Source organism: Colletes gigas, unplaced genomic scaffold (assembly GCF_013123115.1).
Source record: "Colletes gigas isolate AHSC1104 unplaced genomic scaffold, ASM1312311v1 Colletes_gigas_Sc00021, whole genome shotgun sequence".
Taxonomy (NCBI): Eukaryota; Metazoa; Arthropoda; class Insecta; order Hymenoptera; family Colletidae; genus Colletes; species Colletes gigas.
Window position 1 is genome coordinate 2,660,162 of NW_025106650.1, and position 67,076 is coordinate 2,727,237.

Below are 67,076 nucleotides of genomic sequence, written 5' to 3' on the forward strand. Positions count from 1 at the left end.
GTTAAACAAGAAAATTGTTGAAGATATTCGACAATGCATCGCTAGAAGCTGAAGACCGTTCGCGTTCGAAGTTGGTATCGGTTGAGCAAATCTGTAGAACAAACCTTGCGAACGTCTTTACCATTTTCTGCAATCTTGAATAGACGAGCGGATGGGCGACGACGAGCGAAAGAATGGACAGACGGTAGACAAATATCTTCCTTCTTCGAGCTACAGTCAGTTGTAGTGTACAGATTGCGGCGATAAAATTATATAAATGTATTACGACTGGTATTATTCGATTTTTCGTCGCGTTATTATCCTAATGAAACTTACGTCCGAGTTCGTCGAAGAATCTCATCTGTCTTTCCGAATCGATAGTGTTATCCATCGTCGTGTCCTTCTCGGCTAAATCTAGAATCGAATCACGTAATTGCATTAGTAGATCGTAAGAGTACGATTGTTGTCCGTCGATGATCTTTCTATCGACGCTTTCTATTTGAAATTCTTCGAGAAACGGCGAGATAAAAGATACCCCGTCGTTCCTGTCGATTAATGGACTCACCGAAATTCCCTAAATACCGATCATTCTTTCTTCCAACGGCCCGACAATACATGCCGATAAAGAGCAAGCTGAAAAGCGAGCGCGCAAACGAGCTCATTTCTTTTCTTTCTTGATGATCTACGGCGATCGACGATGATTCGACTGCTTGTCGACGCCGTTGCTGCTGTCGCCATTCACCGACGTCGAAAGAGCGCGCCAAACTTTCATGAGCGTCGTTTCCAGTTTTGCGCACGCTGTCTTCTTCTCGATCTAATCTTTCGGTGACGTTTACCTACCGACAATCGATCGTGTACGCACCTTTCGCGATTCGCACGAATAGAAAAATTGCGGTAGAAAACCCAGTTGATGACACATCGTCGTCCAAGTGATTCGTATTTTTTCTCTTCAACGAATCGACGAATAAACGTTCCTATGGAATTTCGATTCCATCGCTTATTCCTGCGTTTATTACTCGTCCAAGATAACGCGAGCTCGTTAAGACTTAAATGTAGTCAGATTGCGGGCAGAATCGTATGATCATTCGCAACCACGTTTACCCTTATCGAGTCTGCTGTGCGTTTTAAACAGTACCACGATAAGAAGGTGTAGAGAATTTTGTCTATTATTTTGTTTATAAGACTTCCTCCCCTGCGACTCGTTGTGCTGTAGGAGCTCGCAAAGCGTGGCGATGGCATCCACACGTAGCGTGGTCCGGTAGAAAAGTGGGTCGTGAAACCAGGTCACCGAGACAAGTGGCACGTCGTCTCTCTGTGTGGTTGCCTCGTAACACGTTCCCGGTTCCCTTCGTCTGATCTACGCGGGGAACCGTAGCATTACACCTTTGGTTATTAGTGAAAGTTAGCCGGTAACTTTCGACTTTGACAATGATGACTCGACTCGCAAACGAATCGCCTTGCCGATACCAATCTGCTAATAAATGCTACCGCATTTCGTTTTACGTATTCGCGTGCAGCCGTATTCCTTCCTTGGCGCGTGATTTCAAACTTAGGGAATGCTCCTCGGCGTGAGCGCGACACACGATCGTCGGTTTCATTCCATTTTCACTGCGAACAAAAGGATACGTTTAATTTTTAAAATAATAAACAGATCGTATTTTATATTTATGGTTGTAGCGGTTTAAGTCCGAATTTTCAAAATTTATATCAATACTGTTCTTCAAATCTTAAAGACATCATTCACATTCGTAGTCGATTGAAATGTAACTGCACTCTTTAACAAGGTGGCTTCATTACCGAAAAGATAAACCATACATCGGTACAAGTATACTTTCGACAAACCTTGTTCAAGAAAAACTCGACGATTATATTTAATAAAAGCGAAAAAATAACTTGAAAGAATATACTTTACCATTCATCATTTTAAATTGGTCGTCTTATTTTCAAGCTTTCCTTTGCATGTTTCACGTATATATAATATACTTCTCTGCTCTTTCTTTGCACTTTATGGTTGGAAGTATGCTACACAATCATGCAATCAAATATCGTCTATTGTTTGTAAAATCCACGCACACACGCCGAGCTCCCAAAATTTTCCCGCGAATTTCACAGTCGTAACACCGAGGCGGTTGGAAGCGTAACAAAAGCACAAATCGCTTAAACGAATTATGATTTTCGGGCAATTAGCGTCTAACGATTCGATTTATAATCGCATCGCAATTATGTTCGTCTTTCGTCGGTCACTGCATGACACCGCGAAGAAACGAAGAGAACATCGCGACACGCGGTTGACTACTGATGAGGAACGGAAATACATACAGCATCCAAAGACCACTCTCTCTTCTCCGCTATGTGTACATACAGTTTCCATCGTGCCTTCACTCCCTCCCCCTCCCAGACCTTTCTTCTTTCCTTTCCCCATTCGTTTTCTCTCTTTGACTTGTTCATTTATTAACTTGTTTATTTGCCATTAACATTTCTCTGAAAAGAGGTAGGAATTCGGAATACCAATTTTTTTTTCATTCAGGTAGTCTCGGAATAGATAAAAACAAATAATTTTTAGGGATATCTTTAGAGAAAGTCATAGCAAATGTAATGTATAGGTATAAACACTCGGACCTTGCAAAACATATCAATTTTTCAATTTTTTCTAAATTCAAAAAACAAGCAATAATATGGGACAGTACTGTTTTTGTGAGAAAGAAGTTACTTATTATTACCTTTATTATTTTGATCTAATTTTGTTCGTGACATCTAAAAAAGTGAAAAAGGCTGAAAAGAACATTGACATTGGCCATGAAACTCGAAGTAGCGTAACTATCGGCGATAAACTATTTAACTCTCGCCCGTGCGAAAGAACCCTTTCTCTCGATGCTATGTCCACAAAAAAATTTTGTTCCCAATATTGAGTGTCGAGAGTAAAACTCTCCGAAATAGATACGTAGCATAAAACTCCTGAAAGAATAACAGGAACGAATATTTGGTTCATCGTTATTAAAACAAGTTAGGATATACTATAAAACGAACACTAAATATTATTCAATAAACAGTACTATACAAGTATATCATATAATGAAAGTTATGTTAATATTCTGAATGTGCCATTTGTATTTAAACAATCATTTATAACTAATTAATTTCATGAAAAAGCTGTAGAAAAATCAGAAATATTATCAGGGGCTCATGAAGTAATGAATTAGTCACGAGTAATATTTTTAGGAGTTATATTTATAAGATTATAATAGAATTAATGGAAAGGTAAAGGGTCGAAATAAAAGACACCTAAAATACCATTAGTTTGATTTTTTATTAATGTATGTATACATTTCACAAGTATCAATACTAAATGTATTTGTATCAAAGAGTGATGCAAGAATTAATTTTTTTTTAAGTATAAATCATTTACTGTCACAGTCATTAAAAAATACAAGTTCAAGAATTAAAATTATGATAGCGATTATTATTCTGCCAATATTTAATCTCAATTCCAAACGCTACGAGCGCAGAGGTCGCATTCTAGTCTGTATCGATAATGTTCAGAAACTAAATATTGCTCGTAATTAATTTTCAAGTTATTGTTATTATAGATTTACTAAAATTGAGTGTTTAATATCACATTATTTGTGAATTTTCTATGCAGGAAAAAAAATATCCACACGAGAAGGTAACATAACATCTTATTTGTACAGAGTGTTACTTAGAATTAATAAAATTGTCTAATGATTTTTCGACATACATATTATTAACTATTCGTCATTTCTTCGTCGATTAGCGCTTCGTTTTAAATAACTAGTCCCATCGACTAATTTTTCTGTTTCGCGAGATTTTGTATTGTCTCTGTCGTAATTATGTCGCGTACGCCAATGTTCGCCTTTTTTATCATAATTGCGTTCCTTCGAGTGTGATCTTCTACGTTTTCGATGTTTTTGCGTTTTCCACGATTCCGTTGAATCTCGCGAACGTTTATCTCGATCTTTAGAATTAGAGTGTTCGTACGTATGATTATTTCGGGAATTCGAACTTTTACGATAGTTCTGCGAATTCTGAAGAAAAAGATTACGATATCTGGACGGCGATTCATTGAACGACGGAGATGCACTTTGCGTTGAATCGTCAAAATATCTATTCGAACTTGGAGTTTTAACAATGTCTTCAGTTTTCGTTTCGTGACAAGTTGGTTGAATTTCTGTTAGTTCATTGGCGTAAAATTCCATCTGTTGATTTATAACCTCTCTAAGAATTTCCGTATGTGATTTTTTATTTGTATGAACACCTCTATGTTTCGCCCTGCGTCTTTTTAAATTACGTTCTTGCACAAGTAACTCTAAGAAAGACAACTTCTTGTCCTTGTTTTGACATTTTCTGAAACAAAAGATGAACATTCCATAAAATTTTGTACATCCGGTACGAATGGAATAAACACTATTTATGTAAACTTACAGGCTGCGTTCATCGGTAATATCGTGACCAATGTCTGTTTTAACTGTATTAGAAACAACATATTCATATAATACTTTCCTCTCATCGCACGTGAAATCTGAGAAGATTCTATCAGATGTTCGTGGAACTAATCGCTCACCCAAACCTATCATCAGTGTTAAGAAATTGTGTTTTGAAAGGAGATACATATTGTAAATACAAGTTAAATGAATAAACATAAAGAAGATATTTCATAATATATAAGTATTTGGTAAAGGACATGAAAAAGGATATATAGAGCTTATGCCAAGTACGACACTCATAACTTTCTGGAAAAAATTAAGCAATTTAAAACATGTAAAGATACTCTTTTAAGTTTTCTTTTACTGTACTAACCAACTTTCATTGTTGGATCCTTTTCCCTTGCTTCTTGCAAAATTTTATTTTGTAACGATGCATCTGCAAATTGGAAAAAACTCTATTATAAATATAACATTGAATTTTTTATTTTAACCCAAAATATCCATTCACAAAGGGTTAAACATGCATAATACCTACCTAACTTTATGGAGAAAGGAGAACATGAAGGTAACATTGACTCTGAGAGTGGTACATCGAATTCATTGTAACCTTCTTGCTTCCACTGGCAGAACTCCAAATGTTGGTCCAGAATATCCTTCCCAATTCGATGAGATGAATCATATGGGCATACCAGACGATTATCATTCTATATAAACAAATACATGTTGGTTACATTTGTAGATTTGTAAATTTTCAATTAACTTACATCAGTTTCTATACTTTCTACTGTCCAACCGACCACAGAGGTAATGTCCATAATATCTTGATGGACTTTTTCTGTAAAATCTTTTAAATTTTGATATTGTCCTTCGCGTTGATCCAACGAACAACTTAACATCTCTACTTATTACTTAAAGTGGTTGTGTACGATCAAACGATATTTAAGAAATTTCTGGAAATATTCGATCTACGTGGATATTCAAGTTTCAAAATTTCACTGCTGTGAGCATCAACACAATTGTTTGTGCAAAATTACTAAATTAATACTCTAATTTAAAGCTAAGAATCTTAATATTGATGAGGTTAGACGTATATAATATACTAAAAACCATAGACAAGATATGGAATAGATTGCACATTCGGTAGGAGTTTATGATAACCTGGTTTTCTCATATGAACTGAAATAGCGACCTTGTAATATTTTGTATTAATAACAATTTAGATATAAATGCAATAGTATATATTTTAATATTGCATGTCGTAGATACGTAAAAATACGTATATAAATAGTTCAAGGCAGTGGTTCTTAATCTATGAACTAAAAATTATATTGACCTTAAAAGGATCATAGATTTGTGGGGGTTCAAGAAATTGTATAAGGAACCATTAAATATTTAGTTTTGTTACATTTATTTAGTCTTAATTTTGATACGCTTACAACTACTTACAGCTTGAAATTGAATAAAAAGCATAATAAAGTATAAACGTTTAAGAATCAAATCAAATAATTGCTTATAGTATTTGTAAACATAATATTTAAATCGAATGCACCTTCTGTGATGTTGCGCGTCCGGCGGCGTATTTCCGAAACTTCGTAGGGAATTCGGCGGGGAACGCTGCCCGTGGAGTGCTAAGGCACTCTGCTCCTTGGACGCGGGAGTTTCAAACGGAGATCGCTAGATAAGGAAAATAATAAATGGATACAACGATTTGAACATACGTAAATAGAACTTTAATTAACTCAATAAAGGAATATAAAACAAAACAACCGAGATTTCGCAGGAATTATTATAACCCGTTCGTACACTTCCGCTCTCTTAATTCAAAATGCTTCTCTCTTTAATCAACTCAAATGATACATGTACGATCTCGCTTAAGTTACAATGCTACGTCCGTTCACTTTCGATCTCCGGATTCAAGTGTCGCTCTGCCGGCCGGTCGAGGCCCAGCCCACACGTAGGCCCCTCCCGATCGTCTTTTCTTTTATTCGGGCCAGGCGCAAAACTCTCGCACGCGCGTTCCTCGGCACACCCCCCGATCCCTCGAGAACGGTCCTCTGCGGCACGTGGCCGTCATCGGCTTTTGCACGCAGCCCGTTTCCGGCAATCGATAGCGCACGGCCCAAGTCCTGGAATTACACACCTAGGAGAAGGGATCAAAGGGGAGCTCACGACTATCCAAACATCCGTTTCCAATAAATTATTGGCTAATCTATGACCCGAAGTGAAGTCATTAAAAGAATCTCTAACCACTTTTAAACCGTAGAATTGGCGCGGACTCCACTTTGTCTCCCTTTCCTATTACATTCGTGTAATCTGATTTAAACCTCGCGCCCCCCAGAGCTTCTGCTACACGGCGCCAGGCGGCGACCGCAACAGTGAATATAAATTAATAGTAATGACGCCATTATAGTTATTGTAAACAGTGTGGCCAGATCGGGCATAATTGAGTGCATCGAAATCGACAACAGTGACGACGAACTTCCTTAGCGTCTAACGGAATGGTGGGGATAGCAGGCATACACTACCGCACGAGCCACGTGTACGTGAGCTCGGCGCTTGCGCACAACTTCGGGAAATCGATAAAGAACGCTAGTGTCAGCCTTTCCTTCTTGCTCTTGTAAAAGACAAAACAACTGAAATACGATCTCGCGATAAGTGGCATACGATTCCAAGTCTCGACTGCCCCAGCATTTTTACTTTCCGACCTATATGTAAGGTATAAGGAAATTTATAAAGTATCATAATGAAAAAAATTTTGAAGTTTTTTTTTAGCGGAAATACACGTTTTAGGACCCCCTGATCATATTGTGACTATTGAAAAAAAGACATTTTTTTTGTTCCTCAACGACTAACAATAAGTGAATTTCAATAACGAAAAAAATATTTCGAAATTTTTTTTTAGCGGAAATACACGTTTTAGGACCCCCTCATCATATTGTGACTACTACAAAAAAACATATTTTTTTTTTGTTCCTATGCTATTGACATGATTGCGTCTAAACGGCTGAATGAATTTCAATGAAACTTAACATTTAAGTTTTATGTTCTCGTTTTAAGGTCTCATTATATTTTAAGCGTGATCAGCTCCCATATAATGATGATTATACGTTTTTAGTTTTATAATTATTTCGATACATACACATCATTTGTAACAAATTTTTAAAGCGATTTATATAAATCTTAAGAAGGATTAAGATCAAATATATTTTTCTCCTATCTTTCCTAGACAGGAAAAATTAAACGAAATCTTATGCCTTGCATACCTACCTAAACCACATAAAAAACGTATTCCACAAATATTTTAGAATAATGTTGTTCAAAGCAGTCTTACTCGTAAAGGGTTAATTAAGGGTTAATTAAAATGAAAAACCACTCTTAGCCAGTACCGTGCACGCTACAAAAATAGATTACTACTGACTTTTCCCACTATGTTTTTTAATAACCGTATCAAATTGTTACACACAATCAAATGTTATATATTTGACTTAACTTTACATAACAAAATAATTGTAACGATAGGTAAAAGAATAACGTGCACGCTACCGTTCAATGGAAACCACGGGAAGGTGGTGGTCACTTCCATCAGGAGGGAAATGTAAAAAATTGTTATTTCTTTGTAACATTATCACATGCCGTATATTAAAATGTTTTTATTAATGTAATGAAATTACAATATAATGAAAAACTAACTCGTGAATGCATTAATTTTTATTAATATACACACGAGCCATAAAAATGGAAAAATGATATAATTGTTTACATTTCCAAAGGATGGGATGTCGGGATAGGACGTTTGCGATTAAGCTGGCACGTTATGTCGTGCATTGTTGCTCTTACGGTACCGTGACGTAAGTGTAACAAGGCGCGACATTCTACGTCATAGCCACACTATCTACAGCAAGCAATTTCACTAACTAAAAATATACGGCAAAATATAAGCAAATAAATGAAGAAAAAAATGATAGTTAGAGCAAGCAGAATAGTATTTACAGCAAGCGAAATACGTAAAAAGAGTAACAACACGAGACAAATTGAACGACTATTTACATATTAGCGATGTCCAAAAAAAAATATTTTGGACATCACTAACAAGACTGCGGTTGCAGTGTAAGCGCTTTCGCGTGACGTTATGGCACATACATGCATCACACCTTGTTGCGCCTACGTCACGGTACCGTTGACGTAACAAGACCAGTCTACCGCGACGTCGCATGAAAATGTTTATACTGTCATTGCAGCCTAATAGTACGAATTTACTAAAGAGCTTTTCTCTGGAGAGAAAAATCTCTCTAGAGAAAAGCTCTGTAGTAAATCGGTACCTTAATTTTCGTCATATGACGTAGCGGGAAAATTCTCAAAGTTATTGTCATATGTTGCGTTTAATCTTAAATTACACTTTTGCTTCTTAGCAAATCTATGATATAAATTTTTGGAATACAATAGAGCTAGATGATCGTCATCTACCTCCATGGGTTGAGAGTTTTCCCTCTGCGCCTTTAACGAAGATTTCACAACGCAAATAGAGTTGACGCTGGCCGAAGAAAGTTTATTCCGTTTCTTTGTTTTTATGTCAGGTAACATGGAAAACAATCTTTCTGCATCGGCATTGGAATTTGGAAGTGATCTAATTGTATTTACTAATTCAGGAAATTTAATTTTATAGTCCAAATTTCGCGTTAATAAAATTGTTTTCCAGAAACCATCGAATTTCATCTCGATAAGCGTCTGTCTACCTTTCGTTGTAAATTCCAAAGGCAATACTGACCATTCTGTTTGCAGTCCTTCTTCGTCGAAACCGCCGAATTTCTTAGCGATTAAGAGAACATTTCTGAAGGAAATGTCTCTATTTGTATCATTTAATATAAAAGTTGGTTCAAAAACATACAACATGCTAAGAAATTCGTCATCGATTGCCAATCGATGACGAATTTCGTTTGCAGCTGTAATATAAAACATTAAACAATTTTTCCTTACGGTTTCTACGATGTCGGACTTGCCTTCTGCATTCAGTTGATGCAGAAAATTAAGACACTCTGTTCCTAAATTTATACTATTAAATGGAAGTTGATTTTCGACTACAGAAAAATTCATCATTCTTACTAAATCCATGTGTTTCAAAAGCTGCGGTTTCAGAAAATTGCGTAATATATCGCATAAAAGTTCTGCCGCAGTCTTTTGAAGCAAATGAATTCTTGTCTCTTGAGTTTGAAAGAAAATGCTAAATTTATAAAAAAACTCAAGAGCGTAATTTAGAAAATAAAGATATGCTTTGGCCTCTGGATTTTGCATCGAGATTAACAGACGTTCCCCGGACTCTGATTTCTCGCTTATTGTCAATTCTTGCAAAAAAAGCAATACAGAGTCCCAATTCTCTAAAAGTGTAACTACGGATGTATAATGCGATAACCATCGCGTAGAACACAATTTTAAAATTTTTCTGTCGGTTGTTTGAAAACATTGCTGAAATTCGCGGAATATAGCCGAACGTTTGGGACTACTGTATATGAAAGTTGCTACTTTTCGTAACAACTCCTCGCATATGTCTGGAATGGTATTGCACGCTTCGCGCACTACCATTGCAGACAGATGACATGGACAGCGGACAGTCAAAAATTTGTCCCTGCATTTTGTTGCAAGCTTTGTCATAAAGGACGAGTGTCGCCCTGTCATGACAGCAGCGTTGTCACATGACAACGCGACAATATTTTCGAACGGAATTTCTCTTTCTATCATGGCAATTTCAAATGTTTTATATAAATTATCTGCGTCACAATTTCTGGCATCAAGATGTAATAATTCTACCAATTCCGTTCGAACATCCAAAGTCTCGGGTGCAACATAACGAACAAGAAACGTCATCCATTTCTCGTTGGTCGAGTCGGATGTTTCGTCAATATAAATAGAAAATTTAGTGTTTTGTAAAACACTAGAAATACGTTTTGTTTCTAAAGGATACAAAACGTTTGATATAATATTTGAACACTTTGTTCGACCGAACGACATATGTTTCAAGACATCAGGATCTTGCCCAATGTCTTTGAAAACTTCAAGAATCGTCTCTGCGGTTCGATACGGAATATTTTTTTCGGCTATTAATTTGGCAAATTTGATTTCCGCGGATTTTATCCTTTCATCCAACGACAGAGGCGATTCTTCGGATTGCGTCGTAAAATTATTATTCAAATTGTCTGCGTTATCGTTACTCTTTTTATAATTCTCAATGTGACACTGAGAATCTGCATGATTATAAATCGTCGATAATCGACATGAAAATTGATTGTTGCAAACCGAACAGAACCACGAATAAGGGTCGCCATCGACTTTATGCAACCATGGCTTGAAATAATCATTCTCAAGCCATTGAGGCATAAAAGTCCTTTTAGAAGTACTATTTTTTTTATGACACCCAGATTCTCCGTGTCTATACACGTTTGAGGAACCGCAAGAATAAGACTTATTGCATAAACGTACAATAAAAACGACTTCTATCATGGGGTACTGCACGTATCCATGATTTAAATCTATGATCATTTATCCATGAAGATAAAAAACCGCGCTTACACTTATTCTTCGATTTCACAACCGTTTCCATGATATAAAAGCAGAAAAGCGAAAGAACAGAAAATTACAGAATACCTACGCGAAAGCTTTTTTTCAATTTAAATGTCTCAGAATGACCTACGGCACGTACGAAATAAAGTTCTATTGAATGAATAGCAGTATATAGACGACAATTTAATATATTTCATTTTGCAGAAATGAATTTAGAGGGGAATCAAAAAAAAAGGAAAGAAGAATATAGACGTTCTAATATATGGCATGTGATAATGTTACAAAGAAATAACAATTTTTTACATTTCCCTCCTGATGGAAGTGACCACCACCTTCCCGTGGTTTCCATTGAACGGTAGCGTGCACGTTATTCTTTTACCTATCGTTACAATTATTTTGTTATGTAAAGTTAAGTCAAATATATAACATTTGATTGTGTGTAACAATTTGATACGGTTATTAAAAAACATAGTGGGAAAAGTCAGTAGTAATCTATTTCTGTAGCGTGCACGGTACTGGCTAAGAGTGGTTTTTCATTTTAATTAACCCTTAATTAACCCTTTACGAGTAAGACTGCTTTGAACAACATTATTCTAAAATATTTGTGGAATACGTTTTTTATGTGGTTTAGGTAGGTATGCAAGGCATAAGATTTCGTTTAATTTTTCCTGTCTAGGAAAGATAGGAGAAAAGTATATTTGATCTTAATCCTTCTTAAGATTTATATAAATCGCTTTAAAAATTTGTTACAAATGATGTATATGTATCGAAATAATTATAAAACTACAGACGTATAATCATCATTATATGGGAACTGATCACGCTTAAAATATAATGAGACCTTAAAACGAGAACATAAAACTTAAATGTTAAATTTCATTGAAATTCATTCAGCCGTTTAGACGCAATCATGTCAATAGCAAAGGAACAAAAAAAAATATCGTTTTTTTCAATAGTCACAATATGATCAGGGGGTCCCAAAACGTGTATTTCCGCTAAAAAAAAATTTCGAAATTTTTTTTCATTATGATACTTTATAAATTTCCTTATACCTTACATATAGGTCGGAAAGTAAAAATGCTGGGGCAGTCGAGACTTGGAATCGTATGCCGATTATCGCGAGGTCGTATTTCAGCTGTTTCTCTTTTGCAAGAGCAAGAAGGAAAGGCTCACACTAGCGTTCTTTATCGATTTGCCGAAGTTGTGCGAAGTGCCGAGCTCACGTACACGTGGCTCGTGCGGTAGTGTATGCCTGCTATCCCCACCATTCCGTTAGACGCTAAGGAAGTTCGTCGTTACTGTTGTCGATTTCGATGCACTCAATTATGCCAGATCTGGCCACACTGATTGTAAACGCTCACAGAATCTTTTGTGAACACAAGTTGATAGCAGTGGCGTCACTCTAGTCCTTATGAGCATTCATAGCGCCAAACCGAATTAATGCTCGTGTACTTGATCCAAACTGATCCAAACCGATCTAAACCGAATGTACATGGTTAATTCTACATTATTACGGTAAAAACCGTAGAAAGTGCCTTATTTTACTTAAATACGTCTTTACTCATCGTACGGTGCTGGATTGCACTAGTTCATTCGGTATAAGTATTTAAAATGATGGACCAGTGGCAAATTGAATTAGCAACAGGAATGTATAATGTTACTGATCCATCAGGAAAGTATCAAATGATACAAGAAGTAGGCCATGGATCTTTTGGACGAGTATACAAAGCACTCGTTCGACACACTCGTAGAACAGTAGCTTACAAAGTGATTGAAAAGGTAAACAAAACATTCTTAGTCCAACAAGACTCTCGTTAGTTCTTGTTCCTTCCATTAATTTCGTACCTTTTGCTTGTGTTGGTGCTGGTGTAAACAAAATGTGATCATGCAGCGTGGTAAATCATCCAAGGAGCTGAATAGCTTGCGCCAAGAGCGTGAAATCCTAAGACAAGTTTTTCATCCAAACATTCTACAAATGCTCGATTCCTTTGAAACAAAAACTAAGGTACCAATGCATGTTTCACACATGTATAAAAACTATACATTTTACATTGCATGAGAGTAATTTTTCCTTCAGATAGTAGTTGTGACTCAGTACGTGAATCAGAGTTTGTGCCATTTATTAGATGAGAAAGGTCCCTTGCCTGAAAATGATGTGCAAAAGTTAACTTGCAATCTTGTTTCCGGCCTTTGGTACTTGCACTTCAAAAGAATATTACACAGGTTAGCATTCTGATTCCTCAATGTATTTCCTAATGCTAACAAGTCGTCCATTTAGGGACCTTAAACCGCAAAATGTACTCATTAAAGACAACGGAGAGGCAGTGTTATGTGATTTTGGGTTTGCTCGTTGTATGAGCACAAAAACACAGGTGCTAACTTCTATAAAAGGAACACCATTGTACATGGCTCCAGAACTCATAGAAGAACATCCATATGATCATAATGCAGATTTATGGTGCGTTTTGCAAGCTACAAGGTTTGATGTACATAGTATACAAACCATGTTGTTTTCAGGTCTCTTGGTTGTGTAGTTTATCAAATGATCCAAGGTCTTCCACCTTTCCAAACAGATTCTATTTTGCATTTAATCGAATTGATCAGATTTGAATCCATAAAGTGGTCGCGTTTTCACGTCGTATCGCAAAAATGTAAAAGCTTCCTACAGGTTGTAATTCATTTACATAATTCTTCTTAACCATTTAAGTTTCTCATTGTGTTTTCATTTGTCGATAATCCATTTATAATTAGGGACTACTACAAAAGAATCCGTCGCAACGGTTAACGTGGCCTGCCCTTCTAGAGCATCCTTTTCTCGAAAAATCTCTTTTAAAAGTCAGCAGTATATCTACACCATTCGCTACACCCGTACCCGTGAGCCAGGCTACAGAAAATCAGCCACAGTATCTCGATGTTGATATGAATCTTACAGATTCACAGGCTAAGTACATATATACAATTCTATTCGACATATTTGACTGTGTGTTTCATCCAGTAGGGAATACGCGTGTATGTACGTGTGTGTCATGAACAAGTTTGCACGGCAATATGAATTTCGATTAACGATAGTTTCACGTTAACACAGATTTTTAAGGGATACTGTTCCAACGGCGTATGGGGGGAGAACTTTGGAAACAATGGTAGATCGTAAACGCGTGCCACCGCTTACGTCAATCCCGGAAAGCAAAAGCCTATTCTGCAAACACGATGGACCTTTCAGGGTATCGTTAGCGCACAATATGTTTGTAGACCATTCAGAGTCGTGTCAAAGCGTCGAACAAAGGCAAATGCAAAATCGAGAAGAGGAAGAAATGATGAACAGTAACAGGTGCGTTGAACCCGAGGACGATACGTCAAGTTACGAGCAACTAGTTGTTTCGCCAGAAACTGAAGCAGTTTATTATCAGAGAAACGAATCGTATACCGGAAGAGACTATTCAGCGGGCGATGGCGATGTCGTATCGCATAATAACAAATTACCCGATTGGAATCCGAAAGCTGTCGAAAGTCCGATAGAAACCGAGGAATGGATCGCGTTTTTACAAAAGTCCATGGAGGAAATCATGAACGGCGAATTGGACTCGCTGCTTCAAGAAAATTGTGTTTCGGTATTGATATCCCCGTTGAGAAACTTGACGGTTAATTATCGAGTTGTCAAATACATTGCTTGTCTGTTGTCCTTACCACTTGCCCTTCCATTGAAGCGACCTATCGTGTTTAAGATACAGCGAGTCTATTTGGGTGTTAAGGTTGTACCGAATTTAGTCTACGCTCTGAAACTTTTAATGTCCGAACGATCCGAGCCCCACGAACCGTACGAAAAACTCGAACCCACGAACGCAAAAACCAAATTGGCGTCAAAATTGACCTCGGACGAACTTCAGACCCTGGAATACACCATACTCGTGCTTTGTAGTTTAGCTCATGCCCAACAAAAATTTCTTACTCAGTTCTGTAACGCTATTTATACCGTGAACGGGTTTGAGTTTCTGCGGCAATTGTTGCTCTTGAAGAAGAAAAAGACACGAATAGTCGCGGATCTAATAGCGATTTTCAACCATATATTACGTACTCTCCCGAAAAAGGCTCGTCTGATCGAAGACGTCATTTTATTCCCATCGATGTCGTGTAAGTTTCACGATGGGAAATGATCGTTTTCCCGATAGTCTGATTAACGTTTACATTAATACGAATGAAATATACTTTTCATAAAAGGGCATGCGGATAAACTGTTCGTTCAACTGGTTACACATTCGGAAGAAGTACTTATAAGGAGAACTTGTCACTTGATTAGACTATTGGCCATTCATTTGCGAACGTCTGTAACGTGTTTCTGGAGTGGAACATTGAGGAACGCGCTAGAGAGATTAATAGTCTCGGATCCCGACCAAACCGTGCGGCTCGTAAGTAATAGAATGACTGGATAAAAATTATTAGAAAAGAGACCTGGGAATATGTACGAGGGATATTTTTAGGCCGCAAAAGATGCAATCACCGAAGTGAAGAAATGGAAGGTTTTTCGAAACGTCGAGTGACGTATCTACTAACGCGCTTTTGCGTTCAACGACACAGTATTACGTTGCCTTTTTTATTCTTTTAACTAAGAGTCGTAACTTCATCGTTATCTTTATTTCTACGAAAGCATTATACACAGATTTGCTTTAAACAAAGCCTAAGCAATACTTAGTCGTCTGAAATGATTATACGAATTGATTTTATACTGAATTAAAGATCCAGTCGATAGATATATTGTCCGACGAGTCGTTGCCCGAGCTTCCTTCAGGTTGTCGACCGTCGCATTCATCTTTGTACATCTTTTGTAGTTTCAATATATCCTTTCCGCTGAGTCCTTTTCGTTGTCCGAGCTTCACCTTTTCCTTCTGCGCGACGTAAAGAAAAACACACGAATCGTGATTGCGATTAACGTAGAGTCGGTCTAGTTTACGCGTAGCTCGATATTTCGTACTTACCCTTGGTGTAATGGTTGGTTCGCCATTTTTCGAAAATGCATGCGAGCTGTAGTGCATCACGCTCATATAATCGTAACCGATTCCGTAATCGGTGACAGTATTGTTGTCGTACTTGTTAAAATTGTGTTCCTTACCTAATACGGTAAAGAAAACATTACAATTTGGTCTAGTATGTTCGCCAGTAGCGGATCGGTAGCTCACCTCGCTTGACGTTTTTCCAGTGTATCATGACCCATTCGTCTCGATTCGCGGCACTTTGTTGATGATAAAAGCCTAACGCGTGCATGAACTCGTGAACGACCACGCCATGTTGCACACATCCCGGATTTTGTAAGTTAACCACTTGTCCCTGATTGTGTCGACCAACCAAGGACCAACATCCCGACATTTTGCCCTCTATAGTAATGTAGTTGGCGTCCGTTTTGTTGTAAGGCCGGAAACGTAAGCACGTGCTGTCGTGATATTCCTTTATAGCGCCCTCGATTACTTCGATATCTTCCTCGTCTACGCAAAGGATCGCAAACGCGATAGTACGTGTAAGCAGACCCGTGAAATATAATATCAGCGGATAGTGATTCCTCGCGAATAAGTAAATCGAAAATAATATATTTTTTTTCCGTATGGTTTCGTTTTACTAGGAAATCGATTTTGAAAATTTCTCAGACACGCCTGCATTTAACCGAGTTCTTGACTTCACGGATCTTGGTACATACCGCGGTATATCCTTGCGATCTTGTTTCCATATGTAAACCGTAAGGTCATGATTTACATTTTATCGTTCCTATTACACGATATCATCGACGCAAGCTAAACTAGGATCTGCAATAAGCAGGGATTGAGAAGGTTCTGAAAATAACTGTTACAAACAGATAAATAATTAATCTTTGAACGCGTAACACCATGTCGAAACTCGGTTAAATGCATGTAAATCTAAAGACGTGTCAAAATATAATTTTCTAGAAAGCGAAGCCTCGTAGAAAGAATTTTATTCTATATTTTATTACGAATAATCATCCTTTGCTGATAATGTATTTATCAGGACACCATGTATACGCGTACGAACAGCTTCAACCCGTTGGCTCTATCGCTTTCGTAACGAATCCAACTATAATTACCGAAATCCTCTTCTTTTATGTAATAAGGCACGATTCCTCCGGGCCAACGGGACGCAGTTTTCACCAAACCGTTCTTCGATTCGTCCGGTTCCCCGGTAAGCATTATGTCTCCTTCGTACAGACCGCTCAATTCCCAGAGGTTCTGTTCGTCTGCTTTCGTCCACGATCTGATGCGGCTTGCTGTCGACAACAAATAAAGAAGACAGATTGTATATTGTATTTTTTTTTTTCTCCTTTTTCATTTTCCTTTTATCGATCGTGATCATATACCAATCGTTTCGTGAGCGTGTCTCTCGCCGAATGTGCCTCGGAACTTGGGTGTCGGCGGGACGTCTGTTTGTTTCAGATCGCGACCGATCGAGTTCGAATTCGTACCGATTCCCATCGTTAATACCAAGAACAATACCGTTATCCGTGCAAACGCGATATTTTTACCATCGACCGTGCGTCTCATTTTGTACGCGGTGGACGAGAAATTCGTTCGATGCTGGTCTTCTTCGACGAACGACGTAAACGCTGTAGAAGTTCAATTCCCATCGTATCTTTATATACGCGAGGAAGTACGTAAACTAGAAGCATTCGACACTCGTCTCACGTATCCTGTTATCGAGCGTCGCTTGATAAAACTTGGTCGTACCCGATACGGATGACCGTTTCCGTCGATCCTGCAACTTATTTTTCCACCGTGTAAGAAATTTTACGCAACGAAGCGATCGACGCTCGTCCACGACGGACTTCTCGCCATACGGGACACAGCAGCGTCGACGAAAATCTGTTGAAAGCGCAAGGTTTCCGTTAATCTCTTCCAGCGATACGATGCATCGATGCAAATTTATGGAAAACAACGATAACGAGATCGCGAAGCGCATACCAATTCGGATTTTTATCTGTTTATTCCTAGTTGCGATATCCGTTAAACGTCAAAGCGTAGACACTTGCTTTACCTTACCTATGCTTGAAATGTCATACATCGTTACCATTTTTCGAAAGTATCTTACGGTCCCTTCGTTCGATGTGAATTTTTAATGCTTTTTCAGGAACATCTTGCTAAAAATACGTAAGACTTTCTCGTATGATTTTTAAAACACATTTTAAGTACGTTATTTTTTTTTTTTTAACCGAAATAATGTGGTTGTTTTTCCTTGAAGATAGCAAGTTTTATAATAGGAGATGAAACTCCAAATCATCACTGATCCCCTAAATATACCATAATATATCGCGAATAGGAATTTAATAAGTTTTAGGAATATTACCTGGGCGAGGTCAGTTGACGCGAAGAAAACGAGGAAAGATAGGAATCAAAGGAAAGGTAGTTTCTTTTTGTCCACTCGATATCATTGATTTTGAAGGAAGGAGCGAAACGAAATGATAGAACTCGGAGCAATTCGTGCGTTCAAATCCTCGGTACGCATACCGATTCCAGATGCTCGAGGCAACAGCGATCTCGGTATCGGTTGGTATCGGATGTAGGTCAAAATGATTCGGTAGTCGGCCGTGTAATTCAGTACATGGACATATATCATCTTGGAATCGTTTAGTGCCTTTCCCTCCCAGTCACGTACTCTCTTATATGTCTTGTCCGATTGTTGTCCGGTGGTGTTTCATTCGTCACCACCACCGCAACCGTTACAGCATCCTTTCGTAAAAAAAAAAGAAATGGCCCTGCTATCGCAACCCTTGCCAAGTCGAATCGTTTCAGGACGAACGGTCACCTAGAAAATGTCGATTCGAGCACAGTGGTTAGCGTCGGTGACATCTTGCATTCACACCACCTTACCAAAGTATCGTATATTCACATTGGTTATCTATACTGATCGCTCTTTTTTCGTTTTGTTTGTGTACGTACAGCGAGAAATATTATCACCAGCAAATTAAATAGGACATAATAAAATTATTAAAAAAGATTTAACGATAGTTGCCTGCCCGAAGCGCTAATCGTTCGAACACGCACGCTCCTATTATGTAATTACGTAGGTCAAATTAATGCGGAAAGGATACGTTGCGACTACGCGACAACGATCAACCGTTAGAGGTCGCAAATAGTTAGCCGCATACCTTTATCGCTAAGAATGATAAAAACAAATCTCGCCGCGCGTCGATCAAGAGTTTGCGCGGTCCTCGATCGCGAATTGCAGGCCTAAAAGCGATTTTTCTCGATGGTATTACGATTCGATGGGTCAGGGCATCGTGTCGGGCGTTTCCGAATTCTCGAAATTGCATTGGAACAACAGGGTCGTTTCACCAAGTTCGTAATCATGCCTGAAAATCTTCTCAAAGAGTATTGAAAGCAAGGTCAACGACCAGCCTGTTCCAGATTCGAGTAGGAGCTCCACGTAGCCTAAATTCTAACCGGACTTCTTGGAACCGCAAGCGAGCAGAATGGTTATTTCACGTTTGTTACGGCGGCGAGTACACGGGTTTTACGAGTACGTCTAACGACCAACACGCTGGAACTTTGGTCTTTTTCTTTCGTTTCGTTTTTGTTTTTTTTTTTAACCGATCCAACTTCTTTATCAGCATGTTTGTTTTCTTAACGCAGAGATGGAAGTTTCGTTGCCCGTGTCCCTTCGATTCCCTCCCGTGTACACGTTAATGTACGACTCGGGCGATCCTTTGTCGACGGAAACAATCGCCACGGTTAACGGTTGTTGATAAAGGCTGGGTTATCAACTGTGAACCGTATCCGTGCAACGAAGCTGCCCAACGACCTACGTCGCTTGTTCGTGCTACTTCGACCTTACGAATCTGCTCGACGATCTTTTCTTTGGCTTCGTAACGAGTCGATAAACACGTCGAGTCTATCGAAGCTGGCCGGTCGTGGGTTCGACGATAGCGTTTCTCGCTCGGACCGACGATCGTCGACAGCACGCATGGATCGGCAATATCCGAAGGAAGGTAACGAGCAAAATTTGTTATATCCCAAAGAAAGCTTTCTTGTTTACGTCGAGTATATTTTCGAGGCACACAAGTTTGTTGGTTCCTCGTGAACCACTGACCCACTGGGATCACTTGGAAGCATCGGGATCGTCTCGAGCCTCGAGACGGGAATGTATTTCGGTAGTGCGTACACTGATCAAAAAACGATGCTCTTTCGCGGTTCAGTGACCTTCGGCCAGCCTCCTCTCGGTCCATCTCGTCTCTTTCTCGCTCCATCCCTATCCCTATTTCTCTCTCCATCCCTGTACGAGTCGCCCACCTCTTCTTTCTTGCCATCCTCCTCCCTACCCCCATTACACTCCGTCGTTGTTTGCTACTTATCGACACACGTAAGCGTGTTTATACACACCTCCTTTCGGATCGATTCGAATGGCTTTCGATGCTTTTCAAAATCACGATTATAATTCAATATTGAGCCGAGTGTAATTTAAAAACTCTCGAGAAACGTAAATCAGTACTTCCATTCTTATTTAGAATAATAAATGACTTGGCCGAGTACGCGTCCCATTCGGAATTAAGGGGGGAAACTACTTTGCGATGGCTAAAGATAATTTTAAGGGGTTATTCTAGTCTGGAACATTCAAACCATTTTATTCTTATTTTTCGAAATAGTTACCATGATATCTCAAGTTATAATTAACCGATTAGCATCAAATATGGAGATAATTTTCAACACTTGTGTCTTTATATCATCTCGTTTTTCTTACTATTCTCTTTCTTACACGCGAAACGTGAAACAAAAGATCGACGAGGGTAGGTGAGAGGTCGACGTATGTATTAGTACCGAGGAATTTGTGTCTATTAAATTTCCTTTCGTGTCGCCGCCAAATTTTCAGGCGTCTCGCGATAGATGTATTCGGGTCGAATAACGAAATGCCTACAGGAGCAAACGTGTCAGCTAGTCAGCGAACTATGCGACGACGAATAAAATCGACGCAAGAAGAAAAAGCGATGCAGGTTGGCTGGTACGTGCAAGCATGTGACCGCTGGGCCATTTTCTAACGGACCACGCGCGACGGTGCCGTCTGCTTTATGAATCGTTGATCCCTTTTTACTAAACTTCCCTTCCGTTTACCTCGTACCTTCTCCTATCTCTTACGATCGATAATTCATGGTCGATCGTTTGCCTTTCTCTTCTACACTCCGTGATAAAAAATAGCACCCCTGGCATACTTAAAAAAAAATTCATTCTTTCGATCACACGATACTCCATTTGCTCTACCATCGTATTCTTCAACGACGAATCCCGTAGAAGAAGCTTAAAAAATATGCTAGCTGAACTTACAGAATTACAAACATTTAATAGGTGTAATTAAAGACATCGAAGATTTGCGTCGATCGAAGTAACCATAGAGACATCCTTGAAAGCAAATACAGTAGTGCTCGGGACCGGCCTCGGTCACTTATGTGGGCATGATTAATCCTCAGAATTCAACGGAGATAAGGAAAGAGGATAAGTGCGAATGAGATATAATAGCTGACACCCGAAACCATATATACAATGTATCGATAACGACCGGCGTCAAGTTACACTCGACACGCTCGATGTTTGAAGCCGCTTCGCTTCTAAGAATTGGTGGGGATAACTGGTCATCTATGTGGGCAAAAATTCGGTCACTTATGTGGGCACTACTGTATATAACCGAAGAAAGATATAATAGCAATATTTAAGACTGGACCATATCTTTATATCGCGGGGTGTGCATTTGGCCAATTTGAAAAGTATATTCGGAGTCATCTTGGGCAAAAAATCGGCAGGATAGAGGATTCGAGGGGCTCCGATCTATCCTATTTCTTTGTTACGTTCCCTTGTAGCTTCTCCCTCTCCTCCGTCTCAATCTCCCTCTCTTTTTCTGTCTCTCTGCGACTCTTTCGTTCAGGTAACGAGTAGTTCCGAGCTCTCGACTCGGTCATACACCTGCGAGAGTGAAAGTGTCCTCCATCCCCACCAGGTTTTGTGCCGCATAGCCACGGTTACGGACGCCGCGCCGGTAGCCGATCCGACACCGGCACTGGTACCGGCACCGCTACTGCCGTTGTCATCGCCATCGCCATCGCTACCAACAACTACCACCTTTCGCGACTCGGTCGCCATCGCGTTTATTCATTGTCTCGCCAATTTCGTTTTGATTCCTCTCCGTTTCTCGACGCGCAACCGTCAAACTTACACGCGAACGCGACCGGGACACTTTCTCGGACCCGAACGCTGCCAGTTCTTCGGTTCCGATCGTAAATTCGGGTTAGAAACTTTGATGATAGACAATATCGGGTGGAAGCAGAATGCAAATGAGACGGGAAAGCTTCGACTTTCGAGTACGTCGACCCCCGATGACCCATGCCAACCTACAGAACGTCTCTTATCCTTTCTATCGTTTCGATCGCAAACTATGTTAAGGGAATTTCCTCGTGTCTCTATAAAGTGGATGGTTTTTGGAATTTTGTTTTTTCGTTGGTACGTTCGTGAAGATAGTGCATGAATTTTTCTATGCAATTCACTCTAACGACGAAAGAGTTATTAATAATATTCTGAGTGCTCTGTCGAATATGTTATGATCGGTGATACTCTACACGAGTGTAGCTTTCGTTCAAATTAGCATTGTTGAGTTCTTAAATTAACAAATTGAACTTTGAAGAGTGGATCTTGCCAAATCAACGTAAAGACTAAAGACGTTGTGCGATATTTTCGTGGCTAACAAAAGTAAATCATATTCCAATATTATATTTTTACGTCGTAGAAAATTTAATATCGAATATCAAACTTCATGATCGTGTCATCGCGTCGTTATTCGGCTTGGACAGAAAACCGCACGAACAGTTCCTCCGGTGCCTAGTGTCTTGGATTAAAAAAAATTCGGAAGGTGTACCTCGTAAAAGGAACGCGCGTCGCGCTTTTCTACTGGCCAATCGCGTTCGATAATGTACAACAGCTTACGGGGTACAGACCGACGGTTATTTGCGATCGGGCAGAGGTAGTAAACCCAGAAACGCCAGTCGGGGCCAATACACCCGCCTTCTTTTACGGGGCAACGAACTCTGTCCTCGCACTGTATCACCACCGGTGTCACTCGCTATAATGCTTGTCCACGTCATTTGGAGAAACTGACCGACCGGGCCGTCCAACCGACCGATCGATCGAGATTCCGAAGTTGAAATCAAAACGATTCGGACCTTCGAAATTCTTTCGACTATATCGGTGACTGTCGTACGTTTGTTATATTCCCGTCATTGTCTACATCCATCGATTAAACTTGGCGCGTCGGAAACCGCAAAATTTCCACGTCGATTTTCGGGGCTCCGTGCCGCCTCGTTCGTTCGAAAACGCTCGCGTACGAATTCGTTCGACTTTCTGAAATGCTTGGATACGATTTTACGTAACACTGGGGGGTCCACGGACTGTTTCTTAATTAATTATCGCCGTTCGTCGAGGATACATATTTCTTTTCTTCGTCGCCTCGTACATCAGACGCCGAACGGTGAAGTGGCATGCCTGTATAGTACGAGAGTCGTGAAAATAGCGTATTAACGAAATTAGCATAAGAGGAGAAAGTCGCGGTCGTCGGCCTCTCGGCCACGTTTGGTTCGGCTGCCGAATCTGCGAATTCTCGTGTGAACGGCTCTCGCAACAGGAGGATGGAGGCACGGCGACAAGGAGCAACGGGTCGGGACCGTCGAATCGGCATCGGAGCAACGAGGAACGAACAGAGATAGAAAGACCCGTGCAGCCACCACTCGGATAGAAAGAGGGAGAAAGAGAGATTCGCCACGAATAAATCGTACCAATTCTTCTGGTTTGGACAAACAAATTATCAGGGACCAGATGCAGATTCGACGCCGGCTCGTACGAGTACCCTCGATCGTGGGATCTTGTCCTTTCCCGCCAATATTTATCTCTAACCTCGGGTACTTCAAAAGCGTCTGATGTTTCGATCGCATCGCGAAAATTTATCGTTTCGTTCGTCGACCCAATTTCTTTCCAGCTCTCCAAGAGCGTGTTTGAGTAACTTGATAAATGCATATGAAATTTTGGGGATGAATATTATGGTCGTGCGATCATAGCCGAGAATGAGTCCACCCACGACTACGTGAAGAATTAAACAGCAGTGGAAGACACTCGCTAGCTGACTAGGCCATTGTTTGTGTCTTCTTTCAAACGATCTGGTAATTTTTTAAATCCAGATTAGAAGAATTCAACTTTGGAACCAATTTGACATCCCTTAAATCATTTTAAAGAGAACTGAAAGGGTGTAAGATACAGCTAGTAGGGTGGATGTTGAAGATCGAGACTCCATAACATTTAACCTACAACAGTTACTAACGATAAATGTCAGGGACAGTTCTGACGCGGGTAAACAAGAGGCAATTCGTATTGGAAAGAATTCACTGTGAAACGGAGAAACGTATGGGATCATTGGACGATCTAACACATTTTTGCGTTGTATTCTCTAATGTTGAACATGTGTTGGTATCGACTAGTAAGCTAGAAAGTTAAAAATATGCGATATTGAAAAAAATCGATGACCTTTGAAGGCAAAGACTTCGTTGTAGGTAATTTTAAACAGAAGATCCGCTCGTATCGCTATATTTGCCCTCTTTCCTTTGACATTATCTCTTGTATTATACCACAACAAAGATACGTATGTGTTCGTCCTGTAATAAAAATAATTTTTACCCGCTAGATTAATTAGAGAAAAATTAATGAGGTAAAATTCAAAACTATACTTCTGCTTATAAATTTTCGATGTGAATCACGAAGAATATTACAATTTTCATCGATACCAGGACGAGCATAACTATTGTGAAATGATTGGCGAACCATAATGGCTCACGTTGCCAACACCTGTTCTAATCACCTTGTTTCATCCACGCCTCTCGCTTTGTCAAGCTCGAGCCACTACCTCAGGAATCTTATTAAACTTGTTGAGCTATACGTAAATCACTCGTGGCAACGTATCGGAACCAAGACAATTACGCGAGCAGCATTGGCAGAAGCTATTACACAGTCATTGTCATTCTTGACCATTTTCATCGACGCGAATCTTCCTTTTCCCCTTGCCCGGTTCTTAATAATCAGATTGTCAGGAATCAGAAGTAGAGAAATTAACAAAAAACAGGTTTAGGTACTATTTATTTCAATTACCAACGTGATTGATCTTGTTCTCGAAAACGAAGCCTCCCACGCAATTTCAAGTCGTAAAATCTACCTGATTTACGGAACACCTTTCACATATCTCTCGTAGTTAAAGAGTTAACAACGATGACAAAGTTAATTCGGTACATAATCTTCAGAAAATCGTTGTATAAAACTCCATGGCTAGTTCATAAATGTCTGTCTTATTCTAAACGGTTGGAGGGTTGCGTGGAAAAGGTACGTGCAATCCGTAGATATCGCACACGGATAAACTTGAGAAGTTCATCGATCCGCGTCGAGGAGAAACGATGATCTTTCGCGACCGAAGAAAAGGATCCCAACCTTGATAACTGGATCCAGCCAATGACCCGAGTCGATCATTGCCCCTTAGGCCGCTATCTACCTGCTCACCGCAAGGATTAGGGAGAACAGATAGTACGCACGAACCTTGCATCGTGCATTAGCGTCAACCCTTTTTCAAGGAAGTACGTTTTATTTAGTGTTCACTGATCGATTGGATCCGTAAATCGAAAACAACGTTTTACTTTTTACGTGAATCTATCGAGCACCCTTCGTTCCCCTTTAACCCTTTGCGGTCCTGTGTCATCGTGTTTCGTTGTATCGCTAATTTACGTATTTTTATTCGTGTTAAACGAAACTGCAACGAGCATCAGTGACCTCATAAAGAAAGACGAACGACGGAAAAGATATTGCTAGAAATAAACGGTGAAAGAAAAATGGTGCGCGCTCTAATCGGACAACTTCTCGTAGGAATATGGCAAAGGAAGAAAGAAAGGTGGAGATTACGAGTGGAGGCGAAGCGGGAAGGATGAAGGATCGCGTGGAGCAGCCGCATCGTTTGTCCATGAAGATCGGCTCGCCGCAGAGTTCGTTATACTCGAAAGAGGATCGACAAAAAGCTACCGTCACCAGCGAGCCGCTCGCGCTTTGCGAACCGGCGGTCCTTGGAGAAAAATTCGTTTCATCGAACCCGAAGCAGTCGTCCTTAGGTAGAATGAAAAATAATTTCATTACCCCGGGAGGTTGCGCAGCCTCTCGCAGGTACGGATTTAGCTCGGGAGCGAACTATGCATGTACCTGGTTTCATTCATGGATACGAACTGTCCGAGTCGATCGTGTCACGAAGGAAAAGCGCGTATCTGTGGATCAAACGCCAGTGTCTCGAGCAACGAGCCAAAACGGGGCAAAGTCTGTACGATATACGATATTCGGTATTCGACGGGTCTGGTGGAGTGAAACGGAAAGCCCAGGGACTGGCGCAACAACGATCGTTTCAGGTTTGCTCGAAATGGCGGGCCCTTGACTTTCGAAAGTTCCATTGCAGCCCTGTTTGTTCGAGAAAGGAGCCGGGGTTGGTAGTACCCTCGGCATCTTGGGATTCCACATCCGGCGTTCGGTCCATTGCCCCCGCGCGAGAAATATGTGGCTAGGATACCTAAACGAGTATGCGAGCAACGAACGCTTCGAAGATGCTCGAACGTTTCAACGTTAACTTCTTCCCAGACGTACCCAAACGTTAATCGAATTTTTCTTCGATTCTGCTGTAAATTTGGTTTATAATATAGTTTATTGTAGAAAGATTTTTACGGAAATCGGGAAACTCGTGCATACAGTTGTACTCTGTACGAAACAGATGCTACACGCTCTAAATCGAGCGTTTTCTTCAAGTATATGTCTTTGAAAACATGTCTACAGCAGAATTTGTTTAAATTAATAAAATTGACGGCGTTGCAGCTGGTTTGAAGAGTACAGTTCATAGTAGCATTCTGCTGGAATTGATGTGCATGATATCTCAAGTTATAATTGACCGAATTCAAATTTATACAAATTTAAAAATCCGTGTACGAAGCACGGATTTTCATATTTTTTTAGTACGCTATATATCAGAAAAGATCGAGGAAATCGATACTCGAGCTTCAATGCGACGAAATTTTTTATTTAGAATATTGGTTCACGCGGTAACTTTTTTCATACTTCTTTGTTTTAGATTACTTTACTAACTTTACTTACTTTAGATACTTTTTCAATTCGTATACCCACATTCAACCAGGAATATCATACGTATGTCTCGCTATTTTCAATTGAAAAAAATAATATACATACTTAAAATAGTAACAAATATGGGTACTAAAAATCATATGAGAAAGTCCCACAGTTTTTTTGCAAAATATTCCTGAAGGCTTAATAGTTGGCCTTCGAGACCAGAATAACCCCCTTAACACCGCGATTACCATAATTCACAAAGTCTGCGAAAAGATCACGGATGTTCCAACCTTGATCTAATTATTCTGTTCTCTCGTAGACGTGTGGAATATCCTAAATAGTGTGGATAGCGCCAAAGTTTAGACCCTTGTCTCGGACCAGGTAGGCTCGCTTGTACCCACCTACTTTGACCGAAAGGATCTTTCGGGTCAAAAAAATACCTGCTTGGCGAACGAGATCGGAGAGGCTTCGGGACTAACACAAACGTGTATCGGAAGGTGAAAACGAACGAAGGGAATTCAAGCAGACGCCGAGGGACGACTGTCGTCAGCAAACGGGTAGGCGTCAGGTAGCCGGGGCGGCGTCTGAACTTGGCATATTGTTTCGGTTCGTTCAGAGAAAAGAGGACATTTCAAATACTCGGAAGGGAACGAAGACGACCGAAGACGAATCGATAGATAGAATAAATGAATCTTCGTAGCCGTCGTATCCGTCTCTTGCCCGATATAGATTTATTTCCTTTTACGACTGTAAACACGGTCGATCGACGATTTGGTAGTCAAAATGGCTTTCTTTCCGTCTTCGTCAGGCCCAAGGGACAGATAGTGTGTTAAGAGTCGACATTGAGAGACGGAATCGTACCTGCTGACGGATCGGTCGACAGTCGACTTATCGCTGTCGCCCGGGTTGGACGATATTTTCTCTCTCGGTGTCTAAATCCGATCCACGGGGCAAGTTTGCGAAAAAATTGTACTTTCCGATTCTCGGTGTGCGCGAGTGAAATTCCTTTCAGCCAGTTTCCGCAAATCTGTCGTCAGGAAGCATTCGCACATTCGCACATTCCACGAAATCTTTAAGTTGGTGAGTTTTTCAGTCATCGTTCTTAGAATGATTTTTTCGAATCGGAGGACGAAGGTGTTCTCTGAGAATACTATAAAAATCGATCGATATTCTTTCTCCTTCTGTCGCTCAGTTCATCGTCGACTCCGTAATCTTCACATAGTCATCTAACTCCATAGGGGGACGTGCGGTAATGAACGGTGTATCGTTTATGAAACCAAGTAAGATCGTTTGGTAGAAAACACGTGCTTAACCACGCGTCGTTCGACATTCTGCGCACGAACGAGCACCGACCGACTCGAGCTAGCAGCGAGTGCACGTGCCGAGTGCACGCGTACTAAACTCGTTCCTACGTCTTAGTTTTAACACACGGCTGATCGACCAACTCAACTCTACAGGGTGTCCCACGCAACTGGGCAAAGCTATATCTTTCAAACAGTCGGAGATTCAAAAAAAATATCGAACGATGTACAAATTCAACTCATTTTTATGCATCGATACGTCTAGAAAATGCAATTACATTCTTTTACTCCATGACACTCTATAATTTTGATTGGACTGTTCGATACAGGTCTTCAATCTCTACAAACAAGTATAGAGGCAGTTATCCTCTAAACCTAATAGAATAGACTTTGCTCATTGCGAAGGGAAATAATTATACTTTTCGATGCTATCAACGATGAATTGCACACATTATCTTCTGTAGACTTCAGACTGCGTCAAACATTTCCCTCTTTAAGAGGCCTTTCTACTTTGTGGGATCTAAAAAATCGAATTTTTTTTGCGTTTTCTTTTAGTATGTAATTTCGAAAATATATCTACCAAATATTAAATTGAAATTTATAGTTATAGCCTGCTGAAATGTACGCGTGCAGGTATAATAACTGGACGTGAAACTTTAAAGCTGTTTTTCTCGAAACTATATTTTTCGGCACTGCGTAGACAATAACATAAAAACCATTGAAGATATCAACATGAAATTTATACAGTATCTTTAGAACTGGTCTCCCTATAGCATGAACTGCAATAATTGCGATATATGCAATACTTTCGCTTTTATTAACAAAAAAGCAACCGAATATATGAAAATTTCAGTATTTTTTCGTAAAATAGCTGCCATTTTGCCATTTTTTGTTTTTTTTTGAAAAGATCCTAGTTCATGCTATAACCACACTCATCTATATTAAGAATACCGTTGGTTTTTGGATTTCGGATAACTTGTTTGCAAGATATCACATACGCAGTCGGGTGCCGTTCATAAAAACTGTTGTTTCTTGATCAACAAAAACAGCGTAATCAATAGATATTATGCGTTGCAAAAATTCGTAAATATAGCTAAATATATAATAAATGTATCTACAAAACCCAGAATTAATCGCTCTTTAATAGCCCACAAAAAATATCACAAAGAAACATGTATTTTTCGTGCCTACAAGGTAGAATTGCCCCTTAAGGAGAATTTCATCCCTCGAACACCTTGGAACATTAACAAAGTTATGAAAGTTTAAGTGGTCCTAATTCGATGGTTAGGGACTTCCCTAGCTAGCATCCCCTAACTCTATTACATTTAAGTTTGAGAATCTCACTAAAGCAATCTAGGACCGAATAGTAACAGTATCAACGAAATTTCCAATTCTTTCCGTCATATGCAGGGGTGAATAAAATTTCGATTTCTTTTTCTGTGCAGGTAAATCAGCAACCACCTGTCCGGAGTGTCGTTTGCGAGGAATCGAGCGGACAGCGCCGAACGTCGTCGAGACCAGCGTTCGCGATGAGTCTCGCCTACGCTATCCTGCTCGCGTCTCTCTTTCTTCTCGCGTATTTTTTCGTCAGAAATCGCAGAAGAATGCGCCGCCTCCCTCCCGGACCCTGGCAGCTTCCGATCCTTGGCTACCTTCCGTGGATCGACACGGAGAAACCGCACGAAAGTCTCACGAAACTGGCCAGAACTTACGGCCCCATCTGCGGGCTTCGTATGGGTTCGGTCTATACTGTTCTCCTCTCGGACCCGCGAATAATCAAGCAGGCTTTCGCGATGGACGCGTGCGCCGGCAGAGCTCCACTGTACCTCACTCACGGAATTATGCAAGGATACGGTAAGGTCGGCGCGCACGTTTATTCGTTCTACTCGTACGTCACGAGCCGTGGTCTTTCCTCTCGCCTTTTCGTTCGCCGGTAACGCAGAAAAATTTCTATCCATCGTGAACGCACGCGTTCGAACTCAAAATCCCTGGTCCGTGTACGTGTGTGACGCGCACACGTACGCGCGTAGACGTCGAGTCGCATTCCACGATGCTAGTTTCCGCGCGATCCTTCGTTTCTTTGCCCCCCGTAGTCGCTTCTCGCCAATACTCCTACACAGGTGCGAGAGCGCGATGAACCCATCTGCGCGCGGGAGAGTCTCGTGCCGACAACGAAGGACTCTCACTTTCGGTATCGGCTCGATCTCCTTGAAGGAAGTTTCCCCGGTCGTTGTTGGTTCTGCGCTGCATCAACGAGATATTACAGTTAGCTCCGCAAGGACGTGCTGACGGCCTTTCCTGCTTACAGACTGACAGAGAGAAAGAGAGAGACAGAGGGAGAGAGAGGCAGGCCGTGGGGAGCGAAAAAAGGGAGTCGGTGGCGTCGGGGCGACGCGGCGAGGAGCGGGAGAAATTTGCATTCGCGACAAATACGATGCCTCGATCGCAGTCGTTTTTAAGGGATCGAAATTTTCATCCCGTGGGGAGACCGGGGACACCGCCGTAGGCCGGATTCCTCAAAATGCAAACTAAATTAGCGACGGTGTTTGTGTAATTTTTATTACCAGTTCGCTATTTTTAGGGGGGATTTTCGAGTCGTGGAATCCAATTTTGATGGGTAAAACTACGGTTTAGTATGCGTTTATTTTAGTCCGGATTTTTCGAAAACCTGTATTTTCTTAGTTTGTTTGATAGAATCTGTAAAACGTTACAATGATATGCGTTCAACTTTGAAAATAGTGGACTGTATTTTAATGTAGTAACTGAATAGACTATTAAGCGTAGGTGGTCTGTCACGATACTTTTAAAAGAACTCTTATCTTATAGTCAGTCACTTATTAATGTCTTGATTATGCTTAGGGCAAATCCAGTGTTAAATAAAAGTACGACGTTACCTTTTCCTAACGACTATGCAATCCAGTAGAGTGCATTCAGTTATTGGACTCTACGTACGTATTAATGAATAATTAGAAATAACGATAAGACACACGTAGTCGTTCGGCTTGGTTCGTCGCGCGGGTATAAATATACCTTAATTTGGTTGAAGGAGGTTGTCGTAACGCCGCTGTAACCGGCAAAAACGACGCCAGAACCCGATTCCATCGATACCAGCTCTCGGGACATATTTCTGCAATTGCTTGGACAGTGGAACGACCGACCCTGAGAGCGTCTATCGCGCGAACGCGTTACCTCTTGCGGCAGTCCCGCCGGTTTATTTCTGGCGGTTCGCATATTCTGTTTCGCGAATTCGTCTGTTGCCCCCGCAACTCGCAATCTCACGAATGATGTCACTCCTTTCGGCCTAACATTTCTCTCCGCGGATGCGTTTAGTTGCGCAACCGTCGAACGATAAAAAAAGAGTCGCGTTCCCGCGGCGTCGTCGTCTCATCGCCGCGATCCGAATTTCCGAGCGACGCCGCTTTCGCTCGTTTCGGCCAGTCGCATTTTATCGTACCCGTAAGGGCACAAACTCGTTCTATCGGTGACGCATCGAACGTGCACACGATAGAAATTAATCAAGGTGGCTCGTAGTTTTTAATGCTGCAACGGCCGGCACCTCGGGCCTCGGCTTTCTCGACCCCTCGTTAAGGCCAATTGACGCATCCACGCACAGTGGAGTATTTCTACCGAAAAATAGTTGTCTTCTCAAAACATCCCCACAATACAAAATTTATTCAGTAATGGGTCATTGAACGTACAGCAAAATTAAACCAATGATATTCGATACAAAAATTTCATCGGTTTTCGTATAAATGAAAAAATTGATTTATTCAGCAATCTCGTTACGACAGAAGGCCATCTTTCACAGGGTGAAATCGAAAGAGTGCACTCACCAAACACATCACATATATTTTTCACAGTATTTTAATGTTCTTTCCTCTCTGTAACTTGTAGATCATTATAACGTACCATTTTTAATATTAATTTTTCACAAAATTGTTAATTAAATACAGCCACCTTTGGTTGTGAATAACAACTGACAGTAGTTCGTTGCCTTGCAAATGTTTCTTTTTTAGTATTACGATTTTTGATGGGCTCGGTCCAAAACCAAAATTGACCTTGATTCGAACTACAAAATAATATTCATGATTTCTATAAGTTTAATTATGAAACGTAAGAATTTCTAAAACGTAGATCTCAGTTTTTTTTTTACTTTTGTCCATTACTGGGCACAGAGTGACTTCCATTCGGCGACGGTTACCGAAATCGTTTGTATTTATCCTATAAACTCATTATCATGATTCGCGATCTCGTGGATCACGGCCTCTGGTACTCTTTATCCTGTCCACGGTAGTACGCATACGATCAAGAGGCGAACCGTAACGCGTAAGGTAAGCGAATGAGATCGAGAAGAGGAAGGGGAGGACAGAATAGAGAGAGCGCGAGAGAGGGAGTCGATGAGGTGAGGCGGGGAGGGTGGAGGGGTCAACCATGTGTGGAAGGGTAGGAGGAGAGCAGGCGGTGTTGGAGGAGGAGGTGATGAGGGGTGGTGGTGACGAAGGAGGAAAAGGGTGGCGGGAAAGAGTGGGTGCGGTAAGAGATTATTGTTTATTCACTCGAGGATTATCCTTCGGCGAGTTCAATGGCTGCGCCTACTTACGGAACGACGACGGTAATTCCCTCGCTATTTTTTTACGCGCACCCCCTCCTCCCTGCCGACTCGATACACCGTCTCGTTGTTTCGTAAAAAGATTCGAACGAACGCCGCTCGCGACGAGAACCAAATACGACGGTTTTTCGAAAAACAGAAAAAAAAAAAAAATATGGAACATGGACGAAGAAAATGATCGTCGGAACTCCGTGCGTTCTTCTTTCACGCTCTCTGATCCCGATTTCTCTCGTCGTTTCTTTGCGCAGGACTGGTTTGCGCCGAAGGCAACCGATGGAGGGACCAAAGGAAATTCGTTAGTATCTGTTTGAGAAATTTCGGGATGGTGAAGCACGATGGACCGAAGAGAGACAGATTGGAGAAGAGGATACTGGACGCCGCGAACGAATGCGTATCGGTACTCTGAACATTCGTTACTTTTTCTCGTCTTTCGATCATTCTGTTGCGCCACCGACCGTATAAGTCAACGGGCGTTCCCTTTTGACTTCGCTGACACGAAAACGATTTTCTCCCGGGTTCCGTAGAAACTCGAGCAACGATCGACGGACGGGCCGATCGATCCCTTGGACACGCTCCATCACTGCATGGGCAATCTGATCAACAGCATCGTTTTCGGGAAAACGTACGAGGAGAACGAGCAGGTTTGGAAATGGTTGAGACACTTGCAAGAGGAGGGAGTGAAGCATATAGGCATCGCTGGACCGCTCAACTTTTTGCCTATCCTCAGGTGTGCTTTCGTCCTCTTATTCTTGATAGGCATAGGGCTTTCCGATAAGAACGATAGAAATAAAATAGAAACTACAGAAGATAGTCTGGTATCTGTTTTATTTCGATCAACATTCGATGGCATTATACACGAAATACAATAAATCAAATTTTCGATGGTTCCGGCACATAAATCAGATTGTATCTCATCACTAACACGAACTTTGAGATCATCAACAATTTGTAGTTTATTGGAGTAAACAAGACAGTTAACGTGGACTTGCAAGTAACAATCTTATCGTTAAACTTTGATCTCAATAAAGCGATAGTTTCAAGAGAAGCGTAGCATGAAGCATCGTTTTGTTGAAACCACATCTCAGGCAAATCAAACGAAATCATCGAACGGTAACGCTGTAGTATCACAGTCACAGCTTGTTCAGTTTGAAAAAATAAAACTAAAAACCACACCACCGAGGATTATGGTTTCATCGATCAAACTTTATAGAAAGGAAAACGTTCGTTAGATTGTTGCCGCGATACGGACAAACGATACGACACATCCTCGACGGAAAGGAGAAGACGCACCGAGTATATCGCGGTATACTCGATGAACATCGTGCCAGGACCGCGCCAACAACCCCAGGAAACGAAAGCTTCTTGGCGGCGTTCGATGAACAGATGAGAAAGGAGAACACGGACGATAGTTATTTTACGGAGTCGCAACTTTATCATTTGTTGGCTGACCTATTCGGCGCTGGAACGGACACAACTTTGACGACCCTCCGGTGGTTTCTGCTTTTCATCGCCGTACATCCGGATGAACAGGTGCGTCACAATAACGAGCCTCGTTCGCGATCGGTTGATCGAGACCGAGCAACCGTTAAATAATTTTGCAGGAGAAACTTCGGTTAGAGATGGATCGGTGTTTGGATGCCGGTGAAGAACCGACTTTGAAGGACAGAGACTCCATGCCATGCTTCGAAGCTGCTTTGGCCGAAGTGCAACGACTCAGAAGCGTCGCCCCACTCGGTATTCCCCACGGAACGTTGGAGGTGCGTACGAACACGATCAACGAATGAATGAACGATCGAAACGAAAGGAGGAGCACTGTAACGCAACTTATCGGAATACTTTGTCCAGGATACGCAAATAGGCGAATACGACGTGCCGAAAGGGGCCATGATCGTGCCGGTGCAATGGGCCGTTCATACCGATCCTGCTTACTGGCAGGATCCACTCGAGTATCGACCCGACAGATTCCTGGCCGAGGATGGAACCTTCTTCAAGCCGGAATCGTTTCTTCCCTTTCAGACCGGTAATTATCTTTTTCTTTGGATTCGACGTGTCTCGTCCACGCGTACGTTCTTGTTTTGTTTAAAGGGAAACGCGTCTGCGTCGGGGAGGAACTGGCCCGGATGATACTGTTTCTCTTCGCTGCTAGAATATTGCGCGCGTTGAATATATCGGTACCGTCGAACGAAACGGTCGATCTCGAAGGCGATTGCGGCATCACGCTCGTCCCGAAACCACACCGATTGATGTTCGTTGCGCGACATCGATGATGGGCAGAACCGATTCTGTATTCATACTTCCGCCTGCTGTGTACGCTTTCACTCGTCGCGGGGCTGCAACCGTCAAATAAGCGGTTCGTTCACCATTGTAACTTGCATCTATAAAAAGAAACTTTTTTTTTTCTATTGTGCATACTTCATTTATAAATTTGAGTAATTATGATTCATTCGTTATTCTAAATAACTTTTGCCCAACACAAGAAGTAAACGGCCTTACCTTTCTCTCAGTCTCCTCGCTTTATCCGTTTCATTTCTTACTCCGTTCGCTTTAAATACCTACCGCTCGTTTTATTTGAATCATCGAGTGTACTGGAGGAATCGGACGTTTTTATCCCTTGTATCGAGAATAGATCGATTTTAGCGAAAGGGTTAAATAGAGAGGGAGAAATTGTCAGGAAATCGTAGTTTGGTGGGATGGTCTGGCAACGGGTGAACAGCAGACGAGACGATCTTGCGTAACTTTCGTTTCGATCGGGTCCCTCTCGCGATTTCGTCGACGTGGGTTGTTGAAAACGTAGTGGATTTGGTCGGAGGAGAGGGTATCAGGTGAAAGAAGGCGCAAGCAGCCGGATTTCGATTCGTGTCGAATGAGAAACAGCACGTTTAATCGTTAGCAAAGAGAACAACATTAAATAACACAGATTCGCGGTCGGCGGGTGAACACATTGCGGTATTCTGCGATTCGAGCATGCCACGTGTAAATTTCTCACTAGCAAACACCGACGGAGCGTCGACGCGATGTTGCGTCCCTCCTGCGGTCAAACGATTCACGAAGCAAACGAAAGACGATAAACGAACGCACGGGTAACGAACAAAGGTAATAAGAAAAATAATTACGAGTAAACCGCGTCGATGCTTCGTCGGTGTTCCAGGATACGCATTACAAAGTCTTTGGAAATGATTTTACGAGCGCGATATCACACGGATCTCGGTGGATCCCGCGTCCTAAATTCGAGATTCACAGCCTTAATCTTTGCCCGCACACTACGGATCGATATATACTCGGCGAGTCCGATATCGGTTTTGAATTCTGTTCGCTACGTTGCTGTGTCGCAAAAATCTCGTTCTAACTTTCACGAAAATCACTGTTTTAGGTCAAAAGCCACGTCCCGTCCGACGCACAGCCCTACGATCTAATCCGTTTCGTTCCAGTCGCGTCGAAACTTTCGTACAAATTAACGAAAAGAGAACTCGGAGACGAAGGCAATCTCGCGCTCTCGTCGACCGCCGTTATCGTTATAGCTCATTCGCCTAATAGACCTAGGTACGCTTCGGCACAACACGCTCGCTCCTCGAACAGTTTCGTCGCACGCTCATTACGAACTTGTTCAAGCATCTCGAAACACTTACTACGACATTATTAACGGAATTATTATCAACATCGTCGTCGTTACTACTATCGTTACTATTATATTATTAATATTAATATTAATATTATTATTATTGCTGTTGTTATTGCTGGTATCATTATTTACAAGTTTTGTCTCCTGTCGGGTCGGAGACAACGTCACGATTGTTATTGGCGTATCGTACTAAACGGTCGGTCGTTCGATCCAATATTCGTGTTCGCTAAATCTTTAAACAGTTAATGACTAAACGCTAATAAATAGGGAATGAGATGAAAGCGCTCGGCTGGTAAACGCGGGAATTACGAATCGGGAAGTAATGACGCGAAAGGGACGATAAGAGAAGTAATGAACGTTGAGAGGGGGAGGGAGGGGAGGGGGGGGGGGGATCCTGTAGGGCCATGAACCGAATCTATCATAACGTTGTATAATAGGATGAACCTTTTGCTTGGGCGATGTACGATCAGGATCGGGATCGAATCGGATCGGGTCGGGTCGGGTCGGGTCGCGTTAGGAACGACTACCGTGCTCCGTTGGTCCTTGTGGAGCGTGTAAAGTTTAATCGCGAGCCTTCAATGACTGCCGATGTTCCGCAATACGGCGGCGAAGGAAATCGGATCGTTGCTCGCGTCTTCGATGAGCTCGAGATTTCTCGGTAATAAACAAACGTCAAACGGATCGGGCGTGACGGTCACACCGGCATTACCGCGCAAGCTCGGCAAGGACGCACCCTCCGGCGATCTCAGCTCGAACATGTGCATCAACGAGCTGAAGAACAGGAATAATTCCATGCGTGCCAACACATCGCCCAGGCACATACGTCTGCCGACACCGAAAGGCATAAAGTATTCCGGTTTCTGGACTTTACCTTCGGCCGAGAGAAATCGACTCGGTCGAAACTCCTTGGGCTCCTCCCAAAGTTCCGAATCCATGTGTACCGCGTGCAGCAACGGCACCACTTGCGATCCAGCCGGTATCGTATAACCGTGTAACGTCACTTCCCTGAAACAATCGTACGGTTTTCCAAATTCCATCGATCCGTAACCGTCGTACACCGACTTCGAACTTCCAAAAAAAAAACGCTAATTTAAACTCGAAAAACTTTGAAGACGGTTTCGTTCATCGAAGATCCAAAATTTAATTGAAACTTTATGCACTGATTCGACAACCTTTTTACGAAAATATATAGTATTCGCTGTTGAAGTTAAAAAAAAAGATTGTGCATTCTTTTGTAAACATCGATATCTACAAGCGTGCAGAGTTTCGATGTTTCGAAGTTCTCGCGCACGATCAGAAATTCGTTACTTTTACCAGCAAGAGAACGTTGAAATCGCGCTCGAATAGAACGTTCTAGGAGTGAAAAGAAAAATGGTGGAAAATTGCGGGGAAAGATATTTACCGTGTAGTCGCGTGAGTGGTTCCCAAGGGTACAACGCTCGACCTTCGGAGCACTTCGAATATCGTGGCTTCGGTGATCGGCAGGAAAGGTAGATCCTCCAGGGCGGGCATCCTCGATCGTCCCACCACCTGATCCAATTCCTCCCTCACCGCGATCGCCGCTTCTGGGTGATGGAGCATCAAGATCATCGCCCATTCCAGCGTGGTTTTGACGGTTTCCATGCCGGCGGAGAACAAATCGCCGAGGATCTGTTGCATCTGGCGATCTGATCGCGAGACAGACGGAAGACATAGATCGTAAAATGGTTGTCGGAGAAAGCGACCGGCTAGATTATTTTTTATACGACCGCTCACCGTGATTCTTTCCTTGAAAGAGCGACGCCGCACGACCCTCGCCCTTCGCTTTCTCGATCTCGAGCAAGTACGCGTCGACCAAATCGCGCACGGTGCCCTTGTCGAAAGTCGCGCGGTGCTGGTCGACCGCCTCCTGGAAGAAGTCGGCCATCTCCGAACGATTCTCCGATATCTTGTTGCGGACCTTCTGCAGACACGGCAGATAACGCATCACGGGGATGAAGTTCACCGCGACCATGCTGCCGAACAGCTTGAACCCCTCCTCGATCAGGTCCATGAACCGTTTGAACCTGGCGTCGCCGTGTTGGAAACGCACCCCCATTATGATCGAGCAGATCACGTTGCTGATGGACATTCCGAGAGAGGCGGAAACGTCCATCGGCGCGCCCCGTCTTGACGCCAGACTACGAAGGAACGTCTTGACTTCGCGCTAAAAATCAACAAGTCCCCGGTCAGCTTTCCGGGGATGGACAATGGCGAGCGGGCACGGGGAAAACGCGTACAGAACGGAGAAAGGAGATTCGTAAACGCGGGTTCCGCTCACCATAATTCTCGATTCCATAATTTTCTTCCCGCCGCCCATATAGGTCATGCCGAAGCTTCTGAGTTTATCATGAAGGAATCTTCTTTGGTCTTTCCACATAGCACCCTCGGTGTTGATAATACCTACGACAGAAAAAGAACTTTTTGTATCAAGTTGACAAACAATCACGGAATCGAAAAGACCGGTGACGCGACAGAAATCCCGACGTAAAAAAAATAGGGGAGGTGATGTGAGATTATCGGATGGGAGAGAGGGTGAGAAAAAGAGAGACTATTTTAACCTTCGTCGGAGATAATAATGTCGCACCCGCGCGTGCGAAGGCGAGAATGCAAAAAAGGCGAAACAACGGAATGGCACGAAAGCGCGAAGACGCGGGCTCGCGACGACGGAAAGCCGCGATAAGGCCGGTTTATCAGAAAGCGAGCATGACACGCGTCACGCGTTATACACTTACCATATCCGCCGAGGATATTGATGAACTCTGTATGCGGTCTTCCAGTGAACTCCTCTCGGCGAAACGTGTCGCGAATAGTGCGATGATCGCTGAGAACGACAACGAGCTGCGTTCCTAATCGGGCACTGAACATCGGACCGTACTTTTTCGCGAGTTCGCCGTACCGTAGGTGAACGTCACCTTTGAGAAATGGCAAATAACCGAACACAGGTACGCCCCAAGGGCCCGGGGGCAAAGAACGCACGTACTTGAGCCATTGCAGACATCTCGCCACCAACAACACAGCGAGGAACACGAGTAACGTGTAGAGGACCTCGATTCTCGTGCCTCCCATAGCTTGCCAGGTCCACTGTGCCGCGTGTTCCACCAGCATCGCGTAATCCAAACTTTATATATGTTCGATTTAGTGAAATTCAACGATCGGTATCGCGCGATTCCTCGGACCGGCCCAAGCGAGCTCGTCGATTTCTCAACTTCTGGTACACTTCTAACCTTGCGCACCGTCGTTCCTCTTTGACATTTTTTCCTTCCCCTCGTGTCTCTCTTCTTCCCTTCGTCTCGATTGCCTCCGATGTTCTCTTCCTTTCCTTTTCGAAGATACGCCACGCGCTCGGATCTCGTCTAACCGGGATTCGTCCGGACGCGAGTGCGATTTTCTTCTTCGAAATGCTGCTTCCGAAATTCGCGGCTATAAGTATCAAAGCCGATCGAACTGGTGGGACATAATCTGGAGGGGGGAACAGAGGAAGGACGTGTGTACGCGGTGGCGCGTGTGTGCGTGGAGGGGGTGCCTTGTCAAGGAATCGTCGGGTACGAAGACGATTCCGTCGAAAATCGAGGAAGAATGTAACTGGAACGAGGGGGAATCTTACGGGAAATGCGCGAAGGACGCGAACGGAGTCGCCGGTTCGCGGAAAGAGAGGATGAAATTAGAGAAATGGCAAGTGAGTGGCGAACAACGAAAAACGTGGCCGAACTCGTGAGCACGCGGACACGTGTGTGCCTCGGTAAGAGGAGATAAAGATACGGGATAAGGGGCGAAGAGAGACGGAGAGGGCGCGGGAGAAAGCAAGGCGCGAAATAGCCGTGTACTTAGATAGATGGGCAGATAGGTAGGTAGGAGGATAGATAGGTGGATAGGTATGTAGGTAGATGGGCAGACAGGTACGCAGACGACGTAAAATTGTTGAACGATAAGAGCGTTTCAGAGAGAGAGAAGAGGGGGGAGGGAGGAATGGGGGAAAAGGATAGAATGAAAGAAAGAAAAAAAAGTCGGTCACCGCCGCAGCCGAATTTGCCGGCGCTCGCTGTGTCGTGAGTCGTGCGAGCCACGTAAAGATTGAGTGTATACTAACATACACCTTCTTGTCCTTGCCCGTCTTATATAGTGACTCATCGAGCACCGGCCCCCCAGCGACTCTAAACGGTCCCCCGGATGCCTCCCGATTGCCCCCCGGCAGTCCCTGGATATGGTGGGGCAGCGGCACAAAGAGAAGCAGAGACGAACGCGAAGGAGCGGAAGGAGCCAAGAAAGACGGTGGACCGTTGAACGGGTTACGCGACGCGACGCGACGCGACGCGACTCGACGCGACTCGACGCGAAGCGACACGAAATTCGGTGGGGGTAAAGCGTGGGTCTTACTTTCAGGGTGGTGGATACTTCCGCCGAGGGTGCGAAGGCGGGCTTCTTGTTCCTCGGTCTCGTTGGTCGGAGACCACGAGGTCTCCTATCCCGCCACGGTGGTGGGGGGATTCGGGCCCCCTGCAGGGATTCGAAACTATCGCCCTGTAGTGGGGATCGCTACCACCAAACTCAACGGTAAGTGTCTCTCTGTTTTACTCGCGAAGGATCCGCGCCGGATCGACTAGCTCCGCGTCGTCACCTCCGTTTTTCAATTCGAATGCTTTCTTTCGGGGGGCAGGGAGAAATATTTCTAATTATATAATATTAAATCGTGCGCGAAAACTATAGGCTGCCACGATGGAATATAGATCGTGAAAACTAGAGTTTAAAAAAAGCTAGAGGATTACGGATAGACAATTTTGCGTTAATGGAATAACCTTCGTTTCGAGTTTGAGCGTATCTCATTTAGCGGTCCATACTGACCCAGACCTGGCCTCCACAAAACAGTCGTGGTTCTTCGGCGCCTGGGTCATTGACCCAGTTCGTATTCTTTCTCGATAGCCACGTCCGGTTTTCACCAGGGACGGTACCAAAAATATCCCTTTTGCTGTCGGGAACGGGCATTCCCCGAAGTAACGCTCTCCGATTCGAAGAAAAAATGTATCGTACAAAAGCGATACGTGTTGTAACACGCGTCGGCACGACGACCGTACGATAACCACCCCTACCAATCGACCGAGTTGCACATTTACACGGTTCATGATCGTCGCCTTATCGGCGTTGTTTCTAAGGTTCAAGGTTCCGATTTCATCGGGAACAGCGAACGATGCTTCGCATTTTTTGCATCCTTTCTTACTTTCCTCGTGGTCGATCCACATCGACGCGAAACACGCAATTTCTGGAATATCGCGATTCGATTTAATCTCGTCTAACCCGGACGCGACTCTTGAATAGCGTGTACGAAATCGAACCGATCCGCGCGTGCGGTCGATGTGACCATATCGCGCTAACTACGCGCAATTTGCGAAGCGTAATCGTCAATTGGTGCAATCGAACGATAACTTGGACAAAAATTGATCGGCTCGTGTACGCGTCCGATATGGAAAATCGTTAACGAAAGGTCGTTGTACCTAAACGATTATGAAATTACGATGAAGCGGCCGGTGATATTTCAATTGCTACGAGTGAACGTCTCGGAAATTTAAAAGACTCCGCCGCGTGCTCGTACCCGTGCTCGTGCTCGTGCTTATGCTCGTGCTCCTGCTCGTGGAAATCCGGAGCCAACAACCCCCACGGAGACTTTCTTTCGTTGGTCAAAAATTCTAACTGTATGGCGTCGAATCAACATTTCGACGTTCACTTTGGAAATTACATGCTCGGCACAACGCGATAACTAATGTCCGGTTTCGCGACTTTTCTTTCTGCGTTTTAGAGAGAGCGTAACTCGTTCGAATCAGTTTACAGGGCCGTTCGACTATGACGCGACTCTTTGGTGATACGCTTAGCCGCGACAAAATTCGATTCCGCGATACACTCGTATCAGAATCGCCCGTTTATTCGCCAGCTAAGCCAGGAAACGTACAAGCGTCCAACCTTCCTACGGACGCTTCCTACGGACGCTTCCTACGTTTTTCGTTTTTCGTTTTAACCCCCGACCCGGAAATTGAAATTTCGAATCTTTGTTATCGATTGTAAGACATTCTTACCGAATCGTACAAATTTTGTAGAGGTATACAATTTCTTTGTACGTAGTTTAAATCTTGATAGAAAATAATTCCACAGTAGTAGGTACATTCACCTCATTTAGGGGGTTAACGATACAAGACGGTGGAGAGTTCTGGAGCGTTAAACATTCTGGTACGTCGAACTCCGATAACGAGAAACGAAAGAAATGATTCACCGATTATTGCCGGCCAACAACAGATACAGTTTCCCCGAAACGAAAAAACGTGGCTACTGACTCGGGGTTGATACGCCACGACGTAATGCGTACCTCGAGATAAATGCTCGACCTTCGAAAGTGTATCGCGAGTGCGAATGCATGTCTTCGTTTCTTTGTTTTTCCATAGACGCGCAGAAAATAAGAAAAATGAAAGAAGAAAGAGTTTTTATTTTCGACTCCGTTTTCGAGATAATCGAGCATGGAAACTCACGGTTTCGCCAGAAGAATCTTATTTACGGTCCTGAATATACCGGATCCTAAAGCGAATATAGACGTGGTAGCATCTTTAGATTTGTATTCTTTTCCAAGGAATTATGGTATTCACCCTTATATAATCTAATCTTGTGTTAGGTCGTCCCATAAGTTCGTGATGTTCATTCTCAACTTGTTCTCGTAATTTGTAGAAGAAAAACGAAATTAATTGTATCACAGAATGTCTGATACTTTTTAAATACCGGAGTCTATAATTACAGAAATTTGGGGAAACAATTGGGTGGTATCGAAACTCAAAGCTCAAGTTTTACACTAGCTTATGAAATATTTAACTGCAAAACGCGTATCGACATTTCTGAAATACGTAGAAACAAAACGTCGCCTCATAGTTTCCCATGGTTTAGCCTTTCCACTTATTTAAAACGAAAAATGAGAAAAGATTCTTAACCCACTCAGCGCAACTCTGAAGTCACACGTCCATTATCTACATCTTAGAAGTTCGATATAATCTTATTGCCAATATGTACTAGCTGTAGTTGTAGTCAGTAGTTAGTAATTAGAGTCAAACGGTTAGAACGAGTTTGACCATAGTAGGTGTTAAAACGATAATTCTTGAACCGACACAATTCGTGACGAAGAAAAAAAGAAAATCGTGTCAACCGTAGATAATTTTCAAAACAGTGTGCTCTCAAAACACCTGTTAATAAATCAATCCACTGGGAAAGCTTTACAATTAAACGAAAAATCAAGTCCAAACAAGAGTTTTAGAGTTAATAATTGAACAGTTAAAAGTAGTGGAGATAATCGGTGAACCGTAGATACAGTATTATGCGAATTAATGTGAACACAAATAGTTACATTAGAAAATTAAAAGCAGTTTCATGGAAAAATTCAACATGACACGTTGACTTTTTCATAAGAAATATGTCCTCCTTCGACATGAATGAATTTTTGTATCCATTTCGATGAGAAATCAATTCACTTCTGACAATTTGCTAGTCGCAGAACCACGCCTGATTCACTGCTTCCGTTATTTTCTTCTTGGCAGTGCAATCCATGTACCCTGGCCTTACATATACCCCACAGGTATTCTACTGGAGTTCCCAGGTCAGACTAAAAAACTTTCCATAAAGACAAACATTTTCCAATTCTCGACTTAAAAATCGTTCCGCATACACATATTCATCTTCAGTTCCGGAATCTAAATGGGCAACGACGAGCCGTCCGGTAAAAATCTGATTCGCACAATACTGTTCATACCTTCGTAGTGAATTGGAATTCCTAAAATCCCTACCAACCCTCTCGATGAAGGTCCAAGAGTCGTGAAAATGCGAGTCGTAGGAATAATCGCGTATCGAAGGCAGCGCTGGAGTCCGACGAAGGGCTGGCCGAACGGTCAAGGGAGGAAAGGGAAGTCACGAAAGAGAAGGAACGCGTTACGGTGGGGGAGGGGCGGGTAGGGGGGGGAGGGGGAGGGGGCCGTTGCGCGCCATATTCGATTCGACACTCTAGAACGAGCTTCGAAAATTTCGGCTGCGAAAGAGGTCTCGGGTTATCGACCCGTTGGCAGTGGTCAGTGATGGTAACGGGCGAACGATCGAGGAACCGAGCACACGACCAACCGGACAACCGGGCAATCGGACAACCAGTTCATCCGTCCGACGCATCGTTCGTTCGGTCCTTCACCCGGCATTATCCCGAGTGTTACGTACTCGCACGTATTACACGTGCTCGCAATACGTCGCACTCCTACACCTCTGCCCTGCGCGTCTTCGGGTTTTGTTTCCCGTAGCCTTACGGAGGATCTTGCGTCACCAGCGGCGACTCGGTGCCGTTTGGTGCGAGCCCGCACAGGTACGGAACGAATATCGGCTAGCCGGTGGCGGTGGATCGATGCCTAACGCCTAAATAGTAAACTCGGTCACGGGCCAAACGAGAGAAGCTGGGACAGGGTCAGGAACGTGGAATTGCATAGAAGCGCGGACACGCGGGCAGCCCGGCCGAATTAGTCGGCCCGTCGCGTTCGTCACGGGTTTCTAACCGGATCGTGGAAGGTCCGAGGGGGGCTTCTAGAGAGAATTCGAGAGACGGCCCGAACGTAGAATAACGGACAGTCAAAAACCGCCTTCTCCGTGCCTGACCAGTTAGGGTCCGTTATTAGCCGTTAGAAAGGAAACCCGTTCGAAGATGGATTGCGCGCGCTACACGGGATCCACGAGGTCTCGCCAAAAAATTCTCTAACATTCCTTTTCTTTCGTTCCACGGATTCCGTTGGCGCGGGATCGCCGATTTATTTCGCCTCGACGCGTGCACCGCGTGTACCTTTCCGCGTTCGGCGCCGACCACCCTTTCACCGGGCAATGATTCCTCGAATCGTCGTCGAAGGATACGATTTTGGTAAATTCTGGGCAAGAACGTCCGGATTGGTCCTGCCCGGATGCGAGGAGAAATCGAGGGCGCGACGAAAGAGGAATCGATTCGGAACGAGGAGATTCGATAGATCGAGACGAGCCACGGGTATTAGTAGATGGGTCTCGGAGCGGTTTCGACCCGAATCGAGCGTGCAATTTTGCGGGCTCCGTTCGCGCGGATCGTATCTCGTGCCCTGCTCGTAGGCGAGCGTATCGTATATGCGATTCGTATACCGTATACGCGTCGTAGGTTCGTTGAAAGCGGTAGGAGGTTGGAATCACGAGGCGGCGAAGGAGGGAGTGGTAACACCTGGAATGTACGTAAGGTAAACGGCATCCGGGCAATGCCCTCGCATGTAAACAATCAGAAATTGCAAGCTTGATTACGCGAGCAAGTTGTTTCTCGCGCATGCACACATTCGAAGAATCGATCACGTTTGCGTGCACGCGTGCTCACCGTCCGTAACAGTCATAGTACGAGTACGCGAGTATGCCGCATACCAGTTTTTCCCTTTCCGTCCGCGTTATCCTATTCACTAACTATTTAATTCAACGATTGCGCGCCACGTTCGACCGGCCGTCGCATAGCTCGTCATTATTCCGCGTTAAACTATGCGAGGAAATGTCCGATCTTTAGCGATAAGATCGGTAAGGTGGGACAGGAAAGTTGTCCGCGCCGAACGAGAATCAGCGGTAACGCTGTCTCGCACAATACGAGAATCGCGAGCTAAGCGATTCCTCATTAAGTCTGAATCGATCGATACAGTCGGGGACAAAACGTTAAGACACCGTATTAATCCTATTTTTTCAAAAATTCTTTGAAAAATACACAAGAGTCAGTTTACGATATTAATCTGGATAAAAAAAAATCTTGTGCTATACATGTTGTGCCATATAAATTAATTCCTAAATATTACGTAGCTTATCTCTGTTTGGTGGGTGAATTAATAGGTCATGTGTTATAATTTCATTGATGCATAAGGCAAACTATGCGTAAACTAAACTAAACTCTATTAGTTTGTCAAAAAATGTTTTCAACAACAGTTATTCACTACGTACATGGCAGTAGTAAAAATGTACAAGAAACTTTTTACTCGATAAAAAATTGAGGTCACCTTTACTTAAAAAAAAAAAAATGAGCTCAACGATACAACGATCTAGAGCTTGGAAATCTATAACAATTTAGAAAACTAGAACCCTTGATCCTTCGACCTTTAGAACTCTCGGGCTTCATCGACAGGATTGCCAGGGGATTTCAGGGGCTTTAGAGATTCAACTACGCTACGGTATCAGTATTCTACTTTGATACGATCTAAATTGTATTACGTTCTAAATTAAATAGTAGACGTTTGAAAAATTGCTCGTGATAAAATCGTAACGTGATTACGCTTTCGGAAGAACGTTACAATCGAATGTTTTTAATTGTGGCCCGAAATGACCGCTGCGCTCCGGACGATTCTACTTTTCGAACGTATGTAATAGATTCCCCGGCGTTATGTAACGATCGCAAAACCAGTGACCAAATTGCCGGTGCAAACGATGTCGCGAAATCGTTAAGGATCGATTGCCGGTGTGCGCCATTTCCTCGAATTGCTGATGATACGCATTTCTCGATTCGCATGTGCCCGCATTACACGCATTCCTCCGCGCACCGTTTCAATCGACCCGAGTACGGTCAGCCGAATAGCATAAGCGCAATTGCAAAAGCAAGCGTTGCAAAATGCATTAAAAAAAGGAATTCACGGTATTTCGTAACGCGCGGAGGAGTGACGGACGATACGTTTTCGCGCGAGCCTAATCGCGGTCCGGTCGATGGGGCCCGTAGGACGATCGGCCTTCACGGGACCGACGAATTTGCGGCGATCGTTAAACCGACAATGATAGACGAAACGGGACCACACCGATCGACGGCTAGAACGATAACGACAAAGCGGAACGAGGTGAATAACGCTAACACCTTCGAGTCCGAGCTCGAAGGAGCGCCGGGGTGAACGACCGGCAAAGTGGCCTAAGTGCCGTACACAAACTGTGTTCCAGCCTATAGCCATCGCGACTCGGTCCTTCTTTCTCCAACCACTCGATTCTTGTAGTCGACTGACCGAAATTCTGAATTCAATTATCGGGTCGACGACAACGACCACGACCACGACCACTATCGCGACCTCGACCACGCCGACGAACAAACCGAGCACCGGTTAACCCGATCTTCGTAAAATTACGGACCGTGCAATTTCTCCGTCGTAAACGCCTACGTACGCGTAGTTAAAAATAAATAAAGGCGATTTAACGCGTTCCGCGGTTAATGACATCGTTTATATTAATACTATCACGACGGCGCGTACGAAATGGCGGATTTTACGATATTAAAACTATTTATTTTTAAAGAACGAGTTTCCATCGATCAAAATTATCTCCGTCTGCTCGAATATAATATATCACGAAAATATTGAAACTTTAATGTAATTGCTTCTGAGATATAAATAATTGAGCCATTTACGCTGGGCAATAAATTTGAAAGTAATCACGATATCTAAAATTGTTAATAATATTTATTATTAGATGTCTTCCGCTTCGTATTATTTGCAGAGATCGTTTGCATATGCTGTGTAGTTTGCAAGGTAATGCTTGTTATCGAATTTTCCTCTGCCTATTTTTAGTCTTGTAATTAAATCGTAAGTCAGGGGATTCGAGACAGGGATCCTTAATTAAGTAGATACAAGATCGAGAAAATCTCAAGAGAGAAGCGAACGAGTAAAATTTGAATTTTAAAGGGGTGAAAGGGGTTATTCTGTGGAAATAAAAACAATACTTGTATTATGACGCGATTAAAGACATCCTTGATTGAATAAATGAAAAATCGAGAGAATATCGGGCCAACGAATCGAATATGCAGGAGTTGAAAGATCGAGGAACAGGAGCAGAGGTTGTGTTGGATTTAATCGTGCGAATCGAGGCGGTTCACCGAAAAAGAAGATAAACGTTTTTCGCGTGCAAGGAAAAGAGTCGGATAGAAGAAAGTAAGAAACGAAGGAAGAATGGAGGAAATAAGGTTTGCGCTATACGCTACCCTGTAGAAATGCACGCGAATTAAAACGACGAACGGTCAATGCTCGACTGACCTCAACAACAGTAAAAGTGACAAACGGCTCAACTTCTCGTCGAAGTCGGTCGCGGAACTTGATTTCTCGATTCTTGCCCCACAACTTATCGGAACGATCTACTCGTAGCTGATTAGCCTTCGATCTACTTTCCGTGTGAAATTCATTCTCGTGTGACTCCAAGAGGAAAATATCACCGCCGCTCCAACGGCGTTTAATACCAATGCTCGAAATCGGTGTGAAAAAAATTGATAAATTGCATGAGGAAAAAGCCCGCGAAACGATACAGTCGCAACAGCGCTATGAGGAATTGCAAATGTGCGGGGTGATTGGTAGGGATTGGCTCGAAACGAGATCGAAATATCAACGCAAGCCTCTCAAACAGGAAACTTCGCTGGTATCTCTCGAGGAAACGTTCATGTTCCCCGTGCCAGGAGCGTATTAAGCCGAATCGTACGTTGACAATAAGGAAAAACGTTCGTTCGTGGATCGTCGACGTCGTTTAAACGGAATTATTCCTCGTTCCTCGCGATAATTAGCGTTTTCCAAGAACGATACGCGCGATAGCCACTTACGTTTTGTTCGTTCGTGAAAATTACGCTGGGAACCGATAAATCGTAGAAACCCAAGACGTAAATATATTTTCTTTAATTATATTTAATTCATTGTCGGTCAACGTCCATTACGATAACGCGTATACAATTTCATTGTCTTTCGTCCAAAGTGTCGCGCAACAAAGTCAAACTATCCGATATCGAACCCGTATCGATCCGTTCCTGTGACCAGTCGTTTACATCGATCGATCGGTATGCGACGTACTGCGCACTCGCTCTTACCTTTCGGATCGCATGATCCAAACCTTCGAGAGGACGTTGACCGGTGTTGTACCAAGAGTGTAGCAAGTGTATCAAATAGTTACGTAGCCGTGCGTAAGATCATGTCGCGTGTAGTGTGCGTGGACGGAGGGAAACACGGGAAAAGTAAGGAAAAGGAAGGAAGGGGCGCTGATGGCGGGGACGTTCGAATCGAGGAAGCGCCCAAAATGGCCGTTCGTCTGCTCGATGACGCCTGGTATTTTCTCAGTCGTGGACACGTGCACGATTCGACGGGATTCGGAATTCGCGAAAGCATCGAAGCCGGGTTGGAAGAGCACGAGTAAACGAAATCCGAGGCGAATAGGAAACGAAAAAATGGCGGGTCCGTCCGCGCGGCAACACCCGCGCCGAAAGACGCCATCGATGCATCGCGGTCGTCTCTCCGTGATCTTCGTCAGCTGAATACGAGCTCCAACTGTCGCGACGTTCGCTTCTTGAACGCTTTAAATTCGTAAGCCGAGAATTAACCACTGTGTCAATGCCGCGGCTACGGTGCGCGAAATTTCTATAAGAACGCCATGATATTTATTCTATAAATATATGAAATGAGTGTGAAGCGGTACATGTAAACAAACTCCCGTTGAATTCGATCGAAGCGATTTCACAACGTAAAAATACACGATATTTTTAATTTTGTTAGTTGCAAAATGTTTCGTCAATATTACGAGTTTTATTTTTTGAAACAAAGTTAAAAAAACTGTTCTTCCACTTACGTCACTCTTATTTGCGTTTAATTGAGGTGTTTTATTTATAGCAGAAATAAAATGGTTTCCTGCTTTCTATTGTTCTTCGAGTATTTCTTAGCAATTCTTTGATACTGTTATCAACAGTCTTGCTATTTTTGTAGAAAATAGCAGGGCTCTTATAGAAATTTCATCGATGCTTCCTCGGATCGAAGGATCGGCAAAGAATGCGTCAGAAAATCGTCGAGGAAAAAGGCACGATGACGGAAAATAGTCGGCAAACCGGAATCTAATGCGTGCAATTTCATTTCCAAGATCGCGACAGGATTCATTGCTTTGGAACTCGACGGACATAATCGAATTCTGTCCGAGAGAAAAATACCGTGTCGAGCGACCATGAGAGGCCAATCGTAATTACGTCATCGTAACGACAGATATAGAATCACTGTCACTCTCAGTGTGAACCACAATACGAACACAGGTCATAGGCCTCGTCTTGTCTCGGAAAGTTTCGCCACGTAGCTTTTTATCCTTGGTCGCATCCCTCGCTACTATTGGTCCAAATTCCATAATCATTACATACATTGATCTCAAATCCAACCCTCATCGTTCGTCTCTCTCTTTTATTCCCTCTTCCGCACCTTGTACGATCATTCATTCACCCAACGATACTCCATATTTTCTTCTTTATTATTTCAGTTTACTCTTGTCGACACCATCCCTACTCGGAATTCTATAATTGTTTCCACACTATTCGATGCAGCTTTTTAATCTCTAAACAAAATATTAAAACACCGATGCCCTAAACCTAATGGTTCAAGAGTTATAACATTTTAAAGTTCGCTAAACTATTTTGGTGTACTTTACAAATGTTCGAACGATCTTCCATTGCAGTCTAAACATTATTTCTTCGCATTACTTAACACTTTTGTTATGTTTCTATAGTTTTCAATATTTGTAAATGAATACATTTCATTTTTTGAATGTTCTCGTAAGAAAAAATCATCAGAATTGTCATCATTAGTTTTACTTAAATAAGTTGTAGCAACTCGAGAATTATCTGCCAGAACACCGTTCTGCTGGAAGTATTTTAATCTTTGCGGTGCAGATAACGGAATATCTACATCGCGTAAAAGAATTGGAAGATCGAATTCTAAAAAGTCAAGACACTTCTCTCCGGTCAAGGTTTCGTTAAAAAAATAAAATCCAATAATTCACTTGTTAGATATGCCGCGATGTAACGTACGAGAATTATTAATATCTCTTCTACAATGAGGGTTTTCTTTTATTTTATCTTCACTTTATTTAGTTTTTGTATACGAAATGGGTATAATAAATAAATAAATAAGTAAAACGAACAAAAGGGGAGGGGGGGATAAAATAAGCTATGGATCACTATGGAGAGAACCAAATTCCACGATCAATGATAATCGAAGTAACACGAACAAGTGGGTAAAGACAACCATGGTCAGACTTAGAACGGAAAACTATAGAAAACCCAAGAATTCCTAACGAAGAGAAAGAAAGCATAATGACGAATATACAAGCTGAGCTACAAAACGCCCTAAACTATCTACCCTCAATTTAAGAAGCCATTTCAAGAACAGGAAGATCGGTGACAAACTTATTGCGTTTGAAAAGGTATGGTCGCGACAGAAACGGGGGAAGTAAGTAGAGGAAGCATAGGAGGAAAAGGCAGACAGAGGGAAAAATGGAGGAAAAGGAGGACGAAAAATGGAGAGTCGAGTGAGACAGAGGGAAGTGAGCGGATAACCTTTTTGTCCTTTTTTGCACGCGTAGTTACGCGTAACGCGCTTACGTTAGATATAAGAACGAATGGGAAATCCTTGTTGTCGCTGCATAATCTCAGGGACAAGTTACATCTTACCGAACGGTTTCTTTTTTAAATCTATCGCGAGAAGGATACGACTCGTTAAGCGCGCGATCGAACGATCGAAGCCTGGATTTGCTCGATGGAGCAAAGTCGAATAACTCCAGGAGGAAAAATCACTCGAGCTGCGTAGCAAAAACGCGTACGAGTTAAAGTTAAGAAGCCAACGATGGAAGCAGCGAATTATTCTATTTGGAATATGGAGATTAACAACATTCATTCATCTTGTAAATCTTTTTGAATTGATAGAGCCAAGATCTTATGGTTTAATTATGTAGGCATACCGAAGGATGCTATTATTATTACTATCTTGTCTCTGAGAAACTAGCCATAGACAAAGTTTCTTGAGACATCAAATTATACGAGGATCGATCGATAACTGATCTTCTGAAAATATATTCGAGATAGGAATGTTCATGAAAATAGAACAATTAACACCAGATTATCTTGCGTAGTTTTCATTTTGTTTCGATTCAAAGTTCTCGTCTGTGGTATTGAAAGAATTTGTGTTATAGTCATCCATCGTAGCTGTGAACGTTCTCACGCAGAACTCTGAACCGCTTGTAATCTGTCCTAAGTTGCCAGGCTGGCCTCGAATCTTCTAACTCTGCATCCACGTTTCGCTCGTTTCCGGTGTTTCGGAAGGAACGCACAGCGTGAAACACGAGTCGGGACGCCGGTCGAAGAACTTTCATATATTCTATCTTGTAAAAACTCGGTATCATGGTTATTACGCGGTGCGTGCTGCGCCCTGCGTCCTTTTCCACGGCTCGCATTCCGTGCCCCAAGGAGAAGAGGTCCGAGGGATCGTTTCGAGGGCTTGCCGACCACAGCGTCAAATAAAAATGTTCGAATAAAGAGAAGCGGACCACCATAATCATATGTATCTGGGTATTTGGGTAGTATCCGTTTGGTAACCTTGGTTATAACCTCGTTTCGAGAGAGTATGACGCGCATTCGACTGTTCGACCACGAATCACGAGCAGCGTTTGTCCGAGGGCCGAGGTCCGAGGTTCGAGGTTCGATTCCCACCGTTCCCGAAATCGAAAATTCGCGAATCTTAAGCACCGTCGGTGCTTTCCCGAAGATTAACGGTCAAGTGGTATGCGCGCGTGCACGGGCACGCGCGCATTCCTATTTGTGCTTTCGAAATTCATTGCTTTGCCCTTACGCAACGTTTCTTCGAGTCGCTTTTTCTTTCGTTACCGTTGCTAACGCCCGGCTCCCACCGCCTCGTCCGCGCGAACTCGAATCTCAAAATTGCTTCGAGCACGATTCGACCGTCGAACGTACCGAGGACCAACACACCACACGGTTTTCCCTAAGGGCTAACTCCACAAAAATAAAAATAATATCATTTGGAAATTCCATACACGAAAAGACAAGTGCAATAATCTCGAACGGTGGTTCTTATCCTGTAGATAAATATCTGGAGCTCCACGAACTTGCGCATAGTGATTTTAAATAATTTTAAATATTTTCGTAGCATACGTTGTGTCCTAAAATACGTTATCTTTGCAATTGTTCGACATTACGATAGCTATTAGACTAAAATAAATCTTTCAAAATTACAAGCCTTTTTAGCCAAGTGGCTGATTTAGAAGAAAATCGTAGAGGTCGTCGTCTTTGGCGATCAGATTAGCACCCAAATATTAAAAATAAGTATACTGAGAAAGATAAATAAATCTTTGACTTGTATGCAAGTAAATGTCCCTCTCGAAAACCATTACTTTACATAAAATGTAGAAAAATTAATTCTCTGAAATAAACGCTTATTTAGAGAAAGTTCAAACTGTACGATAATTTTTAAATATTTTCACAAGCTTTCCAAAGCAATATGCACTGTTTAGAAATGAAAATGTGACCCGTACGTAATAAAATGGCCGCTATCATGAGCAGCAGCGTATTCGAGAGGTTCGCGCGTCCATTACCACGCTTTCGATTATGCGTGCAACGAAACGAACATAGCAACCATCGACCGAACGAGACGTCGGATAGAGCATAGAAGATGGATGGATTGTAAATGAAAAGGGGGTCGGGAATCGAAATAGACGAATAAATAAATAAATAAAGAAACGGGGGACAGAGAGAGAGAGGAAGTGGGGCGAGGAAGGTGAAAAACCTACTCGCCCCCGCTAGGAAATTTCCGTTTCCTTGTTTAGCGCGTTCGAGTCAAGGCCTCGTTACCGAGAGTACCGAATGTCGCGCTGCGCAAAGCATGCGACGTTGATACAGGTCAAGTTCTGCGAGGTCACAGCGATTTCTCGAGTGTTCGTTTGTTTCGGATAAAGATTACGCTCGGTCGTCGAAACCATGGGAAACGAACATGTCAGCAATCGAAATCGTACGGTTCAGCCATGATAGATTAAACGTTTCTCTCCTGTGATCGTCGAGCATTTCAGGAAAGATGTTGAAACGAAACCAGACGCTTTAATCTCCATCAACCCCGATAGTAAGGTAATACGAAGCATCAAAGAAGACGGTAATTATTTTAACTCCTTAACTCACCAAATTGATCAGTTTTCTTTATTGTACGCTTTGCGTTTTACGTTTTAAATCATTTTCAAAGATCGTTCTTGAAAACGTATCTATATGACTGTGACACAAGCGTTAAGGAGTTAGTATTTGATTAAACGTCCGTGGCCTTGTAACACGTTGTTCAATGATGTTCTATTAGTAGCATCGAGGCTAATGTCGAATTGCGGAAGACCAATATGCAGCTGCGGCGGTTGCAGCGCCGACCAAAGCAGCAGCCATTGCATCAGCGATGCCAACATCGGCGGTTGTCCATCGAGATCCCCTCAACGGATTTGCATTGTGCCCCCGATTCGCCAGAAGCCAACATGGAAGCACTGCTGCATTCGAAAATACAATTATCCGTGCGAGCAGCATTCGAGACCCCGGCCATTGATACGCTTCAACGATTTCGATCTGGCCTCTCAGTATTGAAGACATGTTACGCGCAGGACGTGTTTTTTCGCAACGACGAAAACGAAACTCCGACTTCACGGCCAGCTATCCACCTTCTTTCGGCAATTCTTCAGTTTCTGCCGGCGGTATCGGCTTCTCCGAAAACGCAAGCGCAAACGCGATCCTTATCGCCGCGGCGCGAACATTTTGTCAACCTTGGAAACAATTTTGCGACTAGTTCGCTTCCAACACGGTCGAAAAATGATGTTCCTCGTCCATTGATACCACACTACAAAACGGGAACCATGCTACCGTTGTACAAACACTAACCTTCTCCAGTCGTGCTATTAAAACTTTTGAGAAACACACGATCCGTCTCGTTTCTCTATCGTTGGATTACAAACGGTCTTCGCTGAAAATCTGCTCGATCGTCGGATATAACGGACACTTTAAGGACGTATCGCCGTTATGCTTGTCTTAGCTTTTATCTTTGTGAAAATGGAGACGCAAAACGCGGCTATTATATCTTGGAAATCGTCGGGCAGATCGAGTTTAATCGACATACGAAACGTTTTTTCCTCTATCCTACCGACCAACTGATAGACGCAGACGCGTGCACGCAGCTCAGACGCAAACGCAGTCGACTGATAAGCCTGAGGTCACGAATCTATACGTACAGCGACGGCCATTTTCTTACGAGATCAAATTTTAATTTCTAAATTGTGTGTATTGGTCTGAGAAACTTGTGAAAATATTTAAATTACGGTATTAAGCAGCTTTAATCTTCTCCTATTATCTAGTTCCTTAGCGTCAAAATTTCTAGATCTTTTCGAGGAATATCTAATAACAAGCCATAATAGATGTTCCTGGGTCCTTAGAAATCTCCCTCTACGTTTCTTTATGAAGCAATTCGACGTTGTTATTTTTCTGCTTTTGCTCAACGTGGTTATTTATAATAAACTTCAAACTGTCCGATACCGACAAATGTTGTTTTCAACGATTATATTTCACCTGAAAAACAGCAACTCAAAGAAAGCGGATATAAACGTTAAATTCTTAAAATAGAAAAGTCTTACTTGAATATATTTTACATATTCTTACACGCTCTTAGAAATTAAAATATGACTTATGCATAAAAAAAATGGCTCGTACTGTATATATATGTATATAACAGTGTACGAATCATCCTGATTAGCCGATTCGAAGCGAGGTCAATGGCAGCCTAGAGATTACCCATTCGTTCGAAAATCGACGCTTCGACTGCGTTCGTCGTTTCTTTCTTCGATCGAAGGCTTCGAAGAAATTTGTTTCGTAATCGAAATCCGTGACGATTTCGATGGTTTCTCAATGAAACCTTTCCATTGACTTCTCCGAAGCCCGGTGCCTAAGATGGGTTTTGATACGGGGAACAATAAGGGAAGAAACGGGAGACGATGCTCTCTCGTCAACCTCGACAGACCACTTTCCCTTTCCGCAACCGTATTTTCAAACTATCGCTTAGTAAGTACAGAAGTTTCTCGCGGAAGCCTCGGCGATTATTCATTATTTATCGCGACTGTTTCTTGCAATTGGCCTGAGATGATCCGAGATGAACGATGGAACGATGTTCCTCGGTAATTCGAGATTACGCGTATTCGTGGCCGTTGGGACAAATAGAAAAATCGAAGAGAAAGGGGAAATTGGTAAGTGTCGATCCGCTACTTGGATCGTACGATCAATTTACAATGCGACCAACATACGACACGCGACGATCTTCCCGACCCGGATTGTTACACAGGAAGATCCTATGCTGCGCGCTCTGCGGATAGAAATTACATAGAACGCACGTGGGAGATATCGAGGAAAGAAGAAACTAGGAGAGGAAAGGGGGAGTAGCAAGTTTTCACGCAACCAGATATCGATCAGCTTCCTTCCATCCGAGATTTATCGTCCCATTTAGCGATCGTCTTTTCTAATACATTCTACGACCTTCCACGTCCACAGAAAATAACTCGAAACTTTTCCATTCTCTCTTAACGCTTTACAAACTTTTCGGTTCGCTCACAACTTCGACGCGATTCCATTATCTGATCTCTAGATCACGGAGACACGTAGGTCGTAAGATAGCGTAAACCATCAATTTGCCTCTAAGTATCCAAGATTCTACCAAAAATCTAACTGGCTGTTTCGCGCTTAGAGAGTCCGCTTTCACGCCCGGCGGGCTTTTTCGTCATTAACACGACGAACTCATCGGTAGTGATTTGTAACTAACCGAGAAACTATTCGGAAATGTGCGTTAAACCTGTTCACTAAGTATTGCGAGAGCCCTTTGAGGCCCGAGATGTAACGCTTTCGTTCGCCGCCACGCGTAATACGGTGTCCCAGCAATCGTACCACAATCGTGAATGAAGCCTTTCGTCGCAACCTAACTTCATCGAAGAAAATAAATTTTAACCCTTGGATTGTGAAACTCTAATTTTCAATTAGAAAGTTTCAAAATACGATACTATACCAAACTTTATTAGGGAAGACTCTGCAACCCCGAAAAAACGAAACGAGAATATGGAATTTAAATTCAGCCACTTTTATCAGTAATCTGGTGGTCTTGAAACGTGATTTTTGTAAGAAAAAATTGTTTGGTTACAATAGTTTCGTTTATAGGTTGAAAAGTTAAAGATCTATCGAGTATACTCGACTCGATCTATGCAGATCTGTGAATAGAAGAGTGCAAAATCGCCAAGATGCGACAACTTCACGGTCGAGTGAAATTTTATCGCGTTATCTCTTTACCACGCCCTCTTTCGTACGTATCACGACCGAAACTAGAGAATGTTGTGTCTAAATGTGATACAATTAACACAATACAGTTCTAAACAATGTTAGAGATAAATTTGTGACGACTTTCCAGACAGTACCGTGTTCCTATTTGCATTCACAAACATTCTAAGAGATAACTGTTTTATGTGAGTACACGTATTTAGGACACATTTCCAAAGCTATTTCGCTTTATAGGAGAATCTCGTACGATACAATATTTTTCTATTTATTTTTGCCCGAAAAATCATCCCCTTGGACGATTGTAATACGATTATTGAAGACACCCCGTATAGGAAAATTACGTATGCAAATCGTTTTTACGTACATGTGTGTATGTTTAAACGTAACCTTGACCGGTCGAAATCACGCGTTACCAAACTGATGACGAGAAATTGAATAATCGATTTGCGAAATCTTGTGAACCCGGTATGCCGTCGACTGGTACTGTGTCCGTATCCTGGCTTTTATTTTTGCCCAGGACGGTCCAACGTCCAGCAGCCGAATAATTCTGTCTAGTATATCTGTGCTGCGATGCTGTAACAGTCAGAGTTGGGCAAATTTCATTCACGATTATCCAATAAAAATTTTCGTTTGTTCACTAACTAGCTTCTGATTGAGAGATCGCAGTCTAGATTTAAAGTTCTCTAGCGAAGTTAAATGAAATCTACGTGATTTCTATGAATTTTTCAAAAGAAACCAGCACAATATTAAAACTTTGATTTGATTATCATTTAATATTGCCCTAGAAAAATGGACGCCATCGGACGTCGTAGAATAATCTGAAAAAGAAATGAATTAACGAGCCTATAATCTCCGAATTTCTTTTCTGACAACATTAATAGATAAAGTCGTATCAATCGTTCGTTCAATTTTTTAACAATTTTTCCGTTTTAAAGGGGATGGTTGCACATGGACGGTGATAATGAACGAAAATAAACATTAAGCAAATTTTATGGAAGCCAGTATTCGCGAACGCATTGTCCTCGAAGGGCTGTTTTCCCCTCGGCGCTGATAACCGGGACGCTGGCAAGTATGCTGTTGGTTCGAGGGTAGGCGAGATGGTGGAAATACCTGCAATAGCAGCGTCAAGACGTCTGGCGCCTACGTATCGAACGGGCTGGACCCTGCACCGCGTCCGTATCCTTAGTAACACGGGCACGTGGCCAGATACGGGTTGCTCGTCAACCACCGAAACTCCCAGGCGACGATAAATTTTCTCGTCAACGAAAGTCCCGCCGCCCTTCGGCGTCGTTTCGCGTTTTACGGCCGGCGTACGGATTTTTTCGGGCGTCGACGAGGCCTTTTTGTTTCACCGCGCGAACGCCCCGACGCCGTACGCGATTTTGTTCCCGCGCGATGCAATTACAGCTTCGAGGCTCGATTCGAGCCGCGATTCTCATTTCTCTCGGTAATGCATTCATCAGGCTACCGAGATATTTTTTTTTCTCGCGCGCACACACCAACGATTCGATTTCATCTCGGTCAAGGTTATTCGGTGGTAATATTCAAAAGCACATCGCTCGGTTTTCTCCGTTTTCAACAGAGCCGCCGAGTGTATCGTTGATGCGTCGTATTGGTTTTCCGTTTATAGAAACGCAATAATCGCCCGCATAGAAACCCGCGCGGCGGAACCTCGATGTTTTTTCCCGTTCGGTGGAAATTGACGGAAACTACGATTCGATGGAATCGAGAATTTTGGGAAAATCGGTTTGTTAAAATTCTGCTCGTATTATTGGCCTCATTAGTTTAAGCGTTGAGCTCTTGAAGGTAGCATCCGGTCAAAGCAATGGAAAAATACGCGATTTTATATGAAGATCATATTTAAATTTTTTATTCAATTTCTATTAATTATTACCCTCATGAAAACAAAATCTGCAGAACATTTATGGAAATATTTAGGAGATCGATCTAATAACTTATGGGCGGGGGGTGTAGACACGAGACCAAGACGAGGGACGAAGAGAAGAAAGTAATAGACAAGGGGAAAAGAGTCATGTGTCTAACGAAAGTTGTTCGATTTCTTCTTCGAATGAAATGAAAGGCCAAGCATTTGTTCTTGTTTTTACCTCGTCGCGATACAGTCAGGGTCGCTAAGGATTTATTCATAAATCGGGAAATCCGTAAATAGGCAAATCGATCTAATTTTTATCGATTCTTGTCCAACAGTGTGCAACTGCAATTTTTAATAAGGAATAAATAAGCACCAAGAATATCGACAACAATGGACCACGATTACAAACAATCGTTGACGCTTAATTTTATCGGTTGTTATTCAGAAGCTACATACAATACGTCATCTCTCGATGATAAATAAATTTACGAAACTCGATACTGATTGCGTGTTTGAGTAACAAAATTAAAAAAAGGTTGCCAAAAATGGAGTTAATCGGTACGACGTCCAAGTGGCTCCGTTTATCGTTTCTGCAAAAACGGCTCGATATCGTCTCAATTTCTTATCGAAGATGGTTTTCCTAGTGGAACGATTGCACAAGAAAGCGACCGCCGATGGGAAAACGAGACGAGAGACGAGGAAGGCTTCCGAAGAAGGAGGAATATATTATATTCCGAAAGGAAAATGCCTGCCCGATCGTCTCCACGGATTGACCAATAAATTATTCGACTAAAAACTTCCAGTCACGTTGCCTCTAAATAGCCTGTGTTTCACTTTCGGCGCCCGAAGAGTAAAATTCTTTCGACTGCTCGAGACGACGGCGACGACGGCGTGTTTGCGTCGTGTCAAGGACAACGCGTCTATCATCGCGTACTTTCCTGAGAGCCAAGAAAATCGCCTGCTCTTCTGACATATGCGAATACGACGCGAACGTTGGTGAGAGACGACGTTTTAAACTGTCTCTGTCTCCGTTCGATCGGTTATCGGAGCACCAAAAATGGGTCTTGTTCCGTTTCGATGCACCATTTTGCCCGAACGGCTGATTAATCGTCTGCACGGTTGTACGCGTCGATGATAATCGGTGCTGCGAGCGTAGCAGGGGGTGGATCGAAAAAAGTCAGAAGCACGGAGGGGGGTGGGGATGGGGTAGGTGGGTGGAGAGTATCGACCATCGACCATCGACGCGATATTTAATGTCTGTTCGTCCTGGTAGCGATCGCGCGGAATTAGGCCGACGGGGTCTGTCGCCGATGTCCTTGACACGCTGAAAGTGAGACCCAGCCCGCGCGTGCTAACTTTAATGTCTTACGCAATCGGTCGTAGGTGTATCATCGCGAGCGCCAAAACTCGCATCAGCATCGGTACCGGTATTCGGCAGTGGCATTGGTTTATCGAACAACCACGTCGCGACGACCTACGGGTGGCACCGACGTCGACGTCGGAATTCGAACGCCGATACTCGTAATCGAACGCCTCGAGATCACGCAGAAAGCATATTTTGAATATGACGGTAATTCGGAGTACAAAAGTGTCAGAGGTACGCAAAAATCTCGTTCGAATATACGTAGTTAATAAAAATTAACAAAAGTAACTATTTTTCTCGTAATTGAAACCTTTATTAAGACGATCAATGATTAATTACTTCTTCGTTAACAAAGAACGTTAAACGACGGCTGTTTTTTGAGAAAATGTCTTTCCTTTTGATCTTGATCAGAAGTATCTGCGTTTAGAAAGTAGGGTTCCAATCGTTCCGTCAAGTGTGTGCCTCCACGTGTGCGTTTTAGAGTAAAATTTTGAGCTTCAGGATTTTCATTTCTGCTATCGACCTCCGGATCAATTTGGTTCTTATAACTGTTTTGAAAACCGGAACCAACATCATAACTGTCTTCGATCCTAGTTTTAAAATCCCATGAGCGAATCTGAGACAACACGCTCAAATAAATAAGCATCGAATGGTATTTGCACTTAAGAATTGAAACGTTTTGTCTCGGAGGAGATCCCTGAATCGCGAACCATGTTAGAGCGAAGTTGCGTTGTTTCCAATTCTCGAACTATACCGCTTTTACAATGCATTTATTGTAAAAATGTACCAGAAGTGGCTTGCAAAAGTATTTGAACGACTAATTCCCGAAGATTATCGAATGTAAACAAACGTTGCTCGGTTTACTGACAGTCCATGGGAAACAGTATTGAAAAATTCTGGCATTATAATGAAACAAAATGAATCGTAAGAAAATTATGTAACACATAAAAATTGATATACAATTTCTGGGTCGAAAAAGTAGAACCGATCTAGGGACTTTTTAATTATCGTTTCAAGTTAGATATTCGTTTTATATCGTGTAATATGATCGTTTCGTCGTCTCGGTGGAAAGAAACTGAATTTGAAACGATTCTTTATTCGTTCGTTTCCTTTTAGACGGGGCCCGAAATTTCCATTTGCTCTTGAACCCTATGAACGTAAAGCCATTGAGAATAGATCGCCGGTTCCGGTAGAAACTTTCCGCGGCATTAGGAATTACGTAAACCCTTATACCTTTTAAGGTATAACATCTTTTGTAATTTCTACTTTCCATTGCCGTCGTGTTGCATGTTTATCAGAAATTTTCTAGTTTCACGATCGCAGCGGACGTAACAGCTTTTTATACAATAATTCGACCAATATTATTATACAGCGCAGGCTTTGCACACCGTGTAAAATTTTGTGCAAATTATATTCTTCTACAAATCTGTGTTCTCAAAGCTTTGTGACGAAAATAAAACAATTAGGAAATTCAAAATTTTATTGTCTGCAATTCCGAGATATGCCTGAAATATCATATAACGTAATAATAATTATCAATACATTATCTGCAGTTATCACACATCAAATACTATATCACGCAATGGTAATTACCAATTCATACGGAATTCACAATTATGTACGATTGTAGTATATCTGTGTGCAGCTGATGATAATTTCATATATTTATTCAATAACTGCCAGGAGTGTCACGAATCAATTTTACACGTAGTATGATTTCTGTAAAAACTCGATAAAATTGATCGGTGTAAGAATACGGTGGTAGAAATAGTAAAGTATGCTTTGTCTGACCAGCAGAATCACGATACTTGGAAACAAAAGGATAAATATGGAAAGTCTGTATAAAGATAGGATAAGAGACGACACGATTTCTGGGATGACCTAATATCTAATGGGGCTCGCGTTCGCGGCTCGTGGATACGTTTGAAACGGAATCGAACCGGGGGAGGGAAATTGCGATGCGTCTGATGGCTCGCGCGCGTTGAACGCACGCTTCGTAAATCAGTAACGAGTAAAAGGAAGAAAATCAGCTCGCACACGAGAACGTCGTGTGTGGAATTCGTGATCGAGAAATTACGCTGCTTGCGACACGCGGACAAATGGTTTTGAAACGATTTTGGCATTGAATCGCGCGACACGTAGCCTCGATGAAGAAACACATTATTCAGAAGAGGATTCGTGGATGAAGGCTTTTTAATCGCGTACACGAGAGAATTCGAGCAAAAAGTTCAACGAACTCGACGATTCGCGCGACCTATGAACGCGCGCGCCAAGATAGGGCAACGAGGCTCCTTCGATCTTCACGGTTGCGCATAATCTTTTACGTTCACCGCGAATAGATAACGCTCGGATTACTTCGATCCGCTGGAATGCGATCGAACGAGTCCCTTTGTTGCTCTTCTCGTTGATTTCCTACCAGAAATCTGCGCGCGGAATTTGTCGAATTCGACGATTCTTTCTACGATCTGCGATCTACGAGGATTTACAATTGTAGGATGTCACATACAGTTGTATAACGATGACGCAGTGTCATCAAACACGCCCACGTCGTATTGGTTGCGCGACCCCACGCATTTTACAATTATCGTACGAACTCCAAACTCGACTGTAAATCAAATTTAAACTTTAATTTTACTATACTTTTTCTTGTAAATATAGCAATAAGCTATTTAGAGACCATCCATTTAATAAAACATAGAGTCGACACAATTTTACTTTACTGAGTAAGAGAAAGATGTTATATGGAGTTCGTAATAATTGTTTACACGAATTAAACGAACGTACGCAAAAACGAAAACCTAAAGAATCGAAATAATAGAGGATTTATTATAAATGCTACGTAGGCATTGTTTATAAACACGATGCGTGTTAACACTAGAACTACCAAAGCGGTCAAAAAGACCCATTCATAATTTGTGATAAAAATTGTAAAAAACGTCCTCGATTGGATTTTTGAAAATTTACCGTAGCTTTCTAGGAGAGAATAAATAAACATTTATTTGCATTGCATTATAATTCTTTGGTACAAATAAATACACCGTAAGTGTCTGTAATTCTAATGTTAAATCGCTGAAAAAAACATTATCGAATATAACGAATCGATGAAGGAGAGATCGTGAGATGTTGGAAGCAAGAACGAAACCTGTTGCCTCCGTTTCGTTCTCTCGTAATATTTCCATTCCGTCTACGTACAGAATGCTCGCCCAAGTAGCAACCTCTATTCAGCATCGATAGGACGTCGTCATCCCGCGATTCTGTCGTTGCATATTTATCGTGAATCGCGCGTGGCAATGATCCACATAATCCTTCCATAGTGTCGTCGTTGTTCGCGTGTCACGAACGAACGGGACCGATCGGGGAAACAACCCTGTCGAGGAAGCCGTCGAACGACGCACGATGATCGATCGTAGAACGACGGAATCGGAATTTCCCTCTCGAGGGTGAGAAACGGCCCCGAGCGTACGGCGAAAAACAAATCGAAACGAAACGCGAGGATACAAATGTAATCGGTGCAACTCGTTTCTCTGTTTTCACGATCAGGTTTGCCGACAGACACTTACTAGCCGTGTCGCTGACACTGGCATTGGCCTACTCTCTCCGGTGTGGTTCGTTCTCCCGGCTTACCTTCGTAGTCTCGCTTTCTTTCGTATCTTTTCGCCTTATCGTCGGACGGGGTCTACCTTCTGTCCCGATACTCGCGAGAAATTCCGATACGAATCGAAATTGAAATTCCACGCGCCGCGATAATCGTGCGCGTGCGACCGCCGCGGCAAAAGGGAGGCGGGCGAACCGAGTGAAATCGCGAACGGCGATCCCAGGGAAAGCGAGGAACGCGAACAATTTGGGAAAAACGACATCGAGGGACGCGAATCGTTTCCGAGGAACGGAAAGAATGGCGTCCATCGCGATCGTGGTGTCGTGTACGTACGTAAAAGCCCTCGGAGGATCGTAAAGAGAAGACGGCAAGAAGGATAACCAACGAAGCCTCGCTTTTTCGTGCGACCTAGTTTTCGGCGGGAAAAGTCGTCCGTTTCTTGTTCGTTCGTTGGTTGGATCGTTCACGAGTCGAAAGGCACGCAAACACACTGGACCTTAGCACGCGAGTATGCGAGCGGACCGACGACCTGTCGGATGGGCGGACAAACACGCGAGCTCGTAGCGCGAGCCGCGTACGATTACTCGATATCTAAACGCGAACGCGATCCGATTCTCTGCTGTCGCATCTCTGGTGAGACGCCAGCCAAGCTCCTCTTTGTCTTTAAACTCGGACTTGTACTCCGTCCCTTCGGTTTATGCGTTACAAAAGTACTGAATCGCAAGTGGAGCGTGAAACGAACACGCTGAAATCATACTACAGTCACGGACAAAACGATAGCAAAACGCGCGTCTGTTAACCCTTCGTGGTCAGACGACAATTTTGATATTTCAACAGGTACATCGGCGATTACGTCTATCTTTCTAGTATCGTAAAAACTGATGTCCGATCGAAACTTTCGAGACAGATTTGGACCGGAATGAGAAGCACTTTTCAACCTGTATTCTAACGGTCTATGAATCGTGGTTACATCGCTGTTGCCCTAAGGGCAAAGTGGTCCAGTACGAAGTGGCGTTTAATAAGTGTGAGAGCTCCAGTGAAAGCCAAAACTCGACCGTCGACAGGCAAAGTCCTCGCTACGGTTTGTTGGAATTCAAAAGGAGTAAGCGTGTTCGTCGATTTTATTCATGGACGACGCACGATCGATGCTGTTTATTACCGCGAACTTTCAGAAATGGCCAAGGCCGTTGCTACACCGACGCGAGATAATTTCATTTCTCAAAGGTTCTACGACAAAAACAATAGAACGTTCGATTGTCATGGCCGCCATTCCGACGCGTCGACATAGCGCGAGAAGAGAATATTGCTGCTGTAAGGGAAAGTGTTGCTGGGAATCCAAATTGGGTCTTTGTCTCAACCTGATCTAGTCAACTCAAAAATCAAAACCTGCTAATCATCGTCGATTTACTGATCGAAACTTCAAAGACAAGCTCAATGATAAGATTGTTTCGAGATATGCAGCTATCGACATTTCATGTATAATTACATCGAATATACATTAAAATGAAAACTCTGTTGGTATCATATGTATATAAAAAAATGCAAGATAGTCCTTTCGTCCCAGAATGTAGCGTGGTAGCACGAGCAAGTAGAATGAGAAGACATTGACTAAGCGGGTGTCTAGAGGGCTGACTAAAACGTCTGACCCAGTATGATGCGTGAGTACAGTGCGATGGTCGCAAAGAGGATCAAAACATTAAAAGCAAAATCGGTTCCGTTGCGCGACGAGAAAACACGCGAAACCGTAGTGGCTCGGCACCGGCTGTTAGAACGAAATCACACTTTCTTTCACGGTGTACGAGTATCGTCGTTCGAGGACGACCAAGGGTCCAAGACGATCGAGGAAACCGAGGTGCGGTGCAACGACCGGCCATCAAGTAGGTCAGTTGTGGGCGCACGCAATCGTCGCAACGATTTTGAAAAACTGTCGTTCTACTTTTACATGGAAGCACTTTCACGGTCACTAACCCCACGGCAACGAATCTTACCGTGTACTTTGCGTCGTCTTGCACCACGATACGCGCGTATAGGTGCATGTGTCGGGTCTACGAGCGCAGCTGCTGCGTCTCCTCGAGCACGTTCTGCTCGTCGATCGCAATACAAAGCCGTCTGCACAAAGTTTCGGACGAAAACCTCGTTTCTGGAAAAGAAGCATCTCCCGAGGATCGTTCGTTCGAACGCGGAGGAACGAAGAGCAAAGCTCGATCGGATTTTCGATCGTAACCGCGGTCGGATTCAGGTCGATCGGTACGAAAGACCTCTCCTTTGCTCGATCGATCGATTCGCACTTTTACACTTAGCATGCTCCGCAAAAAAAATGTTCATCCTGAAAGTTGGCCTACTATCTCCTCGGTCGCAATAATAACCGCGCCGCGCACCCATGAAATCCTTCTCCTTCCTACCCACCCACTCATCTTTTCTTGCCTGCCTCTTCC

At 42.7% G+C, this 67,076-nt stretch overlaps 5 protein-coding genes across 5 annotated transcripts; 2 read left to right on the forward strand and 3 right to left on the reverse strand.

Moving 5' to 3' along the window:
• Positions 1-3,492: 3,492 nt before the first annotated feature.
• Positions 3,493-5,510, reverse strand: LOC122401012 (U11/U12 small nuclear ribonucleoprotein 48 kDa protein-like). The gene is made up of 5 exons (XM_043402865.1): positions 5,186-5,510; positions 4,957-5,125; positions 4,795-4,857; positions 4,420-4,564; positions 3,493-4,341 (listed from the first exon to the last, which is right to left on the reverse strand). The coding sequence occupies exons 1-5, from the start codon at positions 5,315-5,317 to the stop codon at positions 3,726-3,728; spliced, it is 1,125 nt and encodes a 374-aa protein (XP_043258800.1). The 5' UTR covers positions 5,318-5,510; the 3' UTR covers positions 3,493-3,725.
• Positions 5,511-12,392: 6,882 nt separating this feature from the next.
• LOC122400953 (serine/threonine-protein kinase fused) lies at positions 12,393-15,638 on the forward strand. The gene is made up of 9 exons (XM_043402749.1): positions 12,393-12,752; positions 12,865-12,978; positions 13,051-13,196; positions 13,252-13,431; positions 13,491-13,641; positions 13,725-13,918; positions 14,059-15,101; positions 15,189-15,376; positions 15,449-15,638. The coding sequence occupies exons 1-9, from the start codon at positions 12,585-12,587 to the stop codon at positions 15,506-15,508; spliced, it is 2,244 nt and encodes a 747-aa protein (XP_043258684.1). The 5' UTR covers positions 12,393-12,584; the 3' UTR covers positions 15,509-15,638.
• LOC122400954 (seminal metalloprotease 1) lies at positions 15,563-17,500 on the reverse strand. The gene is made up of 5 exons (XM_043402751.1): positions 17,329-17,500; positions 17,059-17,238; positions 16,145-16,447; positions 15,944-16,077; positions 15,563-15,853 (listed from the first exon to the last, which is right to left on the reverse strand). Exons 1-5 carry the CDS (start codon positions 17,441-17,443, stop codon positions 15,689-15,691), a joined length of 897 nt encoding a protein of 298 aa, XP_043258686.1. The 5' UTR covers positions 17,444-17,500; the 3' UTR covers positions 15,563-15,688.
• Positions 17,501-29,957: 12,457 nt separating this feature from the next.
• On the forward strand, positions 29,958-35,348 carry LOC122400970 (cytochrome P450 306a1). The gene is made up of 7 exons (XM_043402783.1): positions 29,958-30,282; positions 33,286-33,434; positions 33,562-33,764; positions 34,267-34,567; positions 34,639-34,794; positions 34,883-35,057; positions 35,123-35,348. Exons 1-7 carry the CDS (start codon positions 29,958-29,960, stop codon positions 35,302-35,304), a joined length of 1,491 nt encoding a protein of 496 aa, XP_043258718.1. The 3' UTR covers positions 35,305-35,348.
• A 1,414-nt stretch (positions 35,349-36,762) lies between these two features.
• Positions 36,763-39,782, reverse strand: LOC122401101 (cytochrome P450 18a1). The gene is made up of 5 exons (XM_043403042.1): positions 39,410-39,782; positions 38,956-39,077; positions 38,412-38,841; positions 38,059-38,323; positions 36,763-37,661 (listed from the first exon to the last, which is right to left on the reverse strand). Exons 1-5 carry the CDS (start codon positions 39,780-39,782, stop codon positions 37,232-37,234), a joined length of 1,620 nt encoding a protein of 539 aa, XP_043258977.1. The 3' UTR covers positions 36,763-37,231.
• Between the last annotated feature and the right edge of the window lie 27,294 nt (positions 39,783-67,076).

What these genes read in the sequence shown, in the direction of transcription:
- LOC122401012 (XM_043402865.1), bottom strand. Translation starts at nt 5,317, where the DNA reads ATGTTAAGTTGTTCGTTGGATCAACGCGAAGGACAATATCAAAATTTA. An exon ending in TAGAAAGTATAGAAACTGAT is followed by an intron (nt 5,126 to 5,185) that starts GTAAGTTAATTG and finishes TTGTTTATATAG; the next exon opens with AATGATAATCGTCTGGTATG. An exon ending in ATTACCGATGAACGCAGCCT is followed by an intron (nt 4,342 to 4,419) that starts GTAAGTTTACAT and finishes CTTTTGTTTCAG; the next exon opens with AAAATGTCAAAACAAGGACA.
- LOC122400953 (XM_043402749.1), top strand. Translation starts at nt 12,585, where the DNA reads ATGATGGACCAGTGGCAAATTGAATTAGCAACAGGAATGTATAATGTT. An exon ending in AATGTAAAAGCTTCCTACAG is followed by an intron (nt 13,642 to 13,724) that starts GTTGTAATTCAT and finishes ATTTATAATTAG; the next exon opens with GGACTACTACAAAAGAATCC. An exon ending in CCGACCAAACCGTGCGGCTC is followed by an intron (nt 15,377 to 15,448) that starts GTAAGTAATAGA and finishes GGATATTTTTAG; the next exon opens with GCCGCAAAAGATGCAATCAC.
- LOC122400954 (XM_043402751.1), bottom strand. Translation starts at nt 17,443, where the DNA reads ATGGGAATCGGTACGAATTCGAACTCGATCGGTCGCGATCTGAAACAA. An exon ending in ACACGCTCACGAAACGATTG is followed by an intron (nt 17,239 to 17,328) that starts GTATATGATCAC and finishes TGTTGTCGACAG; the next exon opens with CAAGCCGCATCAGATCGTGG. An exon ending in AACCAACCATTACACCAAGG is followed by an intron (nt 15,854 to 15,943) that starts GTAAGTACGAAA and finishes TACGTCGCGCAG; the next exon opens with AAGGAAAAGGTGAAGCTCGG.
- LOC122400970 (XM_043402783.1), top strand. Translation starts at nt 29,958, where the DNA reads ATGAGTCTCGCCTACGCTATCCTGCTCGCGTCTCTCTTTCTTCTCGCG. An exon ending in AACTTTTTGCCTATCCTCAG is followed by an intron (nt 33,765 to 34,266) that starts GTGTGCTTTCGT and finishes AACGTTCGTTAG; the next exon opens with ATTGTTGCCGCGATACGGAC. An exon ending in CCGTACATCCGGATGAACAG is followed by an intron (nt 34,568 to 34,638) that starts GTGCGTCACAAT and finishes ATAATTTTGCAG; the next exon opens with GAGAAACTTCGGTTAGAGAT.
- LOC122401101 (XM_043403042.1), bottom strand. Translation starts at nt 39,782, where the DNA reads ATGCTGGTGGAACACGCGGCACAGTGGACCTGGCAAGCTATGGGAGGC. An exon ending in TTATGGAATCGAGAATTATG is followed by an intron (nt 38,842 to 38,955) that starts GTGAGCGGAACC and finishes GTTGATTTTTAG; the next exon opens with CGCGAAGTCAAGACGTTCCT. An exon ending in CTTTCAAGGAAAGAATCACG is followed by an intron (nt 38,324 to 38,411) that starts GTGAGCGGTCGT and finishes TCTCGCGATCAG; the next exon opens with ATCGCCAGATGCAACAGATC.